General features: G+C 50.1%; 7 protein-coding genes; 3 read left to right on the top strand and 4 right to left on the bottom strand.

Moving 5' to 3' along the window:
• The first annotated feature begins 27,881 nt into the window (after nt 1-27,881).
• Nucleotides 27,882-30,201, top strand: CHC_T00005069001 (hypothetical protein). XM_005716449.1 is given in 5 exon segments: nt 27,882-27,970; nt 27,971-28,081; nt 28,187-28,675; nt 28,793-29,956; nt 29,957-30,201. 3 exon segments carry the CDS (start codon nt 27,971-27,973, stop codon nt 29,954-29,956), a joined length of 1,764 nt encoding a protein of 587 aa, XP_005716506.1. The 5' UTR covers nt 27,882-27,970; the 3' UTR covers nt 29,957-30,201.
• Nucleotides 30,202-30,240: 39 nt separating this feature from the next.
• On the bottom strand, nt 30,241-30,381 carry CHC_T00005068001 (hypothetical protein). The gene has a single exon (XM_005716448.1). It carries the CDS (start codon nt 30,379-30,381, stop codon nt 30,241-30,243), a length of 141 nt encoding a protein of 46 aa, XP_005716505.1.
• Nucleotides 30,382-30,909: 528 nt separating this feature from the next.
• On the bottom strand, nt 30,910-31,056 carry CHC_T00005067001 (hypothetical protein). The gene has a single exon (XM_005716447.1). The coding sequence runs from the start codon at nt 31,054-31,056 to the stop codon at nt 30,910-30,912; it is 147 nt and encodes a 48-aa protein (XP_005716504.1).
• Nucleotides 31,057-31,078: 22 nt separating this feature from the next.
• On the top strand, nt 31,079-35,305 carry CHC_T00005066001 (hypothetical protein). Its single transcript, XM_005716446.1, has one exon. It carries the CDS (start codon nt 31,079-31,081, stop codon nt 35,303-35,305), a length of 4,227 nt encoding a protein of 1,408 aa, XP_005716503.1.
• A 7-nt stretch (nt 35,306-35,312) lies between these two features.
• On the top strand, nt 35,313-35,414 carry CHC_T00005065001 (hypothetical protein). The gene has a single exon (XM_005716445.1). It carries the CDS (start codon nt 35,313-35,315, stop codon nt 35,412-35,414), a length of 102 nt encoding a protein of 33 aa, XP_005716502.1.
• Nucleotides 35,415-35,448: 34 nt separating this feature from the next.
• Nucleotides 35,449-36,276, bottom strand: CHC_T00005064001 (hypothetical protein). Its single transcript, XM_005716444.1, has one exon. The coding sequence runs from the start codon at nt 36,274-36,276 to the stop codon at nt 35,449-35,451; it is 828 nt and encodes a 275-aa protein (XP_005716501.1).
• Nucleotides 36,277-40,173: 3,897 nt separating this feature from the next.
• CHC_T00005063001 (hypothetical protein) lies at nt 40,174-41,459 on the bottom strand. Its single transcript, XM_005716443.1, has 3 exons — nt 41,369-41,459; nt 41,047-41,192; nt 40,174-40,872 (listed from the first exon to the last, which is right to left on the bottom strand). Exons 1-3 carry the CDS (start codon nt 41,457-41,459, stop codon nt 40,174-40,176), a joined length of 936 nt encoding a protein of 311 aa, XP_005716500.1.
• Between the last annotated feature and the right edge of the window lie 23,765 nt (nt 41,460-65,224).

Raw genomic sequence — 65,224 nt, 5'->3', positions numbered from 1 at the left:
TGTCGCAGCAGGCGGTGCAGCAGGGCGCGCGCGGGCGGGTGGGTGCCGGGAGCCGCCACCAGGTAGCATTGCTAGGCGGAAGCGAGCGGCGGCGTGGAGGGCAGCGGCGCTGACCATGTTTGCGGGCTGCAGGGACCGGACCGCGGCCGGGGGGGAAGGCGACACAGGCGGGCGGCGGCGCGGAGGGCGGCGGCGCGGACCGGGCGTGACGGGCAGGGGCGAGTAACGTGTGCCAGGACGAGGGGGCAAGGGGCGACAAAGACCGGAGAGAAGACGGGAGAGTTAGCGCGGAGGGAGGGGGAGCAGCGGGGCGGGGAACGACAGCGTATGCAGAACGAGGAGCGGAGGAGGAAGGGACCAGGCTTGGCGCGCGAAGCGCGCACGGAGCCCACTTGTCGAGTCCTATTTCTTTGGTACTCGAAACTCAAAATGAGAACACTGTACGTATGCACAGTACTGTTGTAATCTGATCAGTATGAAATGAGACCATAGAGATTTTGACACTTGTTAAAATTGGATCCATTGTGTGACAGCTCCTGTTCACAACGAGCCCTGCCAAAAGGATATCTTTAAGTGAGCAAGCATGAGAACGGCTCATGGTTTGATGAGCAATTGTTTGTTGGTAAGACGCACTTACCAACACAAGCAAGCAGAAACGCAGACCCATGGAGCAGTGAGCACCACCGCGCCAAGGGTCACAGGGAAAGAGGCAACATCAACACCTTGCACAGAAGGGGAAAGCTAAGGCAATGCAAGTGGATATAGAGTACCTCAGACGAGCGCGACAGTCTAAGAAGCAAGCGCAATTGTTCTCATTGCAAGAGAACGGCAAAGGGCACGCGGCTCAATTCGAGATGGACGAGGGTGGGGCAGACAAACACGTACATCAGAATGCGAAAGAGACAGCTAATTCCGATACGTGCAATCCGACATGTGCAACATGTATCTACAACCACCGAATTAGAGCAACAAAGCAGTGGAACAGTACCGGCGTTCGAGCGAAAAAGCGGATACTTAAGAAAGAGGAATGAGCAGTAAAAAGAGGATAGAGGGAGAACGGAGCCCCAGCAATTAGTTCGGACCCATCTTTGCCATCCTTACCCTTCGGCCGCTACGCTCTCTTCATCAGGAGAGTGTCCACTACCAACTACGCCCGTCGCGTCGGATACCGTGTTGACACCTCTACACATTTCCTTGCTCAATACGTTGCACTTACTTCCACTGTAACCTGCTCGCCATGACCCATAACTTGACAACTGTACAGTACCTGCTCCGCCCCGAAAGCGCCCCGCCTGGGCATGCCTCGACGCCATTCTCATTTTGAGTTTCGAGTCCCTTTTTTTGGGGGTTCGAAACTCATAATGAGTTTCGAGTCCCTTTTTTTGGTACTCCAAACTAAAAATGAGAATACTGTACGTATGCACAGTGCAGTACCTGCTCCACCCCTGAAGCGCCCCCTGGTCATGCTTCGCGGCAGTTCTCATTTTGAGTTTCGAGTCCCTTTCTTTGGGGTTCAAATCTCATAATGAGTTTCGAGTCCCATTTTTTTGGTACTCGAAACTCAAAATGAGAATACAGTACGTAAGCACCGTACAGTACCTTCTCCGACCCTAAGGCCCCCTAAGAGGCGGCTCAGGGGAATGATGATGATCTCGAAGCATGCGCAGTGTGCATTTGCTTTGAGAGAATTCTCATTGTGAGTCTGAACTCTTGACCGTAGAATAGACAGTTCATGTACTCACCTGTGACGTTACGTTTTGTGGTTCTTGGTTAAGTGTAGCCGTTTCATTGAGAGCATTTTAATATGTTTTTTGCTTACGAGAACTACTTAGATGCGGAGAAGATTTACATTTGAATCCCTATCTTCAGAAAATTGTAGTCTCACTGATTTGTAAAGTCAGCTTTTTGCGGATCGAACAAGATAATCATTAACAATTCCGCAACAGCGAATGAGCTAGAGGAAGTCATTAATCTTACTGATGCACATACTTTCCAAAGAGAAGACCAGAGTCTCATATTTCCCTTTTGTTGTTAGAACTCATTCACTGTCATCATCATTTCATGACAGGTCACAAACGTATTCCGTCATGGACGTGAAGGAGACCAAGTGGCTTCCAAAGAATTTTGTCAGTGGGATTGTGAGAGGGTCTGCGTTCGTGTGTCATGTACGATTTTGTTTAAGAATGATGACAGAGAGCCTGCAATATCATAGTTCTCTCGATATTTTCATGCTTGAAACAAGTGAGAATGGCGTTCTGCATGTAATATGCGGTCAGAAAAGCCGTCAGGAATTAAATCAAATGGTTTATCGCTTCAAAGCTAACGAAACTAGGATGGGGGCGTCCCCTTTCTGGAGAACAGGAAAATCATGTAAAGCGGTGATACAAAGGCCTCCGATTCAAATTGCGCGCTGGTACCATCTTCATTTAGTAGGACAAGCCACGGAAATAGTGAAACGTTTGAGCAGCATCTTTCCTAAAGGAGCGAATAAAGGGAGGGTAGTGCCTTTACAAAGCAGTCTGCGAAGCGTTTCGCACGGCATTTGTTCTTCTCAGTGCAAACAAATCAGCAGTGAGTATTGTCAATACCTCAGGACTTCGACTGCATCACAAGGAGCCCCAGGGATAGTGCAAAAATGGCGACCAGTCCGTAAGACATGGGAAACATATCCAGAAGAGCGTATTTCCTTATTTGTACAGATGGGAAAGCTTACAGATCTGACAATGAAAGTTGAAATGCAATGCCAGCATTTCATGCCCTAATTGGGATTCTGAGTTGCCTAATGAAGAAAGTCAGAATGTCACCACAAGAATTTGTGTTAATTTCCGGCAAGGAAGTGACACAGGATCTTGTCCTGCGCAAAACTATCTCGACGTTGTTTTTGAAAATTCAAACGAGTGGCGAAGATATAAGGAACATTCAAGGCTTAAAAAATAATGAACCGGTGGTTGACATTATTGATGTTGACGCTTCTGATAGAGATCGGTAAGCAGGCACGAAAATAAAATGGTAAACAAAGTTATGTGTTGAATCTATCTGTGTTATCCCATTGAGTCCCGTATCTCCTGTGATGAGTACGGAGGGATATGCGAGCTTTGAAAGCTTTGTTACTGGAACTTATACCTATCAACCGTTTAACTAAACTACAATTTTGAGTATAGAACGTCTTGTATGGTTTGTACTACAACCATAACTTTAAAGCCACATGTTTTCATGGTACCTTTGTTGAAGTGTTTAATGTTTAATGAGCGGCAAGTAAAAGCTTATTTCCACGGGGTATGTGGTGTCAACCTTATTATGAGTTTCGAATCCCTTCTGTTTGGTGGTCCCTGTTTCGGGGATTAGAGACTCATAATGAGTTTCAGATCCCCTTTTTGGTATTCGAAACTCATAATGAGAGTACAGTATAGGATGACATCCGAGGTAATGTGTTTGACGGAGGTGACTTAGGGATCACCTTTTCCGTTGCCCTAAGAATTGCCGTCCCATCCAGAGGACACCATGGATGAATTTCTCCCTACCGGCTGCTGACGTGCTAGTAATGTCGCCTTACTAAAACACTCAGTATCTTGAAGTCTCACTACGTATATTAAACTTATTCAGAATGTCACCCCCCATTTGGGCGCTACCCCTTCTCACTTTTGAGTGACTTCATTCCATTCGCCCAGAATGCTCTGTAACAGCTTCACGCATGGAATAGAATTGGTCTTTGCAGATCACACCCATAAATAATGTGAAAACAAAAGATATTTGTATGATGTACTGTAGAACATCTCGCTTTTTCTCTGCCGAACCAGGCCAATTTATCTCGTCTTGGAAACCAAGTGCAGTGCGTATATTCAAAGAACGCCTCTGCGCATGCAAAAAGGGCATTCGCATATTGATATGCTCAAGTGCACATAAATGTTAACTAATAAATGTTTACTTGTTGATGGGTGGTCAATGTTTACTCAGTGGCAAATAAATGTTTACTTGTTGACGGGTGGTCAATGTTTACCTAACGGCAAGTAAATGTTTACTTGTTGATGGATATTTGGACTGGACAGGCGGAGTGCTGTGATAGGTTGCAATACTTTGAGTTTTTCAAGAAATTGAATGGCTTCTTTTGCCCCTACTGTAATTGAGTTCATTGAGAATTGTATTAAAATCACGGTGCATATCGCGTATGATAAAAAACTTTATTTACAACCAGGGAGAACCCGCTTATGGACTACAAGTACTTCGTTTACAACGCTACCACTGATATGCCAAGATGACGGGAGATGTGGGTTGTCACCAGGATAGTATGATCGCAAAGACGTTGCTTACTGTAGTAAGTTGGTCACGGAGGCCCTTGCCATTTACAGTAGGATGTAAGGTTGGTAAAAGGGGGGTGCATGAATTGTTGGACAAAAAGAAATGCCACCACATAAAAACCACCTTCCTCTTATCCGTCGACGCTCATTTTTGATTCGCTGAGGGCAGCTCACGAAGCGTGAAAGCTGTACGAAGTAATATCCCTATTGGTAGAAAACTACACCCGATCACATTATTTAACCTTGGTCGTATATTTGACCTGGATTCCTCTATAAACTGGACTAGGTTAATTCTGGTAATCGCTCTAAGAGACAGCAATCCAGTTTTAGATCACAGAGCCGCGTTGGGACGGTCCAGTGCGCATCGCATTCCCCATCGCTTATGTACCTCAACTTGAACGGATTGTCGGAAGAAAAGCAGCTCTTTTCGGAGCTGCAGAGTATCGTAGCTAAGCATCGTAATCATTTTGATTGTGAACGGTTAGAAAAATAGGGAGAAGGTGCGTACGAAATAAACGACGGCAATGATCTTGCACTCACCGTAAATTGGGGGCTTTTGAATAACCTGGTCCATGTTATTTTCAATCCCAACATATATTAGCCTGGATTACAAACTAATCTGGGCCAGATTTCTTCTTTGTGTAGAGCAAGTAGAGTTCAGATTTAACATGGACTATGTTAATTACCATGCTCGGTGTAACTGAAATACAGATCATACGATGATGGTGCTTCAGCCACCTGTGTATCGCAGTAAACGACACAAAAGATCGGACGACTAATCATTTGGCCCAGTAAAACGGTGTTTTATTGAAACAAAATTTCACAAAAAGCTATGCTACGTCAGTCCGGAGCTCCCTTGTTCAGCACCCGCATCTTTTCCGCAGCCCTCCTCTCCTTCAATGACCGCACACCAACAGAAAATTGCTGTACGATGTTCCCAGCCAGCTCTGCCCGACGGAAGAGCTCAGCCTCACGCATCCCCTCCACCTCCAATAAAGCCTTTCTGCGCCTCCTCGCAGCCGTCAATTCCTTTCCCAACGCAAACCTCTTCCACTACTCCCTCTTTCTGCTCTGTTCCCGCTCCTTCTTTCGCACGCAATCTAACATCTTCGCATCCGTTCGTAGTGTAGCATTACGTAATTCCAAGCTCTTCTCGTGTTAGGCTTTGTCCAGTGACTCAACAGATATAATTGGTGTACCACAAGCACCAATCGCTGGTCGAGGTGTATCTAAAAGACGTGTACCATCTAATGGACACAGCCCTGCACGACGAAATCCAGCCATAACAATTACTTCTAGTGAAAGAAACTTCATATGCTTTTCGCACTCCCGAACAAAGATCAAAAGGATAAAAACAGCATCTAAGAGCTATTTTGGTATGACTACCTTCGTCCCGACCACTCGGAACGAGGGGGTTAGTGGTAAGGGAGCGCGTGACGCTGGGTTACCCACGCGCGGACGCAAACCGTACGGATGGACTCGAAAAGAGGGAAGGCTCACGTGGCCAGTGACGCGCAGCCGGTCGGTGGTGTTATAACCGGACGGCCGGTCACGAGTTAGAAGCCCGACCTAAAGGAAAACCGGAACGGTGTTAGCACTTAGCCGTAAAGGGAAGGGAGGCGAGTCTGCCTCCTCTTTACTGGGACAGGCAGGTGTCCCCGGTCTTAACCCCTAAATGGGACGCCAGGACACCTGTCCCTCTACAGTAGCTGCCACTTACTGTGTACCAGCTACTGTACACAATTACTTAATTTGTGCCATTAACTACTACTTAGTAGTTAGCCACCGTACGGATTATACACGTGCGCCCGTGGCCACGATCCCGGCCCACGGTTGTGCCACGTGTTACCCGTGGCCACGCCCGCTGCTACCGGCTGTCCCACGTCAGACCCTTGGGGTACTACTGTACATTTAACCGTGGCGGTTCCTCCGGTTCTGTGGCGGATCTCCTCACGCTACCCTCGTCCCCCACAACGCACCTCCCAACTCACCCCACAGCACACCGCACGACTCACTCCACAACCACCGTTATCCACGCCCCTCCTCACGCTTCTTCCCCCCTTTTCCCTCCTGCCAACCCGATGGCGGATCACCGCACGGAACAGGGACAGACACCACGCGAGCGGCCTCCATCGGCGGCACCCGCGCCGGCGCTTTCTTTCCGTCGGGCACGGTCTTCGCGCGCCGGGGACCAACCCGCTACGGGTCCCTCTGACCGTCCGGCGCAGCCCGCGAGTACCGGCGGCCTCCCGACTCGGGGTTCTTCTCCCGACGAGCAGCCCCCTTTTCCACCCAGCGCGCTGCCAGGCTGGACCGCAGAGCCATCCAACTGATTCACCCTGAATCTGCGACCAACCCGCCGCCAAGACACGCGTCACTCCTTCGTCTCTGCATCCAGGCCAATCGCAAAGGAAGTCCACGCGGACCCTTCATTCGCCACACCAATAATCTACAAGACCGGTCTTGACAACAAGTTTCCTCATGACTGCAGAACTCCTGATCTCCTTCTCCTCAATCCCCGACATTAGGAGATTCCATTCGACGCGATTCTCTTCAAGATTCTCAACACCACCTCTCCCACCATCCTCGTAAGATTAAAATGCCCCGCACCTACCCTCTCTACACGGGCCCCTTCCCAGTCTCCACACGCCTCTGCACTCTTTCTCTCGACCACCCCATCCCCCTCCCCATCCCCCACTCTATCCCTCACCACGCACGTAACCGTAACCCCAGGCCTTTCTGCCGTCACGCCCGCGCTCACCTCCCTCAGCGCCGTGAACCTCTCCGCTAACTTGAATCTCTCCTGCCGGAGTACTGTGCCAACCTCCTTCCTATCCCACACGCCCAGAACCACCGGCAAATGGTCTCTCCTCCTGCTCCGCCTTAACCCGAGCTCAGACTCCATCGCGCGAAAGTCCAGCCTCCCCTTTTCTCTGACGTTTGCCGCTGCATATACATACCGGTGCGCCATGCCGGTCATCAGCATCCCGTCGCCCTTGGCGATCGCCTGTCTAACAGCAGTGGAAGCGAGCAACGGGGCCCCGACGCACAAAAAATGCAGCACTTGCCTCTTCTTCCACGTCGGACTTGGTTGGAAGGAGGCGTAGTTTGAGGAGCTGGCCGCGGGAGAGGTAGCGAGTTGCGGACATCGCGGCGAGATGGAGAGGGACGGATCTTCTCCTGTGAAATGAGTTGCCTTCTATGAGCTCTGCGCTTATTGGCGATTTTCGGTGCATGCTAAAAAAGTGGGGATATTTTGCGTCTGGTTGGGTGACTCTTTTGTTGATCAATTATCGCCACGCCGGTGTGGCGCCCTTATCGACTGTCACCTCCATAACAGACATCGTTCGCTATCTCCATGCCCATGTCACCCCTTTGCCCCTCCTCTGCTGTCATCCCTTCCTATTCATTTTCAAAATGCGCCTATTGCCCTAGAATATATCTCAGGGCATTCGACACCTTGGTACTGTGGAAGCAGGTGTGACACCCCCTCATGGACGTGTTTTGCGCATCTCCGCAAAACGCAGCAATGCGTGAAATGAAAAAGAACTACAAGCGTCTTGCAGTTCTCGTGCACCCTCACAAAGTGCGGGCACTTTGCAACCGCGCTGTGCGGACAGGTGTATGAAGGTCCTCACGCGAGATATGCAGCAAGCGGAGGGCGAAGTCCGGTACATAGAAATCGATGAGTATATGCATTATGGTACGGCCGTGTTACTTCCAGCATTCATCGCGTTTAGCAAGACCTCTTCCAAAAAGAGAGCTCAACCTCGACAGAATAGAACGCGCTGCACAAGAGAATCAAGAAAACGTCAGGGAGACTCAACGCCAAAGAGAACACTCGAACAATGAAGAGTACGACAAGGCTTCGAAGGGCGCGTGAGACTTTTGCAGTGACAGCGAGGAAGACGCTGGACGGGAGAGGCAGAAAAGAGCCTGGACGCAATTGAAAAAGGAAAAGGAAGAAACAGCTAGGGCTGCCCAACTGCAAAAAGAACGGGGAGAAAGATAAAGGGCTGCGCAACTGCAGAAGGAAAGGGACAGAGAGGAAAGAGAGAAAACAGAGAGAGAAGTGGGTTCTCACTTGCGAGCGCAGAGGGAAAAGGATGGTGCTGACAAGGATGAAGATAGTACGTCTACAGACGAACTTAAGGATGATGACGAGGTCGAGAAATGTATGACTCCGCCAGCATCCCGTAGTCCTTTCTGGCCATTTCGCGGCACGGAAGATGATCTTACTCGCGAGTGCAGTGAGGGCAAAATGGACGAGGAAAATGTAAGCAATGATGGCGAAAATTCTGGAGTGTTTGCGGATGCGGAGAGAATTGAAGAATACGTCGACGGAGTACAATTTGAAGATGGAGGAGATGATGTTGGTAGTGAGGAAGGAAGGATTGATTTATAACAAGAAGACAGAGAGGTGGCCGGGTGCTTGGAAATTGATTCCGAAGAACAGGTTACGTCCGACGAGGACTTTGACCCCAAGAATTACATTTCAATCGAATATGAAGAAGAGAATGTCGAGGAGCGCGCTGACGATCCTATTCCGGATGATATTGACAAGAAAAGCCGTCGAACGTTGCAAAAGCGCCAATCGAAGCGCCGAACTATGATTCGTGCGAAAGAAGCACTGCGACCAGATCGATTGCCTGCCATGACATGGAAGCCTCGTCCAATTGTAGACGTTAGACCGGAAGTGGGGATCGCCTTGAATGCCCGGTGGAGATGTGAGCAGCTGATTCGAGCACACACTGCGAATCTCGGGGTGCAACGGGGAGTGAATATTGTGCAGAATACTGTTAAAGTGCGCATGAAGTGCTGCACAAATGGGTGTGACGCGACTTTTGTTTTCGATTGGCAACCGAGGACGGGTCTTTGGAAACTGAACAAGTACCAAGACCACCTCAATGAGTGTTTCGGGCAACACTTCGCTGAAAGTCCAATGAAAATTGCACCAAGATTGTCTTCTTGTGCACCTGCATATACCCCTCACCAGATTGCTTGCGCAATTTTAAAACACGTGCAAGACGATCCGAATGTGCCGTGCAAAATGATCGCTTCAGTTGTTCGAGCGAAGCGCCTATATTTGCGCCAGCCTCCGTATAGTCACTATCGCAGTATTCGAAGAGAGCTGCTCCGTCATTTTCCCGTTTCTCGGGCCGTAGACATGGCCGCATTGGAAGGGTACGCCGATTTGCTAAGGGGGGTGGGGCATAAGGTAGAAATTTTCACTTGCGGTGCAGCGGAGATGAGGGAACAACGGATTAAGGCGGCTCGTCACATATTCGAGCAGTGCAGGAAGTGGAATGATTTACCAAAGGATGCTTCATTTAATGCCGCAGATGTGGAAGTATCTAATATTGAAGACCGTCGCTATTACAGTGGATTGTTGTTTGTTCGTTCTATTGCGCAGAGTTACTGCGAACATGTTCAACGTACAGCCAGCGCTGATGCCGCTCACTGTGAAGGAGTAGGAATGCAGTCGTATGGGTCCACTTTTCAGGTTTTCGGGTACGATGCTAATCATCAGCTCTGCCCTATGGTCTTTGCGCACGTCGCTGGTCCTGAGAGCAAAGAGTCCTGGGGAAAGGTCTTTCAGGCACGTGCAGAAATTCCTGGGTTTGATAGTAGTGGGAGGGTGACAATTGTCGATCAAGAAAAATCCATCGACGCAGCCTACCGGGACGTGATGAAAAATGCTTCGTTGTTCCTTGATCCTCTGCATGTTATGAAGAACATGTCCGCGCGATTAGGATCCAACAAGGGCGTCGGAATTCGTTTTTATGAACGAGCAGTAAATGCTCCTTCACGAGAACAGGTCTGCGCTCTGAAAGCAGATTTTTCTGCGAAACAAAAGGCATATCTCGATAGGTTCAAAGATTCTGAAGTCTATAGGGCATTTTCATACTTACAGGACCTTATTACCACTTCGCCAGGAGCAAAAAGCCAGATGTCGGCTGATCTTAGGAATAATATTCGTTCTGTGGAGCCTCAGAAGATGCTTTCAAAGGTCGTGCTTCTGCAGACAACAAATTTGTTGCGTCGTCAGGAGAGGGCCCTGTCTTGTACATCTCCGATCTCGCCTCGCACACAGAACCATCTCGCATACCTAATTCAGAGAGCTCGTGCATTTCGGTCTTCGGCTCGTTTTCTGGATGGGACATCGCAAATGGAAGCTACAGTAGCTAGTCAGCAAAACGTAACTGTTATGCGTCTTGTAACGCTTAGCAAGAATACTCGAACCCCTTTATGCTGCGCTTACTCTACAAATAGATCTAGATTCCCCTGTTGGCATGGAGTCTCTGTTGTCCTCGACAAGTATGGACCAAGCAATCTTCATCGATTAATTGAAGCGCGTCATCTAACATCAGCCTGGGTCAAGCAGTACGAAAATGTGGAGTACAGTCTTCCTTCACAAGCGGAGGTCGACGACATTTTATTCAATGCAAAGATTCTAGTCGCAAAGAGGCAGAATCTGCAAAATCCCAAAGCTTTTCCGCCGCCACGGGGTCGTCCGGTTAGGAGGGCGGGTAGGCGAAGAAAGACCTGGTACGAAAAAGGCCCTGCTGCCAAGAAAAAGCGTGTCTACTCCTGTTATTTGTGTCGGATGGCAGATCACACAGTGAAGGACTGCTCTTTGAAACAGCTGTATGGGATACCGCAGAGTAGGGGATACCGCAGAGTAGCCGCTCTTTTAGTACCGCCTTAGTATCCGAATTCGCCTGTGATGTAGTACAGTATATTGCACTGTCCACTTTTTTCAGATTCTGTCGCCGTTCCCGAACAACCAACTTCTTTGCGATCACCCCCCTGTTGAGTACATCGCTCATACGATCCCTACAAATAATTCTCTATCAGATGTAAACCTCTGCAAATTTTACAGCGTCACTCCTTCATCACTACAACAAAAGCCATTTCACTCCCTTTTGCCACCAAACAGACACGATGGCCCCACTAAACGCAACATTATCTCATAAAAATTTGATACCTGTTCACAATCTGCCGACAGAATTTAATCCTAAATTCTGTCTGGATTTGCTGGAAGTTGGCGATTGTGGCCCACTTCAAGCCCACGATTTCATTAAATCATGTTTTCGGGCATTTGCTCGCAAAAACTGCAACAAAATGCTGCAAAATGAAGAAATTACCACTTTAGCCTTCTTCAGGCGACTGAAGAATCATGAAGTGTCTCAGTTTCTGCATCAAATAACGGGCAAAAAGCAAAAATGAAACAATAACCCCCATTGGCGGCTTCAAGCATCCCCGACCCACTACGATGACCCGTATCGTCACGTCCACACCCCCTCACCGCCAACTCCTAGCTAAACACCAGCATTCCCTTCCTTTCCATCACCACCAACAACCGTCAAACCCCGGCCCAGCATCTATTCCACTCCATCCATTCCCTCACTACCCCCACTATGTCATGCAGTACCCGCCACCAGCCATCCTCTGACACCAACAACTCCGCCCTATTCATCCCGACCATCCCCATTATGTACCGCATCACCAGCCCCTCTATCTCCCGTTGACCGACGCACGCACCACCCACATTCCGTGCTTACAGATCCACAGGCCGTGCATCTCGCCCAGCTTGCTGCACACGAGCAGGAAGCTCGAGAACGCGAACTCATCTGCGAGCGCCGCATGTAGAGACTCCGCCAGCTCCGTCTCCAATTTAATGAGGCCTTGTTGGTCGAGAAAAAGTACTCTGTCTCGCAGAGTATTGGAGAGGGTGCCAGTGGAGTCGTCTGTTCTGCTGTCGACACGAACACGGGTAATCGTGTCGCTATCAAGAGAGATAGTCGTGGCTTCCACAAGGTCCCGTTTCTATTCGCTTACTGCGTGAAATCAATTTTTTGAGGCTGCTTCTCGGACATGAGAACATTGTCGAGATACAGGCCATCCTGTTGCTGAGTACAACCAGGGATTTTAATGATGTATTTCTAATCTTTGACTTCATGACTACCGACTTGAACCATTTTTGAGGGGTGCTGATCAACCTAGTGGCTTTCATGTGCGGTATTTTGCCGCAGTGCTTCGCTTACCTATCCGTCTATCATAGACTGTGGCGCTTTCCTCCGGATTGTTTAGAATCTCGCCGCGCATGATGCTGTGTTGGACGCTGTCGGATGCCGCCCAGAGCGTCCAGTATGTACCCCATGAACAACCATGTTTACTATATTCTACCCGTTACTTGAGGCGGAGGAACTTCGTGATGTGGTTGGTGATGGCTTCTTCCCATAGCTTGGCTGTCTGCTGGTTCATGTTATCATCTCTGCGTGCCTTATGGTACCATTCGGTCAACTCCTCGAACACCAACCAGAAGCTGCGGACTCGAACAAAGTTGTCAGACGTTTCGGACGTGCTGTCCGGAAAAATGTCGGTCGGATACGGCTCATTGCAGGCGGTGACAGAAGACGGCATCTTGATGTTGGTTGGTGGTCAGCAGTGATGGTTGAGAAGGCGGGCGTTGCGGGATGTGTGTGTCTATTATATAGACTTCGACAAAGTGGATATGACGTTTGGCAGAGCCCGACGTGAAGAAGAGTTCAGCCTTTTGTGCTACTGCCTGCCGCTCATAAACGGCAGAATGTCTGCAATGCCACGATGCACGAATAGTGCGTGATACGACAGCGTGCCACTCTGTGGTGAGCGTAAAACAGATAAGAGTTGATACGGTGAATATGGTTTGCGAAGCCCGACGTGAGGAACGGTACAGCCTTTTACATGAGTACTATGTGTTCTGTACCGACGAGTGAGTAACAATCGCATCATTGAAAAGCGCCATACTGTGCAGGTCCCAGGCGCACAAGGCGCTACTTATATCACGCAGATTGTTCGGGACTGTCTCCTGTCCTTTGAAATTGTAAGGGTACTTCACACTCCTCGACTCAGGTAGAATTGACACACGGAACAAAGCAACTAAGCGCTCGCCATCTCTCTCAACATCTTTGAGCTCGTGTCCGTGCAGCCTTCTGTAGAACTTCGAAGAATCGCCCGGAGGAAGTTGAAGAGTACCGGTCCCTACCACCTTCCCGGACACCATCAATAGCACCTGTAGTGCAATAATCGACTACACCGTGAGGGGGTGAAAATAAAAGGAATCGAAGGGTATGAAAAAGTGGGGGGTGACAAGTGAAAATTATTTCACTTTACTATTTTAATTATTAATTTCAATTAGTTGCATATTAGTTATTTAACATTAGATTAGATCTAGGACTTAGCCCCGAGAGCTACTTTAGTGGCTCCGGCGGGGCTATATATACCTTTGCCCTCTGACGACCAAGTCAGTAAAGGTAACCCGAGTTGCCAGAGTGGAATATCGCCTTGGTCGAAGTTCGTCTTTCCCAAGACACTCCCTTTTACCACAGATTACGTTATCCTTTGCGCTCGGGGGTTCCCTTTCCTTTTCCTTTATTTCACCTATCCATTTCTATTTCTATCTCTATTTCTATTCCTTTATCTTGTGTTGTTTCCACAGTGCCTGATTGCGATCTGCATTGTGACGACTGGAGTCATTGGGCTCTTGTGTTGGTTCTTTTGTTTGTTGTTGGTGCCATCGGCTTTGGTTGCGACCGGACCGGTGTAGGTGTCTTAGCCATCGGGCGACACGTGGGTGTAGCGCTGCTACTCGTTTACGTCCCCCGAGGAATGCTGTTGCGACGACGTCTCCCTCGAAGGTCCTGTTGTGTATACAGGACAGTGTTGGTTCCATCGGATACAGGGTGCGACCGTTCCGGTGTCGGTATTTTGCCATCGGGCAGTACGGAGGTGTAGCGCTGCTACGTGTTTGCTAATTCCCGTCGGGCTGCGTTGCGACGCCCCCGTCGAAGACCTTATCAAGGGTATAAGGTGTACCAGGCGCTCAGCGAGCATTGGCTTTACGACCCATCGGGCCCGGCTTCTTAATCACCGCCCCGAACTCGCCGAGCGATTGCCTGTACAAGACTCTACCACCATTCGTCCCGGGCCGGGCATCTTCCTTTTGCCCCCCCTATCAGGGACTTGAGCTACTGTGGGCTGCAAACCCACTTAAAGGGAAAGGGAGAATCGGACACTCCGTAGGTCTGTGCCGTCGGCAACTCTTGTTGGTTGTTGTTTGTTGGTTGTGTTGTTGCTGGACCGTTGGACCCTGGTTCCGGCCACACAGGCACATTGCACTACAGCACGGTACTTCCCGGTTTCACATCTTCCAGGAACGACGCATTCGATCCCCCGGTTGTAGCTGCGTGTAAAGCCATTGAGGGCTCTTCCCCACTATCAGCAATACCGCCTTCAGGTTTTCTCATATTACGTAATAACAGGACATTGTCGGACAAGTTATTAATATCGCTCGTGATGGAGTTTCGTGTCACGAAGGATGGTACGGAAGAAGGATCTTTACATGAGCTCTACTTTGGCGCATTAGTAGCTTCTGATAGACCGCAGTGGTTTTGGGCTATTAAACGAAGCCGTTCATGGGCGAAACGATATCGCTCAGCTTCTGCCTCCACTACAGTGCACTTTCTGTTTGTCCGAATGGAAGAAATTGCCATAGAAAGAGTACCACCGTAAATGTCCAGAACACGACCGTTGTCTGGACAGAACGTTGACATAAGCTCAGCTAAGAGATTGGGATTTTTCTCCTCCGTCAGAATGGGTGATCTCGTTCCAGGCTTGAGTAACTTGTTAGAAGTAACTGGTACCCTAGATATTGCCGCAAACTTCCGTTTCTCTGGGGCCTGCAAAACATGGTAGGGGCTCCGTAAATCTACCTTGAACCCATCCGGTCGATGCCCTGGTGCCTTAGCGAACATGCCAAATTCACAGGCGTTCTGAGGGAAGACGTCCCCTCGATATTCTTGCAACGTCTTGGTGTCCTTCATGATGACGTAAGGGTACTGAGGTCCGCTGAAACCCGTTTCTTTAAACGCATTGTACCATCTACTAAAGTACTATATTGATGTGAATATAAATACCCATCCACCGGGTTTCAGTATACTTCGTGATAGTTCTGCGACGGCCTTCATTTCCGTGGTGTCGACGACATTATCATAACCGATTCCTGCACCTGACCGGCATGATGGCGTACCGTACAGAGGGTCTGTACACAGTAAATCGAACAATGGGCATTTGTCCGTTCTCACGGATCCATAGTATTCCTGCCATTTCATTTGATATGCTTCTATGCCAAGTTCCTTCAGGAAGTCTCTCCTTTTCATCATGACAACCTCCCTATCGTTCGTGTAATTGACCCATGTCTTAAGTCGTTCTGAGGCCTCGCTTTGAGGAGCAGCCGACTTTGCATATGCAGCTGGCGGAGGATCGGCAGTATTCTGTTCAGCTGGATCTTTCCCGTCGGCGGATATATGTGGATCATCGGGTATAGCCGGCATTATCTCATTTCCTTCATCAGCAGTACCTCCCAGCGTACCGTTGCCCTCTGTATGAGCAGCGGCCGTGGACGTATTGGCGCCGGAAGCTTGGGTAGCCGGTGTACTGTTTATAGCAAGTGATGGGGCAGGGGTTGTAACATACTTGGCCTTGTACTTCTCTTCCTTGAATGAGGCGATCTGGGGACAAGTTCGGCGATACAGTTCTAGAATAACATCCAATATTGCTCTGTCGTTTCCTTTGTTAGTGAGCACTGCTATATCGAATTTGGTTGTGCATAGTAAATTCGCTTTCGTTGTCTCCATTTTACTTGGCCACTTATCTGTCTGCAACAGTTCTTCGAATTTTCTTGCTTCCTGCAAAGCAGCTTTGGCCTTCTGAAACTGCTCCCCAACTAGTTTGTATGATACAGGTTTGAAGTTGTGCAATCTGCACATGTCACGTACACGATACAATGTATTTACCTGAGAAAGCTCGCCATCTGCACCAGAAGCATTCATGAATGGGATGCAAGACTTCAGTGAACTGATGTGAATGAAGTTGCGAAATACTCGACAGTCCGTCTTGCTCGTGCTTGGGGATTGGGATGGTCTCACGACACCACTTAGCGTGCATGGTGATGCGATGAGATCGGGATGTTCAGATGTAACAATCTCTCCGATTGTGTTGACTACTCTCTGCGACAGTCGCAGCAGAGTAGTAGCAGTTAGTTTCAAGGTGCTCTCCTTCTGATGAGCACAACCATCGTAAACACAGGCGATTTGCTTTGCTGTTGGTGTTCGGCCGTTTTTTCCGCTTTCAAACGAGCCACCTCCTCTCGCAGACCACAAAGAGTATCGTAAAAGATCGTTTCAATGTAATAACTAGGGGCATGCTTCCTGTTTTGATGGCGCGCAAGTTGCCGCAACACTTGCACGTTATGGCCACCACTCAATATGGTCACACTCCAAGAGAATCGACTCCATTGCGCAGGTAGCTCGTCGATGAGCTCTAGGATAGCAACAAGTCTGTGCATCCCGTCGACTACGCCGTACCATTGCGTCCTTGAGCGACTTTTCTCCCTTGCCTCCGTCTCCGTCAAACCCTTCCCCTTGAAATGGTCGATCACATATCGCCGGTAGGTACCCGTCAACGGCATGAGCACTGGCATATCCGATCCCGCAGTGATACCTGGTTCGTGAGGTGCCTCACCCGCTTCGTGATTACTTTGGGCAAATGCATGGCCTCGGAACAGTACTTTCATTCGTTCTGCACCTGAAAGAACTATGGCTCTAACATTTGTGAGCGATATGCAGTCCCTACGATCAACTGTCGTGTTAGTTGAGCCCTCCATCACGTCCGCAAACAATGCTTTTGCCACCTCCATCCTGTCGCGCACCTGTGAGGATGGATCATTCCGAGACGCTTGAGCTGACCTCCCTTTCCGCGTCATACCTGATAGATGGGGCCCCGCCCTGGGCGGGGCCCCATACAGCGTTACCGTCGGTCTACAAAGTCGCCAGGACTAGGGTTCGCGGGGACGCTCTATTTTTAAGAGGGGGGCTATGTACTGCACTGACACCCCTCATCCGTTGCTCAGGACACCTGTCCCCGGCCAGGACGACTCTTTCTCGGGTGCCCACGTGTACCCGTCGCCACGCGTAACCGGGCATCCACGCCCCGGCGTACAAGTGTCAATCCCCACGTGTAATGGGTGTCATACCTCGTAACGAGGAGGGTTTTCTCCGGCCACCGCCGCCGTGTTAATTTAGTGTTTTTGTAGTTTAATTAATTATAGCTCCGACGTCGGCTAGTCTATAGCCGACGTCCGACCCTAAGTAAATCCTCACGAAGCTTTGGGTCTACAACTCGGGTTTCTGGAACGGAATAGTAGCCTCGCGTCGGTCCCCGTCTTACGACAGTACCCTGCGAGCCATCTACGTCCCGATTCCCACCTATCTCTACCGCGCGCGTCGTCCCGCTACACACTGCCCTCCGTGCGACAGCTGTCCCTACCGCTCCGCCCCTCCTGGGCGTGTCCTTCAATTCCTTTTTACCCCTCTACTTCCCTACTGCCTTTCGCGCCCGGCCCCGTACCGGTTCCTTTACGGGTGGTCTCCCGAATCCCCTACACGCGCCCCGAACGCGCTCGCTCCCCCAGAGGGGGGTCCCACCCTTCCCCCTCAGTGCACGACACTTTATGGAGGGAAATCATGAAGCTACTATGAGTCAAGTTAAACATATCAACTGCCTTCCATCCTCAAACAGATAGACAATCAGAAAGGGCATTCAGAACATTACAAGAAATGTTACGTTGCTTTGTAAGTTATACGCAAAGAGATTGGAGTAAAAACCTACCAGGACTCGAGTTTGCGTACAACAATCACATAAGTGACCCAACCAGACAAAGTCCTTTTTTCCTAGAGTATGGTCAACATCCACTCTCTGTTTCTGACGTCCTCCACTCTGATGGGTCAGAAACACCTACTGTGACCACACAAAGGATTTTGGAGAACATAAGAAGAGCCAATAATATGGCTAAGCTGTCCAGAACAGCTTCGAACGAACGAACCGCCGAAGAAGTGAACAAAAAAAAGAAACCACTCATTTTACCTAGGAGACCAACTAATGCTCTCGACGAAGACGTTACCACTCAAGACACAAACAAGCAAAAAGCGTTCAACGAAGTACATTGGACCATTCGAAATGATCGACGTTCTAGCGTCTATAAACTCATACGAGTTGTAACTACTAGAGAAATATCAAAATCTTCATCCTACATTCATATCTCTTCACAAATCATACTACGAGGATCAACATAGAAGAACTATCGGTCGCGAGTCTACATTTCAGACCAAAGAAAAGTCGCCGCCTACAACTGACATCATATCTCACCGCCGCACTTAAGAATCTATCGATTTGTTACTATCAGAAAACTCAGGAAACATACTTCAAGAAAAATGGATCGACGAACAAGACCTTCCAAGCCACAAGCCCGTTTCTCAACGATACTTCGACTCCATCACTTACTATTCGCCACCAAGCTTATTCGAGGACGAATATCCAGCTTAAATGTGGAGGAGTTGTATGGCATTAAGAGGGACACGCACAGAATGGATATCATTTGTTTTCTTATTTGTATAAATATACTTGTGCATGTCCTTCTAAAAGTGATTGACTCCTACATTGTTTAAAAGGATGGCATAGAACCGCGCTATAAGTTCTATTCCATACCTGAATGACTTGTAAAAGGAGGAGTACTGTATGAAGTAGTATTAAAAAGGATGGTCGGGGAGATTGAAAGCAAGAACCTAAGCGATTGCATGGAGACAAGGTATAGAATGAAAGGATATTTTTATTATAGTCTAGCATGTACTGTATTGTTCTAAGTTTCAGCTACGATTTCTATAAAAGGCACGGAGTTTGGACGGGGAAAGCAAAAGGGGCCAGAGACAACCACTCACTAACGCTGAGAGCCACCCAACTTGCAACCGCAAGTGTGTCCAACTTAAGAACCGCTCTGCAAAAACCATTCAACAAGTCACTCTGTTCATTTTATTGACCGGGCGCACCGCTAAAATGGGGCACATGTATGTGTTACTTTGACCTTAAAGCCGTGGTCGATAAGTATGATATTGCTCGCGATTCAGACGAATTCGAGGTCGTATAGTCTTACAAACAGCATCGCATATCGCATTGCGAGCAGCTTTGAAGTGAAATAAAGAATTGCTGTGCTAATGAACATAGTTCTTCCTGAACATTTTGAAGCACAGAGATATCATATTTACCGCAACCCCCAATGTCAACTGTATACAGTCCATACCGCTCAATAGTGCAGTACCGTGCCACGCGGTAGAATACTGCGCTATTGGCGTATTGCAATACTCAAGGGGAGGATCTCGCAAATCACTTTCAGAATGTGATTCCACACAAACAGGCAAATAAGGCACAGCCTTATTTATAGACGTACGATAGGACATAGAGTCAGTAAATATACCGGCGCCGGCGGCCCCCGCGGTCAGGGGGACCCCGGCATCCGGATCTCTTGGTTCACAGGTTATGGGCACCTACGACCAGCCACCACGGCAAAACTGAGAGACCGCGATCAAAGGGCGACCCGACGTAACCGCGCCCGAGAGCAAGAGCAACTCACGCACGAACTCTACGCATCAGCACGGATAGCAGAGGCAGAAAATCACGACACACAACCACAAAAACACAACACTATGACCTCATCAACACAACAACCCACGCTACCCGCACTGACAAAATCGAACTACACATTCTGGCACGACGCCCTACACATATACGCGCGTACCATAGAGGCAGAACCGCTCCTAGAAGCAGCACCGACACCCACCCAAGACCCTGCGATCAGCAAACAGAATCAGGACAAAGCCGATGCGCTCAGGACGATCATCATGCAAAGCATACACAACGATCTCATACCGCAGCTACCCCCCACCATCCTCAGGGAAGAACCACACGCCATATGCGAAATGATCAATACGCACGTCCACGAAACTAACATCGACAATCATGAAGTACTGGACGCCGAGGCCCGCAGCCTCAAATTCCTCCCCAGACAGGAATTCAGTGAGTATCTAGCCAAACACCAGAGCATCCGGCACAAAATGATAATCGCAAACTACCCCAACATCAATCACGAGAGAACCACAATCAACTACATGATTCAGGGACTTACACAGCACCCAGACCTCAGCACTCTCGCCCTCCTACTCACCGGCCACCCCCCAACCACCATAAGGGCATTCCACAACCACATCCAGCAGGTTCTGATCATTCAACAAAGAATGGCTCCCGCAACACAAACGCCACGAACAACCAAAGCAGAACAACAACGCAATGCCACTCCACGCAACACATACACCCCACGCAAAAACAACCGATCAGCCCGCCCTGACAACAAAACGTACCCCAAACCTCCAGGATGGAGCGAAGCATGGTGCACCCACCACGGTAGTGTAACGCACAACACCACGGAATGCTATGCACACAAATGGCAAAGAAAAGCCCCGTATCACGCCAACACAAGCCAAAACAACACCCCACCGCGATCCACAAGTCCCCAACAAACAGAAGCACACGACCAGGCCATCGATGAACTGCAAATGAGGATAGCGCAACTCGAAGAAGCAATTACCCAGCACTCCGACGACGATACCACCGGTAAGCTTCCATACATTCTCGACTCCGGTGCCAATCCTACGCACGTATCCAAACCCCATGGTACGATGCGCAAAACAACCGGTACACTAACAAAAACTGCCAACGGCAAACATCACCCCATAACACACACGGGGCCCATCAAAATCAAACAGAGCAATAAGACCATCACTCTCCCGGTGGTACACTCCCCCAACATCCAACAAAACCTCCTCAGTGTACACGACCTCACGAGCTACGGGCATGTCACATTCACAGCCCACCGCGCAATCGTGCACGCACCCCAGCGCATAAGGAAACCAGTACTCACGGCCACATACCGCAACGGACAGTACGTGATGGACAAAACTGAGCGAGCTCAAGCACAAGCAGCACGCACTGTAGGCAAATCACATAAAACACGTAAAGCACCGAAACACACCAGCACCCATGCACAGCACAAACAAAACAAGAAAAGCACCACCGCACCGGTCACACCCCACCTAGCCCCCCACACGCGCGCCACACCGCAACTGCGCAACACCGCGCAATCCCCCCATCACCAACCAAAAAGAAGCACCGTCAAAGACATAATGCAGGACTGGCATCTGCGACTTGGCCACATTCACCCAAAAACCAACAGTATAATGGCGAAACACAAACTGTTGCCACCCCTCCCCGCATCCCTGCACACGACGCCACACAAGCTAACCTGCACAGGATGTATCGATGGCAAAACAACGCAAACCACGCACCCCCGCACCACCCACACACAGGAAGTAGGCACACAACTATCGTCGGATGTCTGCGGCCCCATCAAGCCTACATCCAGACAAAATAACCACTACTTCATGACACTTGTAGACACAGCTACGAGATACGCCTGGGTAGTCTTCCTCAACAACAGGTCACAAGTACCGCACAGCATCACCAACGCCATCCAATACGTATCCAACCAGCTAGGATACTATCCCAAACTACTCACCACGGACAACGCAAAGGAATACACAGCCACATACGTACAGCAGTACCTCACCAACAGAGGGATCACCTTTCGACCGACCACAGCCTATACACCGCAAGAAAATTCCTTGGCAGAACGCATCAATAGGACCATCATGAACAGTGCACGAGCTGCGTTGGCGCACAGCCACATGCAGCAAGGCTACTGGCAAGAAGCAGTCACCGACGCAGTATACAAATACAACATAACATACCAACACACCGTCAAGAACCTACCGCACACCCTATGGCATGGCACCCCGCCGCGAGTGAAGCACATATTCATATTCGGCCAACTAGGATATATACCTATACTGAAACCGCACAAAACCAAACTTCAGCTCCGAGCACACCCAGCACGATACCTCCACGGTGTCGACGACACACACATCCAAGTCTACAACATGCACACCAGCCGACAACAAAAAGTGCGCAGCAACGACTTCAAACCGTACTTCCGCAACACAGACCCATGCACCACCACACTTGCCGCATTCACGGCGAAACGCCGCAAGACCACCACACCAACGGCAGTCACAACCACAACCCCAGCGCCCAGATCACTTGCACAAGCACGCAAATATCCTGACGCAAAAGAATGGGAAACGGCGCACAACCACGAATTACAGCAGCTGGACAACATGAAAGCAATCGCATGGCACAAAACAGCGACCAACATACCGAAACGTGACATCATACCGATGACCATGACGTACAGGTACAAGATCGAGCCTGACACGAAAACGATAACGAGAAAAGCTCGATTCTCAGTGCGCGGAGACCTCATGACACCCCACACGCACTATGACCCGGACAAGACAGCGACGTTCATGGCAGACAAAACGACAGTCAGAGCAATACTCGCCATGGCGGCAGCGAACGATATGCACCTTGAACATCTCGATATAAAAGGAGCATACTTGCATGAACAATACGAACACGAAAAGCCGGTGTACGTATGGCAACCCCAAAAATTTGACGGAACGTTCACACACAAAACCACAAACTGTCAACTCAAAGGAAACATATACGGCACCCCACCAGCGGCGTATACCTACAGCACACGACTCCACGAACACCTCCGAAACAACGGATACCGTCAACTCAAATCAGATCCATCACTGTTCACCAAACAGGCACACAACAACCTGATCATTATAGCAGTCAGCATGGATGACTTCCTAGCAGCCGCCACGACCCCCAAACTCAATGACGAGCTGTACAACACATTGCGCCAGAAATACCAAATCAAGAGGCTGGGCAAACCCAAAGCATACCTCAACTGGTACATAACATACACACAGCACGGGATACATGTCTCTCAACCACAGCACATACAGCATGTCACCGCATACTTGCGCATGAACGAAAGCAACCACGTTGACACACCATACCTCCACGGCATCAGTGTAGATCCACCGAAAAACACAGATGAACAGTACCCAGCCATACAAGACACATACCGCACAGCGCTAGGAGAGATACGGTACATAGCTGACAGTACCAGACCAGACATTGCATTCGCAACAGCGGCACTGGCGCGTGCACTGCAAAGCCCCACCAAGAGACACTGGAGACTGCTAAAAAGGCTAGCGCAATATTTACACAGCACACGCAGCCACGGCATACTCTTCCCCAAATCAAAGAAACAACAGCCCACCATCACGAGCTACACAGACGCCGACTTTGCCAACGACACGACCACGCGAAAATCGTTCTCCGGCATGGCCGTTACCCTCCACAACGCGACCATACACTGGCAGGCCAAACAACAGCCCATTGTAGCTAAAAGTACATGTGAAGCCGAGTATATGGCGGCCGCCGAGGCGGCAACCCACACCATATGGATCCGCAACATGATGTCGGAAATAGGCATCCCCACGCCAACGGCGGCCATGCACATTGACAACGCCGCCGCCGCTCGCATGGCAAACCAACAAGCGCCCACAGAGAGAAGAAAGTGCATTGACATCAAATACCACTACCTACAAGACACAACAAAAAATGGTGCCATATCAATTCACCGAGTACCAACACACGACATGCCAGCGGACCTGATGACCAAACCGCTCAAGAGAGACACATTCACAAAACACCGCACGCGACTCAACGTCACCCCCCCACCCACCGAGGCTGTCACTTTCCACCCCGAAACTAGGCAATACGCGCGCCAGGGGGACTGTGATTCCACACAAAAAGAGGGAAAGACGCGCGCATTGCTCTCCCGCCCCACTACGAAAAACACAGCGATTCCACACAAACAGGCAAATAAGGCACAGCCTTATTTATAGACGTACGATAGGACATAGAGTCAGTAAATATACCGGCGCCGGCGGCCCCCCGCGGTCAGGGGGACCCCGGCATCCGGATCTCTTGGTTCACACAGAACATGCTTATATTTAGAAAACCCCGTCGCAATTGATTGTCGAACTTTTGTTCTCTATTGAGCGTGATACCCTTGCAGCAGTGCACGCCTTGCTTTTCTAAGATGCATACACGTGTCAAAATTCGTGACAAGCGGTTTTGACCTGCACTATTGGCGGTTTGCACTACTCACAACTGCACTATTGAGGAGATACTCTCTGTAGGACATTTTCCTTTAATTTTTAATCTTGTCAATGGTATTTGAGGTCAATAAAATTGCCTTGTTTTTCGGATTCACAGAAGGGTCTTCAATAGCGCATAATATGCCGCACAGCACACTGCGACTAGCCTCATGGTGCCGAACTACTTTTTCTCGTCCTCTGTTCCGGTGCAGTTATAGCTTCCTTTGAAAAGCTGCCCTCTCACTCGGACAGGGGCGGGAGAATACAGCACCTTCGGCAAAATCCATCACCTTTCTGCAAACTGAAACGGCAAGCGTAGGTGCTGCACATATCCGCACGTGAGAAAAGGAGTCTTTTCGCGAAAATCTCCAACCAATTCTTGTTCCACGGCTTACTTTCTCACATGTCAGGAAACAACAACCGCAACCGCCAGTCCAATGGAATATCGGGAGGTTCACTCCTCGGGGCTGCTGTGGGCGTCATGGTGGGGTTCGCAGTGGTTGAGCACACGCAAGCGCAACAGGAAAACCGAGAAAGTGTCGTACAGGGCATGTTGCGCTGGGTCCGAGAAGATTTGCTCGACCTTCCATCTGGGCAGCGACGCGGGACAGCCACTAGGGCCGCCGCCCGTCGCATACTTACCCGCTCCGACATTGCTGCGCTTCCCATTCGAACTTTACAAGATGATGACCTCACGAAGGGTCCGGCCAGTCAACATGTCGATGGCAAGGCCCATTGCGTTATTTGCCGTGACCCGTATAGTTCCGGCGACAACGTAATGACTTTGCCTTGTTTCCATGATTATCACACAGATTGTATTCGCGAATATCTAGAATCAACTCAAGGTCCTCTCTGCCCTGTTTGTCGACACCCAGTTTCCTTGTCATGATTAGTTTTTTTCACATTGCTTCTCCTTCTGGCGCAGAAGTCGTGTCGCCTCTTCAAGTGGTTTGGTGTGAAAACAAATTATACGTTGGCGAATGACGAAGCTAATCTCATAGCTGCTAATCTCACAGTGTTTGAAAAGCGTTAATGTTACTATGCCGCTGTGAAAAACTCGCTATCGTGTCGATAGCTTGTTCTTGACGAAGCCACTGAAAGTCCAATTACGCTGTGCTTCACTTAAAGACAGGTGCACCATCAATAGTTGAAGTTTCGAAGTTAATTCATCTAGTCAGCCACGTGAAGAGATCGTTTCCATTGCAAACCTCGCATAATGGATGCATATATCAGGTAGAAATCGAGCCCCAGAAATCAGATGGCTTTCAGGACGAAACGGAAAAGTGAATCAGACCCCCAGGCGTGTTGAACGCTTACAGAATGGGCCTGTGATTTTTCGTGAGGATCAGGTGATAGGGAATTGGAAAACGTCACACTGTTATGCTGATGCGAATAACTCAGTCTCACCACTGAGTAATTTCCATTTGAGGAAAGGGGCTGTGATTTAGAATCAATTTTAGGTGGCGACTCTCGAGAAAGCCGTGTGTTTGTGCGATGGCTGCAAGTTTCGGACGAAAAGGAATAACGAGAAGTGGTTTGCAGAGACCATTCTTCTAGTATGCCAGGGAACAGCCCGATTCGAACCGTGTATCAGTTTTGTGAACGTGACATTGCGTTCCAACACAATTGTACGTAGCTTTAGATAGAGCAACACAATTTGGAAATGCTCGTATTCCCATTTAACTTTGTGCCTCGTCATCGTTTGTGTTGGCATGGAAATTCGGCGGAGTGAACAGAGCTGCAATTTCTTCGCGTACTGAGATACTGAAGATGTAAAGCAATCCTTCAACGTTTAAGCCCCGAGTGCCCTCAAGATATTCGTCGCGGGATTACTGTTGGGCACATACTGTACTGAGGTTAACTGCGAAAAGAACAGATGTTCATGCACTCGATTCCTAGACGCCTCCTACTACATTTGATATTTGACTTCATGATGAGTCCCGTAGTGCAGCCGCCGATGAACATGTGCACATACAGTATGTTGTGCGGTTAAAGCCGTCATACTGTCAAGTGCCTTCTGTACTACTGTAGATAGACGACAGGCGATTTGCCTCGTAAGCGGCCAGCTTTTTTACCCAATATATACGGTAGATCGCGTATTTACAACGTCAATTTAGACACCATTTCGTTGTCGTGCTTGCCCTCCGCAATGATATCTTGCAGATCACGGGGATAATGTAGCAGGTTTGAATACAATGGAAGACTAAGACTCTAATAGAGTTTAAACCACGAGGTGATTTTTTTGAAGGTGCGTTTTGAATTTGAAGGTATCAACGCAAAAGGTTTCAAGTTTGCTCACTAAGGCTCCTTTGCCAGGCATTACTAAAAACAACTGGGAAGGACATGTAGCCTTACTAAATCCATCCTTCCGCAACGCAGAAGTCAAGTGCGGTGGCGAGGGGATGTTTCCTCGTCTTATTGAGAAAGCAAAAGTCCAGATTAATAAGTTGAAAAGTAACCTCATACAATACGGTATGAGATCACTTCAAGCTCACTTCAGCCTTGTCGCACGGAACATACACAGATACGCACCGCACGTCTTTAACTTCGCTTCTACAAGGCTGGTCCGCCTTCTCGAGTTCACTCGACAAGCACATTTGACACTGTACTCAAGGGAACTGTGCAAATTGAGACCTAGGAGGGTGCCCTTCGGTGGGTACTGCATGATTGGCACAATACTGTACTTTTTATGTGCAAAAACATTAGTTTTTTGGAAATTGCCCCCTTTCCACTGCTACTGTAAGTTGGAGTGTGTTCACTGAATATACATACTATCGCACAGATACTTGGCCAAGTCGACTGAATTTTCTTTCGTAAACCCTCTACAGGGGGTCTCCTCAATAGTTCGCTTTACAATAGTGCACATGGCCAAAAGTGCATCCCTTTCAGGGATGTCACAACTCTTGCCACGTGTACACCTGTGGACGTGGAGCCATGCCGATGTAGATGCACACCGCTGTGCTGCGGTTGACGACCACGACCGGACACCCCGACCACCGATGGCGATCACCGCGACCACCGACCTATCATCAACAAGCGCGCAAGAAGCGACGTCAAATGCTCATATCGGAGCATTTTGTGGCCGGTGGGCTGTGACCTGTGGATGGACCTTTATTAGTTCGCGCTGTCAGTAGTGCGTATCTATAACTGATGGCACAAGGGGGCACTATTGAGGGGTACCCACTGTATTAATAAGAAACCAACGCCAACCTAAACGTCGCACCCACACATCAATTGGGTGCCCCTAACCGTAAACATTTGCCCTTCGCAGCTCCGCCTCGATTCGGCATCATACACGGTCTTATCCATTCGTCGCGTGGTAGACTTGAGGCGAAAAGCAGCGTTGCATGGAAAAACTTGGTGGTCCAAGTGCGGTATCGGGAACATTACACGGACGGGTTCGGGCCCTCTTGAACTTTTTTCCTCTCACCCTTCACAACGTATTTTCCCCACGCGCTGCTGGACTGTCAAATTTGCATTGCGGTTTATATCAAGTCGCACATTCGTGAGTCTTCAACGGCGCTGGAGGAAAAGGTTGCATCACAAAGAAGCCGTTTCATCTTCGATCTCCGGCAAGATAAGGACGTTCATTAAATATTGGTAGACATGGCGGTGAAAGTCGCACATCGCAAGAAGATGATCCATATTACTCTCATTGCAGCACTTTTTTCCATCGTCGACTCCGCGCCTGGTGGGGAGCTGTACGCGACGGGCCAGGTAAGTCGTTTGCATTGTTTTAAAGTGTAGACGAAGTCCACTGTCGGGTCTGCTAACTGCTCTCAATGGTCTGCCTGCTTGCTCTGCGAAACGAATCGGGGGCAGTCCATGGAATTATGGGTTAACAAAATAGGCCCGTACAGTTCCCCGACTGAGAGCTACGGATTCTTTGATAAATTGTCGTGGTGTCGACCAGCGATACTAGAGCATCGCAGCCTTAAACTTGGTGAGACACTGGCAGGGGATCATTTTGTCAAGTCTACGTACAACATTTCGTTCCGAGATCCGCTGGAATCGACGGAATTGTGTGAGAAGTCGTTCACAGCTGCAGAGATCTCCGCGTTTATTCGTGCAGTGCGCAAGCGATTCGTGTATGACCTCCTCCTTGACAACCTTCCCATGAAACTATTTGTTGGAGAACTGAGCGACGACGAACAAGCCCCAAAGGCATACTTATACACGAATATTCAATTCACAATCAGCGTTAACGGAGGTCATGTGGTAGAGGCGTCGGCAACTCCTGGACAGCCAATTGAGCTTAAAGAAGGCACCCCTGCCAAAGTCTTGTTTTCCTATGCTGTGGACTGGAAAGAGGTAAGTTTAGACCCAATCATTGTCGATGAGCCCTTCATATGGTGCGACTAGTGCCTAACTGGAAATCTGTGCTATTGAATGACTTTTGCTTTTTATTGCTTTGCTTCCGCCTGGCAGACGGAGTTTCCTTTTGAGCGTAGAGGCGAGAAGTACAAAGATCCTTTTCACGTGAGGGACAAGGAAATACATTGGTTTAGTGTTGGAAATGCACTCCTTAGCGTATTGCTCCTCATGGGGTTACTAGGATCTATTCTCATGCGCGTCATTCGCAAGGATTTCAGAGAGTACGAGGCCCTAGAAGCAGACGACGAGTCTGATGATTTCGGCTGGAAGCTATTGTATGGGGACGTATTTCGTTTTCCACAGGGGCTTTGCTTGCTGTGTCCGTTTCTTGGTACTGGAGTGCAGCTGCTTATTCTATCTGCCATTTTGTTAATGTTTGGTGCACTGGAGTTTTTCCACCCACTATCGAGGGGGACCATTTATACTACAGCCGTACTATGTTACGCAGCGACAGCATGGATTGCCGGATTCACCTCTGGGTATATGTACAAGCAAATGGGGGGAGGCGCGTGGGTGCGAAATGCATTTGTCACTGTGTTTGTATTCTGCGGGCCAGCCGCATTGATCCATATGTATTTGAACTCTGTGGCTTTTCTATATAGCTCAACAAGGGCGCTACCCTTGTGGAGTGTTGCATCAATATCACTACTTTGGGCAGTCGTGACAATTCCTCTCACCGTGTTTGGGGCTATCTTAGGGAAGAATCAGAGTCGTCCATATGATGCTCCTGGGAGGACGACTAAGATACCTCGTGAAATTCCCTCTAGCCCATGGTACCGGAGGCCTTGGTTTCTCGCGATTGCCTGTGGACTGATGCCTTTCAGCTCAATATATGTGGAGATTTACTTCATCTTCGGAGCGGCCTGGGGGCACAAGATATTCCAGGTCTACGAGATGCTGGCCATTGTGTTTGTCATACTAATGTTGGTTACAACAATCACGACGGTATCTGCTGTGTACTTTCAACTCGTTGCTGAAAACTACAAGTGGGCTTGGGCGAGCCTCGGATATGGAGGTAGTGTTGGCGCGTATGTTTTCGCGTATAGCGCGTTCTACTACTACTTAAGATCACCACTGGAAGGGTTCATGCAGGGAAGCTTCTTCTTTGGTTGCATGTTGCTGGTGAGCTATGCATTTTTCTTGATGTGCGGTACAGTTGGCTTTTTCTCGGCCCGGCGATTTGTGCGGTTTTTGTATTCGTCGGTGAAGAGCGACTAGACAGGCCATGTTGAAATGCAACCAAAGAAGGGCCATACGAAATTGCAGGTCTTCCCTTCTCCAAATGTCAAGCAATGTCGAAGCTGAACATGCTTCGTATGTGCAGGAACGCAGAAGTGCTGGCTTCTGCGAGACGGCTCAAGGGAAGATGCGAATCGGGAACTGCATCACTGCAAGCAATATAAGAATTCAGCTCAGTGCCATAGAGATGGAGCATACGCAGGCATATGTGCACCAGGTGGTCCACATACCACATTCTCGAGGTGCTTCAAGACTATATGAAATCAGGAGCAAAGAGAAACGAATGGGCCAGCAACATTTGTGAACAACTGGTGGGATTCGCCTTGAAACGTGTAATGCACGTGTATGGAGCCTACACCAGATATTGAGACATATTTCGAAGAATTAAAGATATTGACAATCATGCTTTTTGGTGCCGTTGCCAATTTGACAAGAAGTGGCAGGGGTCAAACTGGTCGATTTTCTACACGGCGTGATGGTGATGCCACGGACACTCCATCCACATGTGAAAGTACAGTTCAGGGTCGTTCCTAACGACGAGCACGGTGTGCTAGCACGCAAGCACCCTGACATTTGGCATGAATGGATTGGTTGAACGGGAGTAAAAGCATTTCCAATAATTTTTTCAACCAATACATTCATGCCAAGTTTCAGGGTGCTTGCGTGCTAGCACACCGTGCTCGTCGTTAGGAACGGCCCTCAGTCACATTGTACCCGAAAGCCAGCGGAAACGCCTGGCACACACGTAGTCGGGCCTCTGTCAACAAATCATTCAAGGTACAGGCAACGTCGACCCACTTGTCTAGGCGCTCGCCTCTTTCCCTGTAAGAGAGGCGCTTAGACCATTATACAAGGATCGAAGTGATACGTATCTCAGGCGGTTCGTGAACTGACTGCACAGAGCTGTTGTTCTCAATCCTCTTGCCCCGACGTCAGTGTCCCTTCCTGCGTGGAATTGCTAAGTCATTTGCGCAGTAGTCCGTGTCATCGCTACACCAAATTGCAGCTTTGCTTGACGGCGAGGTGGACTTGCCAAAAGCCAAAACGTGCTGACTCTGTCGAGCTTCTGCAGGTGTCATCGGCGGCGTCGCTCGGGATGAGATGCAAACAGAGTCCAGTTACCCAGCTCAAGTAATCGCTGAACAAACCGCCTCAAGCGGCTTTGTGCCACCGTCATGGTCTGACTTAGCCCCGTTACTCAAAGCATCTTCGTTGTTATGGATATGCATTTTGCTTTTTGGGCTAGCCCGCTCAGCTATTTACCAATCATTTCATTCGGAAAAGTTTCGCTCTATTCTCAAACAGGCGAAGCGGGAACGGCGAACTCGCGCACCTCTTCTATTGTGTGCGAAGGCCATCCGTAATCTACGCGTCTTTCTTTTCAGAAACAAGTTTCCAGAAACTGCTACGGCGCAATTCTTTGGTCTGCCTCGATTCATCTCAGGTGTGGTAGTGTGCATTTTGTACATTATCGACACTTATATGCAGGGGATTCCTTTACACTACTACGTATTTCAATGCATTTACGGAGTCGCAATATCTATCAATCTGTTTCTGGCGTTTATTTATGCCGAGCGGCCAGTACTGTTTGCGTTTAGTCTGAAGACCATCGTGGAGTGTTTGTCTATCCCGAGTTTGATGCTTTCTTCGGGAGGACGATGGTTAAACTTTAACTTTCTGCAAGCCTACTGCATTCTAGTTGAATGGGGACTTCTCGAGAAGTATGATATTGTCATGAGAAACAATTCTACTCTCACACGCCTACTGATCAACCTCTTCCTTCAGCTGCTCACTTTTCTATTCATCACCTCGTGTGGAGTACAGTTTTTTGAGTTGCTTGGCGATCCTGGACAAACCTTAAGGTCTGAAACGTTTCAGATTACTTGGGCAAATTCTGTTTACTTTGCAGTGGTAACACTGATGACTGTGGGGTACGGGGATTTTGTGCCTTACACACTTCTTGGACGAATGTGGATTGTGTTTCATATTATATTCGCCGCATATCTGGTTTCGAGAGAAATATCGCTGCTCATAGATGCCTTGAAAAGCATGCGTCGTGGCGGAGGCTCTTATGTAAACTCGTCAGGGACAGAACATGTCGTAGTTACAGGTCGTGTCAAGTGGGAGTTCTTGCAACAGTTTGTCAAAGAATTTCTTGCAGAGGCGAGCAATCTAGACACTAGAGTCATTATCTTGACCTCGAACCCGAACTGGACTGATGATGAGTGGCTTAAGTTTGTCGCTCACAATCCATTTTTCGACCATCATCTCATGTACTTGGATGGTTCGGCTCTGAAGACAGATGACTTGAACAGAGCGCACGTGGGGGCCGCAAGGGGGGTCTTCGTACTCGCAGACCCTCACCGTCGAGATCCTTACAAAGAAGACTCTGACATTCTCAAAGCTGTTCTGACAATTCGCAACTACTCTGGAACCGTCCCTATTTATACTCTTAATACTTTGCATGAATCATCATTTCAATTCGGTATAGCAATGGAGCACCTAGATCCACTTGCTAATGATCTCTTTCATCGCATTGGATCTGTCTTGCCCTACTCTAGGACTTTTCTTGACATCCCACAAGGGCCGTTAACGGGACAAGCGTTCGAACGTGGCATTCAAGACATGCGGTCCCCAGATTTATCCGCAAGAAATGGCATTGATCGCGAAGACTCGACCGTTCTTGACACAGGGCCCCATGATTTATATTCTAGGGAAGAAGACTTTGGTGGTATGGCGAACTCCTCTGATGGAATAAGCATCCAAGGCGGAACGCAAAGGGTGAACAGCAGACATTCTCTTTCAAAACATAATGGTCAGCAGCGGAAGAGTGAAAGTTTATGCGTACAAGAGCTGGAGACTGTACTGCTTGCTGAGAATGTGTTCTGCAACGGCCTAAGCACTCTTATTGCCAACGCAACACTTCGCGTTGCGCCGCAATCGAACCGCAATGATCGTCCATGGCTCGTTGAATATAAACTGGGGGCCGAGTGTTGTATTCAGCAGTTTCTAGTTCCCGAAGATCTAGATGGTCTCGCGTTTGGAAGAATTGGAACCATTCTGCAAGATTATGGACTTGTTTTACTCGCTGTTCGGCGACCAACAGACAAAGAGTGGATTCTACTAACAGTGGAGATAATCTTAGAAGCCAAGATGGTATGTATGGCGCTATCGTACCATGACCATAGTGTGATTGGCAAGATAGCAGACCACGCAGCTCAGTTTATTGTACAAGAAAGTGGTATTGTGCAAGAGACAACTCAGGGGGCAGACCGGAATGAGTTGAAACGCAGACCTACCACTAGATCGGTCCAAAAACTCGAGGGAGTCGGTGATACTGTGAAAGGAGATTTTAGACATTTTGATTCTGATTCAGCTGCTTCCGACATTGTGGAAGAGTCGCATGTGACAACACGAGTTCCTGTTGCCGGTGGTGAGAAAGACATGGCTCGTCCATTTCCTGCACCTAACTCGCAGAAAACAATCGATATGTCTGATTCAGGCGCACCAGTAGCTCAACAACTGTCTCTCGCAAATACAGTGCCAAAGAAAGTCATATCGCGATCAATGTCCACATCGACAGCTCGCGATTTCAAACGAATGAGACGAAACTTCGAAGATGACATAGGTGAAAGAGCTGAAAGCAAACCTGCCGCACCCAGGCGGCTGTCACACACAGGAAATCGTAATCGCAGTAGTAGCCAAGATTCCTCAAGACGTGACACGAGGCCCAAGAAATCTATTTATACGAACCAAGACAAGCTTCCCGCTGCTCTGCGGGGTCATATAATTATCTGCTTGGACGGCGAGAGCCCATTGATTAATCTTGAAGTTTTGCTGCGACGAATATGGCTAGCGAGAGCTGGGGTGAAGAAGAATGCCCCTGTTGTTGTCATTCACCCACGCTTTCCGAAAAACTTTCCCCGGCAGATTGGAGGTCACAAGGACGGGCTGTTTTTGTTGCAAGGCAATTCGTTGTCGTTGGACACGCTGAAGCAGGCGCAGTATCAGAGTGCACGAGCATTTCTCATCATGGCTTCCGAGAGCAACCAGGCCACCGGAGCTGGATCAACAGATTCGAAGGCAATTTTCACCGTAATGACCCTTGACTCTCTTCTAGCGGATCAAGACAGTTTCGTCTGTTGCGTTTTGGACGCGGAGGAGTCATTACAGTTGCTCCGTGCACCAAAGCAAGCAAGGCGTGTGGGAGTAAATCTCGGTGAACTTCGCGAATCTGACGTCTTCACGTACGAATCTTCCCCCATGGACACGCTACCCGAGCGCACTTTTTCTTCTACCAGTTTAGTTCGGAGACTTCCACCATCACCGTTTGTTGGAAACTACGGCGGTTCGGCTCATTACGGTACGTTTTCCGGCATGTGGCCGCCCGACATAGCCGCAAATCTGCAGTCTCGAAAGCCTTTTAATAGGAATAGTCGCCTACGACTAAAGGGAATGACTCGTTCAAGCAGCATGCGCTTGGACCATGATGATTCTAGTGATGACGATGACCGCCGCGGTTCCGATATTCATACTCTACGAGATCAGCACCATAATCAAGAAAGGTCTGGAGAGGAATATTACGAGCGGCAGCGTTACGCATCGGGAGAGATGGTAATTTCTTCGTTGTTTACGGCGCTTCTGGCGCGTGAGTACACAGACCCAGGATATATCCGGCTAATCCGTCAGTTAGTTGGTGCAGCATCTGGGTCGAAAGGTAGTTGGATTCGACAGATTGATATTCCGGAGGCTTGGACTCGTGCTGAAAATGCTATAGATGGTCGAACTTATCGACAAACTTCCCAGAAGCTGCTTAGCATGGGCTCGATTGCCCTCGGTCTCTATCGTTCAGGTGATGCAGCGGTCCGCGTGGAAACAGAAAGTGAGCAATGGGAACGTCGGGTTTCCGAGGTTGTTTATCTAGAAGAAGAAGAAATATCTGTTCTCAGATCAGAGGCGGAGTCCAGGAGCATTGCCAGCAGGTTAATCAACACCGAAGCTTACTCAGACCGCCGCTTGGGGCGGGCAGTCAGTGGACATGGAAGACAAGAGTCGGCTATTTTAACAGGCCCGGGTCTGCGTTCGAATAGGGTATCATTCTCCGAACAGTTAAGAACGAGAGAAGACTTGGACGAATTCGACAAGAGGCATTACACGTGCCCATCGACAAAGCGCCGGATCTTTTATCAAGAGGCTGTCAACGGAGAAAACGTCCTACCATACGTCTACTGTTGTCCAGAACCGTATTCTCTGGTAGCGCCAAGCGACGCAGTATTTGTCCTATGCCATCCTGCGACTATCATTCCTCCCAACTGGGGTGAGGGGTGATTTCAACATGAGAGCTGGCATTGGAACTCTTAATTGCCTGGACAACCATTCCGAGGGTCCCAGCCCTGTGTCGGTCAGAGAACTGCTTGGGCGAAGGCTTCACAATTGATGCGATCTCTCACATCCATCCCAGTGTAGATTCCTCACCATTCGGCTGTTTTGGCGATCCTGGCGACCATCGCTGCTGAAACGCGTCGCGAACCTTGTTTGCTTAAACTGGTTTGTAGAAACGAGGCTGGGCCAGCTTTTCTATTTGCCGTTATAGAGACTATTTTTTGCCGCCCTGCAAGTGCAAGTGCAACCCCTCCATCTTTCAAAAGTGTTGTGCTCCTTGGAGATGCCCGTTTTCGTTTCTGATTCTTCAATCTCGCTTCCGTGCGCCGCGCGTTTTTACTGCTTTGATGTGCACCGATAGTCCCTTGTACGGCTTGTAGCACTTCTGCGGAAAGTACCCGTGGCGGGGTGTCGTGGTAAAGTGAACGCTCGTGATATGATAGCGTCTTATTCTGTTCACTCTCCGGTGACAGAAGCAATCGAGCACGACGACGACTTTTTCGCTTCCGCTTAAGTGCGGAGGTAACAAGCCCTTCCTGTTCCCTCTGTAGACGAGCCGAGGACATTGCTGCTGCAAAGGACTCGACGTCAGGGGCATCCGGATCTGCACTGTGAGACGCTGTTAGACCAGGGGCGGTGTCATCCTGAATTCCTGGAGACAGCGCTTTCGGAGGTAGTGCCTCGGTCTTCTGCTGGGGTTGATGTTGATCTTCTAGAGCCTCAATCGCCGTTGATTTTTTCTGACAAGTCCGGTTGGGATTGATAGTCTTCAATTGGGCAACTTGGGATTCTTCATTGTGATTTGCAGGTTTGTTTGGTGGTGGTGGTGGTGGCGGCGGCGGATCGTCCGGAAGAGCGTTGGCCAATGCTGCATTTGGTGGAGGTGACGGGAAGTTGGACCGTCGAGTAGAGACCATCTTGAAGGGTCAAGACAGGAAGGTCTTATGAAGCTGACATCCCCGGGGGCTTGCCGTAGTACTAAATGATTGCTGGGTTGAAAATGTACGCCGACGAAATGCTGAAATCGCTACAGGAGAGGGGGCGGGGGGGGGGGGGGGGGGGCGATATAGTGCCATCTTTGTTAGTGCCACATCCGATATAGTGCTATCCTCCGCGGGTGGCACGAATTTTGAGCCAAAAACGAAAGGGTCTCCAGAGAGGCAGTTGGATGGACATGCTACCCGAGAGCCGCTGCCGCCGCGGAAAGATGTTATGCAATTGCTAACTCAACTAGAGACTGTGGAGGAAAATGATGCAATTGGACATCTGCGAAAGTTTGGCATTCGAGGCCGGGAAAAAGGTGGAAGTTATTGCAACGGCTCGGCAGCTACTAATAGCTCGATTAGACTTGAGTCTTAAGTGTAGAGATAAAAGTATGGGTGATGGCGTCCTGCGGGCGGTCTTTCTGAACAGTGATGCAAGGAAGTGGCTGCAAAACGGCCGTAAATCTCATTCTCTCATAGTGCCTGGTTTGAAATACTGCCCTTTTCGGCCCACTGCCGCAGGGTAGCACTATACCGCGATCCCTCCTGTACGTGTAGCGAGGACGATTTGGGATGAACCACCTGTCATTACGCGTACGTGTGTACAGTGTACACGTGTACAAATGCACCCGTAGAGACGGCGGAGGGGGCTACCCTTAAGGATGTGCCCGACGATCTTTCAAAGCTTCTGATTGGTCCGATCCAGACGCTCATCAGACGATTGTGGCCATTTATTTCGATGATCCGTTACAGTTTTGACCAATCCCGTGGTCGAGCGAAGCACAGTCTTTATGGATGTTCCCGATGCGCCACATCCCCTTGAGACAGTGGGCACAGTGTTTTACACGGCCAAGTCCAGAGTCACGTTGAGGAGCGCAAGCAAGTCCCCATACCCAACCGACGCATTCCACCCGTGACTCCAGGCGCCGTCGAAAGAGAGGTCAGGCGCATCTCCGGATCGCCCATTCTCAGACTCAAGCGAAACGTCGAGGGCATGCATGCATTCCGCTTTGGCAGCGCATACAATCTTGTCCCGAAGCCCAGCATCCTCAAGGTACCGGTACGAAACTGTGTCGTCGATGCCCGGCCCCATTCCCGTCAGCGCTGCGAAAGTGTTTATCTTTTGTAGAGAGCCTCCACGCACCACAATCGCGATTGAGGCCAACACGTTCAACAAAGCGGGCGAGCGAGCAGAGTGCGCATCAAGGCGGTCTTTAGAGCCTCGGTTCAAGCGGAACTCCACCAGACACGGGCTGCACTTCACTGACACGACAATGGCCCGCCCCTCAACAATCGTCCCTCGCTGTATAATGTGCAGAGCGTCAACAGCAGCGCCGCCATGGGCGAAGCATCGGCCCCGACACGCCAGACTGAGCACTAGTTCTGTCCGCAATGTCATAAAAGACGGCAAGTCGCACTCATTCATTATCTCCAAAGGCTCCTGGGCACGGCCTATCTTCTCTTTGCTTGGATTTGCTACTTGGTACAGACGTAGAGCAACAGTCGTGCCTCGTGTGCAGCGATGCCCGCCAACGGGGTCAACCAGATCGTCGTCACTCTCCATGCTGGCCGCAGGCATGCGCAGCGCAGCAGCGTTGACCGTCGGGGCATTCGGAAAGCAAAACCTACGCCGCTTTGAGCGCACGACAACCACAGCTCGGTCACTGTCCAGCCCTAGCGACCGCCTGCGATCTTTCCGCTTCCCAGGGGCGCTCTTGGAACCTAGAATAGCTTTGTTGACAGTGTGCCTAACGCTACTAGGAATGATCTCCCTAACCACCAATCTGGCTGCCCTGCGTCGGTCTCTCGCGGATATGACACCGTCTGCGCGTCCATGCTGCGCGCTTACATGTCGCATGACTCCGTAGACAGAGCCAGGAAACGCGCTCTGTATAGGAACGTTAGATATCTAAGGCGTAGAAGGAGCAAAAGTGCTGCAAACACGACAAAAAGAGTTAACAATTGATTGAGCCGGATGCATGAGCAAAAAGTAGTGTGGTTCCTTCAATCCCATTTGGCAAAAAAGTTCTCCCGTCCACATGTGAGGCGCAGTCTTGGCAATCGTTTGCCGAAGTTTAAAAGATTTTCATCTCTTCGTTTTCCGTACAGACCTTCAAGTAGGCGTCGCCCTCGAGGACTGCAACCAGTCTGCTCTCTCGCATGCACTGCCAGCATATTCTGTCGGATTCTTCCAAATGGGGCACCCCTCTGGAGAGGAGCACCTGGCGCAGCGACTCATAAACTTTGTGCGTCGCCTTGCGCTTCGTAGAGATGCACAGAGCACATTTCATGTTGGTCGTAAGTGCCCGTCGCGACCAAAAAGGGCTACAAAGGTCGCAATATCGTCGTCAACTCTACCCGCCTTTTTTCCCTGCAGTTTGAAGGAAAAAAGGCGGGTAGAGTTGCAGTTCAAACGTCGTGGCCCGCTAAAAACAACCTACAAATAGCCCTTATGATATACCTGCGTTTTTGACCCATTCTAGAAAATATCGTCGTGCACATCCTTAAGCGGAGAAGGGTGATAGAAAGATAACGGTTGGGCGTGGGGGTTCTCGGTAACTTCACAGGTTGTTTGTATGGAAAAAGGTTCGCTTCGCTGTTCATTTTTCCTTCTCCCTCTCTGTAGAAATCTTTCTGTGTGTGTCCTCCGTCTAGTGCCTTCTCCACTCTTCTTTTCCCATTTTCATAGCCGCCGAGGTTCCACTTGAAAGCTCGTGCGGACTCATCTAGAAACCACCCAAAATTGTTCTAAAATCTGGCGTAAAATTCAATACATCATTTAGGGTTCACACGACCCTCCTTTCAGCGCACTGCACGGCGGTGCACAGTATATAATCTGCCCCGGTGTCTTGCTTTCCCAAGTCGTTCCCCCTCCTGCTTCTACATCGCCGACTAGCCTCCTAGAGATACCTTGTCCTCTACTCCGCGGCTCCTCACCGACACGCCTCGTTCTCACCCCGCGTCTGCTTCCGTCTTTGTAATTGTAACGCGCATATACCTCGACCGGGTGAGTCGCGCGTACGTGCTGTTTCAGCACTTGCGCGCGCTCCTTGGCCACTTTCCTTTATGCCGCTCGTTGAAGTGTTCCAATTATGCGTTCTGCGCGTCCATTCGACATAGGGGCATAAGCAAGCGCGGTTTTCCCATCAATTCCGTGCTTCTTCATGGGTTATCGAGTGCTGCTGCCGTAAGACAAGTCGCAATATCCGAAAAACTTATGACGGGTGAACTAGAACTGTAGATAAGCTCTTCCTCAATAAACTTCTTAACCTCTTCCGCCGTTAAAGTTGCAGTTGGCTTTGCAATTGGCCAGCTCGTGAGATGCTTGACGGCCACCAGCACGAATCTCTTGCCGGATCCCGACCTTGGCTGTGGTCCAGCGAAGTCCACAGAGAACGATCCAAAAAGGAGAGTTATTGGGAAATATAACGTCGTCTTGTACTTGGGGAGAGTGGTTGCCTTTTGGCATCCCTCACACCCGCGGACGCAACCTGACAGGTCTTTGTGGACCTCCGGCGACCAGCAGCGATCCAGCACAAACGTTTTTGTATTCTCCGAGTCCCAATTGCCTAACTCGTCGTGGAAAGCACGGACGATGTTCTTACGAGCGTTTTGCAAAGGAATAGCGCGCAAGACTGCAGTCATTCGGCAGAAGATGTTTCCATCGTGCGTCAGGAACCGTTTGACATTAAGATGGTTCAGTCGACGGTGTCGAGAGTCCAACTCTGTCATGTCAACACCGCGTAGGTATTTCGCAATGTCTTTCAAATATGACTCTAGGTCTAAAACGTCAATTGCTTGAATCTGAGAATCGCAGACAAGTTCACCCTCTTATTCCGGGTCTCCTCGCGGATTTCTTCCAACGCAAAGACGATTCAGTGCATCGACGGCTTTGTTCTTGTTGCCCGGACGGTACTGCACTTTGAACTCGTACTCGGCGAGAAATTCCATCCATGTAGCGAGGCGACCATGAATATCCTTCTTCTGGAAAGCGTACCGAAGAGCTTGGTGGTCGGTCCCCAACATACACTTCTGCGTAGATAAAATGTACACCCGAAACTTCTTCAGCGCAAATATAACGGCTAGAGCTCCACGCTCAATAGCCGAGTATTTCTTTTTGGCATCGTTCATCGCACGAATCGCGCACTGAACAGCAGTAATTTTGCCATATTCCTTGCACTGTGTGATCACAGCGCCAACAGAAACCGATGAAGCATCAGTTTCCGCGACAAAAGACTTCCCGAAGTGTGGAAACGCTAGAACCGGCGGTGAGGTCAGCTTCCGTTTCACATCTTCAAAAGCCTTCTGCATTTCTGGAGTCCATGCAAGGGTCCTCTTTACGGACATCGCTGCATGTGGCGTTGCTGATATCTCCAATCGGGGTATAAACCGGCGGTAATGGCCGGCAAGACCAAGAAAGCTGCGCAGCCTCGTAGTATTCGTTGGAGCCAGCTGCTGTTGGATAGCCCTGAACTTCTCTGGGTGTACCTCGATCCCTTGGGCGCTCACAATGTGACCCAACAGACGGATCTGCGATTGCGCGAAACTGCATTTAGAAATCTTGAGCTTCAGCCCGTTCTCACTGATTATATAATCAGTGAGAACGGGCTGAAGCCCGAATATTCGGATTACTTCGGTCAGATGAGCGACGTGCTCGTCTATAGACTTCGAAAACACTACCACTTCATCGAGTTAAACTCGCACAAATCGAAGCTCACGAAATAGTTGATCCGTCATCCTTTGAAAGGTGGAGTGAGCGTTCATAAATCCGAAAGGCATCACTTCAAACTGAAAAGTTCCATGACGACAGACGAAAGTTGTTTTCTCGTTACAGTTTTCCGCCATCCGGGCTTAAAGTCCGGATCTGGATTGGTTCTCTGGCTACTGCCAACTTTTCAGTAGCCAGAGAACCAATCCAGAGTAGTGAGCACTGTGCTTCCCTCCAGGTCATCGAAAATCTCTTCTATCTTTGGCAGTGGCCAGCGATCGGCCTTCATCTTTCGATTATGGGCGCGGTAGTTGACACAGAACCGACTGTTGCCGTCTTTCTGTGCCAAAATGACAATCGGAAACGACCAGGCCGAAACTAACGGCGTGATTATTCCGGCTTTGAGCATCTTGTCGCTTTCTTCACGAACGGCTTCGTTGTGGCGTGGAAGTAGCTTTCGTGTCGTATGCGTGATAGGGCACGAATCCTCTAACTCAAATACGTGTGTAATGGGAACATCGGCAGGCCTTAAGTCATTAAGTGACGAAGCGGCGACACCTGACTTCTTGATCGTTCCGCGAAGACGATTCCTTGCCTCCGCAGTCAAGTGGCTCAATTTTTGCGACAGCAGGGCAGAATGGGCCTCCTCGGGGCCGTCTTCGAACTCTACTTCGCCCTCCATGCCAGACTCAGGGTCTTGTTTCTAACGCTCTGGTATTTTTCCTCCACACAGCAATCTCCTCAACAGCCGCGGCGTCTATCGGCAGTTGCGGGCGTGAAGCCATCTCGGTCCCATCAGGTTCGAAAGGCATTTCATCACGAACTGCTAGGACCAGTCCACTTCCACTTGCAAAGGAAGAGTCGAGGGCGGCGTCAGTGTCCGACGTGAAATCCTCGCTATCCGTCGACGACCCCGGTAGCTCTCTTTTCTCTACTTCGATCTCCAATCCTTGCTTCATAGTCTGTTCTCCGATAGTAATCTGCACATGCTGTTTCCCCACATCCATACACGCTTGAAGTTTCTCTAGCGAAGGAAGTCCAATGATCAGATCAAAGGGCCTGCCTTCTACAACCAAGTAGTCAAGGTTGACGGTGAGTTCGCCAAACGACGTAGGGACATGTGGTAATGCCCCAATACATGGAGCATTACCACTGTCTGCTACAGCAATCCTCTTCTTACTCGGTTGGGGTGTAAGGCACAGCTTGGAGACGAGCTGCGGGGAAATGAGATGCAGTACTTCACCCGAGTCAAGCAGAGCCTACGCCTCGGTGCCGTGCACTCGGACGGCCACCAACCTCAGCTTCTGAGACCTCGTGTCAACATGACCAGCATAGCTATGCATGCCTTGGCACGGGTACGATTTCTTTGCCTAGAGAATAAGCAACCCATTTCTTTCTTTGCAGCCTTCACATCTCCACGATTAGCTGGCCAAACATCAATCAGGACGAATCGTTCGTCAGTTCTGCGAGGACATTATACTTCCCCACATGCTCCTGCAAGGCGGCCTTTTTACTCTTCGTCTTGCCAGCCTTCTTGTGACGAGTCCTTTTTTGGCCTGCAAGGAAGGGCGGGATGGCATCTGCCCCCTGACCTATCCCTGCCGCTGCAGGCGGGTTCAGAAGGTGGGGGATCGAGCCTTTTCCTGCATGCAGCGCTGCTTCTGGAGCGCTTCGTCCTCCGCGTTACGCTTAGCGGCAGTCACCATATCTTCTTTCGTTGTCTCGGCAATGTAGGTGACCCGTCCCGAGCTTGAGTTATCCCTAGCTACAGTAGCAGGCTTGTTCTGGGTCCCACTGCTGTGCAGAGGAGCCGTGGCCCTTCCAGCAGCTTTCTTCTCCGTGACCAAGTTTCCCGCAACTAGGACAGTGGTGGTACGATAAGGATTTGACGGACACCTGGTGGCACCATACCCGACATCATTGCAGAACGAACCGGTAGGCGTGTCGAAGGACGAGTGCTCTGCGTTTTTCTTCTTCATCAAAAGACAGAGCCCGGCCAACTTGTCCGCCAGCATATGTACTTTTCGTCGACCACATTTGAACGTTGCAACCGGTCAGGGCGTTGTAGAATGCTTCTCAGTGCAATTTGTTGTGGTTGGGACGGCGAATGTACGGAAAAGAATGCCTTCCGTCCCCCTTCCAAGTCTTTGAGTGCCTTGCGAAGCTCTTCGCAAGTACCTGCTGCACGATACAATACAAATAAAATATGAACTGAACGACATCTGTGTGCTCCATGATTGCGTTTCGGAGCAGTCCAAACTTAGCTTCGGCGTTAAACGGCGCCTTGTCGAAATAACGGTCCATATATATGGACCGCTATTTCGACAAGGCGCCAAGCCCAACAAGTCGCTTTGATTAAGACGACTGGAGACTGCTCGACGAACGCGCTCTTCTGGACCAGCAACCGATTCGAAGCGGTCCATCATAGCCTTCTTAACCGCCTGATAGTCACAAGCCTCTTCAGTCAGCTTACCATTACGACTGTAGGTGTCGAAGTAGAACTCAAAGGCGTACCCTTGCAGGTAGCCTAACAGTTTTCCAGCCTTGTTTTCATCGGATTTATCTCGCATCACGACATTCTCATAGACAAAGAAGAACTTAGCAGCATCTGCTGCCTGCGTAACGTCAAACACCAGCCGATGGCCCCCCGTGACTGTCGGCTTCGTCATTCCACAGGAGTACCACGTTTGTATGGAAAAGGTTCGCTTCGCTGTTTATTTTCCTTCTCCCTCTCTGTCGAAATCTCTTTGTGTGTGTCCTCCGTCTCGTGCCTCCACCCTTCTTCCCCCACTTTCATAGCCGCCGAGGTTCCACTTGGGACTCATCTAGAAATCCCCCGAAATTAGTCAAAAATCTGGTGTAAAATTCAATACATCATTTCGGGTTCACACAGGGTATAGTTCCGATTGAAACCTGTAGTATAACGACCGACGCGCGCGGAGGTTATGAATTCGGCGACCGGCACGGTGTATATGTGGGCGGGCGTGCCCACGTGTAGGCATCGCGCGCGTGTACTGATCGGTCGTGGCGTGGCGTACGTGTACAGTAGCACACGTGTCGTCTGTGCGATAGTCTACGGATATTACGCGTTTAAAGCAGCACTCGTGTGGTGCGTGTGGTAGTTGGTAGCCATTACGGGTGTACAGCAGCGCACACGAGTAGTGGCAGCATCCGCGCAGTGGTTAGTAATTCTTGTGCTAGCATTTTAACACGTAATTTTTTTAAAAAGGGGCACAAAAAACGGCCGATCTGAGACAATCTGAACCTGTGGGAAAACTGCGGAACCAAGCTTTCAGCACGTTTGTGGTATCCCAATAAAGCTCTGAATCATGTGATAATGGCAATCGCATTTTCTCGTGGATTTAGCATGCACGTGAAGGGCTGGTGAGGTCCCGTTTTCTGCTCGTTTGGCGCGAATGGACTAGATAAAAATATACATTTTATTGCATTTATGCTCACCCTCATACTCAACACCACCACAAAGCATGTGTCTCCCCGGCAGACAGTTCCTGAGCAGAAAAGCTATCTTATACCTTTCAAATCCACACCATTTACCACAGACTATGCATTATGCTCTCCTTGGTGCCGCAGCGACGTCACTTTGTTCCTAATTGCCTTGTCGGTCAGAAAATCCTCCGGAAGGGCATCATTGCTTATTTTCATGGTCTCACGGCGATTTATTCCCAGAGTACTAAGAATATATGCGACTGTTCTAACGTCCAACTTAGAAATATTTTCTCGAGCTTGGCGAAATGAAGCTTGTGCTTGTTGTCGAATTTCGGTTCGTGCGGCGGCAGAGGCACGACGTTGACTTTGAATTTGCTGCTTCGGCGGCCTGCCGCGACCTCTTAGAGGTCCTCGGCAGGTACAGGAAGGACAGCGGGGGCAATTCCCGCATAGTTGGCATGCCCGCTGGCGATGGCCACAAGTGCCCATTACCATCAAAGAAATCTGGACAGCGATGTTCAATGTCAGGGACGTCTGTCGGTGTGTGCTGGCAGTGAGGAGCGGGAGGCACGAGACCGTGAAAAGGACGTAGGGGGTGCAGGTGTCAGGGTTTGAAGAATTTTGGCAGCTGAGGTTCAATATCAGGGAGGTCTGTCGGTGTGGGCTGGCAGTGAGGAGCGCGAGGAACGAGACCGTGAACAGGACGTAGGGGCTGCAGGCGTCAAGGTTTGAAGAATTGTGGCAGCTGAGGTTGGCTTGGCAAGTCGGGGGAGGGGATGGGGGAGATGAAATCGCCATGTGTCAATTGCCCACTTTCATGAACCAGAACTGCCTCTGAAAAGACAGGATGGTTCAGTGAAACATCTCTTGCTTGGCAAAATGTCGCGAGAACTAAATTCTGATTATATTTTTCGAGTCCATTTTGGGTGAGATTTGGTTGTTACACCCCCTACAGGTAGGTTAACCAAGCGCCAGAGGGTCACCTTCCCAACCTTTAATCTCTAAAAAACTCGGCCCGTCCATTGGTGGAATCTCAAAGGAGCTTCTACCGTTGACAGATTCAACGAGCACCGAACCCGCAATTTTTTTGGATCCAGAGATGTCTCCTGAGATGTGCCCATTTTTAAAAAAATTACGTGTTAATTTTATACAGTACCCACTACGCGCTAGGGGCCGGTACTGTACTGTAACAGGTGTGCCAGGCGTCCCCAAGAGGGGTTAAGACCCGACACCCGTCCCCACCAGGAAACTGGGGCAAGCTCGCCCCCGTCCCTTTCGCGTCTTATCAACCTCTCTTCGGTAGTTTATTCGCGCGCTGGCTTCTAACCTGTTACCAGTCGCCGTCGTATACTCACTTCGGAGCGACTGCGCGTAACCGCCCAGTGTGAGCCCCTCCCTTTTCGCCAGTTCGTCCGTGCCGGTTCAATTAGCGCACCGCGCGTCCACGTCGCGTACTCCCTCGGTGAAAGCTCCACCTCTCTCCCAACCAAGGGTAGAGGGGAGTTGTCCCACAGTTCCCACAGCAGCTTAACCAGCTCGCCGAACTCGGACGTTTATTTGCTGGAATACATAACATGTCCAACAGCAGTCACAATACTCCCCAGCGCCGCCCAGCGCAGCACCGCAGAATGGCTCGAGCTCGAAGTGCGACTAGTCACGCGTAGGTCAAGCTGAGCATGATCACGACGGTGGCATCGACATGCATGCGCTTCAGACCCTTGAGAATACCGTAAACTCAGGCCCTCGAGGTCAACAACGGCGATCGTAAGTACATACTGGACTCCTGGGCTTATCCAACACGCATTAATCACCGCGCCAATCACATAAAACCACTCCAACGCCCTGTAACAACCCAAACCGCCACATCACCGTCATCCAATACAACGCACCAGGGGATCCTGAAACTTCAGATCCGTAAGGGCTTCACTTCGCGACGAAATACCATCATAAATCCGGACGTAGGATGAAATCTCATGTCTGTTCATTCCCTAGCAACGCAATGCGGTCACATCCTATTCTCTCCTACGAAAGCCCACATTCTCTGCACTAAGACACCAACCTCTTCCACCATCGGAACCGCATCCTGGCATGCAAACCAGTAGGTCCTCGACGCAGCAAAAGAACCGACTGCGCACAGCGCAAGAACTATCGCAATGAAACAGAGATACAGGTCAAAAAACGCCAAAATTCACCACCTCACACAACACAATCATCCCAACACTCTTCCTACATACCTTTACATACTCCCGCCCTGACCGCACGTAAACCTGCCACCAGGCCCATACCTTCACACCTCCCTAACTCGCCTGTCCCGGGACAGGCGCAACTATCGCTAAAAGACGCAACGTTTTACGCCTACCATATGATACTCAATCCTCTCCACCTTCGCACCATACATATGATGGCAACTACCAAACTGCTCCCACTGATTTCTATCCTCAAGAATACACCCCGAAGCTATCGTGTTCTGGATGTGCACACGGCAAGCAGCGCTCCCAAGCCCACAAACGCACGACACATTGGTACCCTCACGCCGTCGCATTATTTTTGGACGTGTGCGGTCCAATATCCCCAAACTCAACGGGCGGCGATCAATACTTTTTTACATGCATCCACACCCACTCGCCGTACGCCATGGTATACTTCACAGCGACGGGAAAGAACGTGCTCAAATTTATTTGCTTATCCATCAATCTGGTGGAGACGCAACATGGATTCCCACCTCATATCTTCACAATAGACAACGCCCCGAGTACTTTTCGAAAGCTGCCGTGACTATCTACATACAGCAAAGAACCACATCAAAACCTACAGTACCGTACTCGCCATAACAAAACAGCACCGCAAAACGCCTCAACGCTACACTGGTCTCCGCCGCCCGATCCGCACTATTCCACAGCAGCCTTTCTCCCGCCTTTTGGGAAGACGCACTGCAGGACGCCACATTCAAGTACAAAAATTAGTCGCCATACATCCACTGGCAAATAACCATTCACAACCTGGTATGGTCACTCTCTTTCCCTACAACAACTGTTCTGTTTTTGGACAACTAGGCACCTCCGTCGTGCGCGCCGACAGAAAAAGCTCCGCCCTCGATCATTCCCGTTGCGCTACCTGCACTCAGTCGACTTCACCAGCATCGTTTTTCTAAACCTGCAAAATCGACACTATATGCAAGTACGCGCTGCAGATTACAAACCATGAAATCCACTCGCCGACCCTGTTGGATTTTACTCAAATGCTTTTAAATGTCATTTGCCGCACTGCGACCCGGAGATAATCACGATAACGACCCCAGCGCCGGCGTCACTCAAGCAAGCCCGTCGATATCAAGACGCCAATCAATGGATAGAAGCGCAAAACTCCGAACTCGACAAGATCGGTATCTTGAAAGCCATAAAGTGTCGACCTGACGACAATACCGCACACAGCCCGCCGCATCGCCCTTATCATGAATTGTAGATACAAGAGGAGCCCTGCACTGCAAATCACAGAACACAAAGCCCGATGTGCTGTGCGAGGAGACTTCATGAATCCAACCATACACTACAACCCTGAGCATACAGTAGCCCATATGGCGGACAAAGCCACTATATGACTTCTTTTCGCTGTTCAGGCCTCAGGAAGTCTAGCCAGCGACCACTTCGACATCCAGTCGGCGTACACCTACGAGCCGTATAAATTTGAAAAGCCTGTATACGTCCGCCAGCACCCCCGTTTCGATGGTATATTTAAGCATAACTGCCGCGGTGGAGTACTAACGAAAACCCTATATGGAAACCCTTCCGGAGGATACTACTACATAGAAAGCGCAAGAAATTACATACGCAGCATGACATAGAAGCAAAAAGAGCACGACCCATGTCTCTACTATAAAATACAATCCCCGTCGTCGTTCATACTTACCGGCCTATGAACGGACGACTCCCTTGTCATTGCCGCGGCAACTGACGTCATCGATGAGTTGTTCCACTACTTACAGTAAAAATACAACATCAAACGACTTTGGAGACAATCTTAATATCTAGGCCCGAAGATAAAACAAACTCGTAACGGCTCCACCCGACTCAGCCAGCCTCGTCAAATCTAACAAGCTCTCTCTGACTTGCGCATGTCGGACGCGAATGGAAAAACATCGCCGCACTTAGCGGGAACGAACTGTCACGGCCCAACACTTGACGACAAGACCGTGTCTCAAGTACGAGACAATTATCAGAGGATATCGGGACAACTGCGCTACATTTCCGACAGCACCAGGCCAGATATGGTATTTTTTGTCAATAAACTGGCCCATGCAACGCACAAGCCGTCTAAACGCTGCTGCCTAATAATGAATAACTTACAACGTTACTTGAAAGAAACAAAGCACGACTGTATTGTTTATACAAAAACAAGAAATAAACCTCAATTCTGCCCTATACTACAGAAAACAGCCATGCGCAAACCGAGCCTACTGAGCGCATACTCTGATGCCAATTTTGCTAGGGACTCTGTCGATCGAAAATCAACCACTGCCGTCATCCATCTGTAAAACAAAGCTCCGGCCGCATGGACATCTACCAATCAAAGCATTCAGGTATTATATACATTAGAGGTAGAATATATTACCGCGACAACGGCGGTACAAACCACTCAAGGGCTCCCCTGAATACCTCTGGAAATTAACTTGCTACCCTCGCGCCAACCCACCTTTACATCGACAATCAAGCCGCGATGGCCATCGCAAAAAACACAGCACCGACACGAGGTAGTACCTTCACATAACTTCGGCACCATTTTCTACGAACTCATATCAGAAGCGACTCCATCAACGTCCTGCACGTACCATCCAAGTGGTATGCTCGTCGACATGTTAACGAAGCCGCTGACAAAGCCACAATCATCCCTCTCAAGCAGCGTATCTGCTTTGAACTCCCACACAAATGTCCCCTCTCAACGATGTCACCGATGCTAACTCTTTTTGCAAGCCGGAGGTCTGTCATAACACGTGCATCGCTCCCGCACGAATTTAGTATACATGTAGATCGCAACGAAACATCGGCCTTGTCATGACGCGTACTTGTACATGTGTATACGTGTACACCAGCACCCGTAGGGACGGCGGAGAGGGCTACCTCATAAGAGCAGAAAGATAATAGAAAGATAAAGGTTGGGGGGGTACCCTCCCTCAAAGGGGCAATTGGATAACTACTTTGAAGGAGCCTCACAAATGTTGTATGGCACTACACCGGCCCGCCAAACTATACTTTCAATTCAAGCCGTGAGGTGTCCCAAAACCTTGGGCTTCGAAAACCCCCGGACAAAACCGACCGTTCGGAATCTACTGGTACATTTTGAACACATGAAAACAGCGCTAAAATCAGGAAAAGAGGCAATTTGGCAATTTTCTGATAGACGAGAAAGTGATGACAGGGAACCTGCGACATCTTCGTCGTCTCTTTCTTCCATCTTGAAAGCTTCTTTTGAGGGTACATAACTTATTGCCGACTCGTACTTTGCCACAGAAGAGGTACCGACGGCCAGACGGGTGGTCAAATTCGGAGCAAATCCCTGTTTATTTTTCTTCCAACTTTCGAAGAGCATCATCTTGTGTGACACATCTCAGTGCGAGTTTTCGTTCTCTTTCTGCCTTATCCTCCTCTTCACGACCCTTTTCGGGATTTTTGACAGCATCCTTTTCTTTTCTACTTTCAACCATGGTGCTGGCGTCCCGTTTTGAAGATCAAAATTATTTGCACGGCATTTTTGCAGACGCCCCGTCTTTGCTGAACGCGAACTTTTCTTTAGAATTTTTTTGACACCCTTCGTCTTGTTCAGAAGTATGTCAGCATGTCGAGTGCCTGTTATGGAGACTTTCGGCGCCGCTAAAAGATTTTTGAAGGCCTCCAAAAGTGTGACTGTCGCGGTTCCGAGTGCGGTTTGCCCCATTTTCTAAAGCTTCTTTGCCAGCCATTGTGCCGTTTTCAAGAGAACCATGTGGCATCACAGTCAAGATTTGTAATTTTTTCAATACCGGACGCGACGAGTTCATTACGGACGCAAGCTTACACGTCTGCTTTGCAGGTGGACGGACTACACTTGTGCCTTACAGACGGACGAACTACAAGTGGGCAAAGCAGGCCGACGACGTACTGTATACATTACAGCCCAGAGGTTGTATATGACAAGGTACAGTACTAATGGCAAAGTATAATGCATTGCATAGTAGAGTACAGTAGTACAGTAGAATGGACAATGTCTAAGACCCCGCGGTCTTGCTTATTTAAGCAACGGCGCCGGGCAATGACAGTAGACAGTCATGGATCTTTTGGGGACAGATTGCCTTCGAAGGTGCGACACCGCGGGTCAAGACAAGCCTCTGACTTAGGCAACATTGTTCGCATCTGCCTTGCAACGTTTCCCAAGCTTCTATTGCCTTTACTTTTTCCTTCTCCTCTCCCCAGTATTGCACCTACGCGGGTTAGGACCAGCCACTAGCCTAGGCGTTACTTTGTCACTCAACGTTTCAATTGTTTACCCTTTCCCCTCTGTTTTTGCGACTTCACCAGCTAGGACTAGCCCCAAGTCTAGGCGTAATGCGCTAGCGCGACCCATTTCTCTCTCCCTATATTTTGATAATTGTTAGGTCGCGGGCTACGACAAGCCTCTAGCCTTTGTGGCACTACTGACATCTGTCCCTCTCGTTCCATCCAGGATTTCCGGCTACTCGGCGCTCCGCCCGTTTCTGACACTAGTCTCAAGGCTCGGGTTGCCCCTGTTTTGTGTGTTCGTACACAACACCTTCTAGTGCTGGTCCCATTCTGGGTCCGCACCTTGTCCAGTACGTCGTGCTTTTAAAATCTGCGGACGTACTTCCCCTTTGCTCTACCATCGCCCCGATCTACCGCCGGACGCCCCTAATTGGTAATCACCTCTTCTACGAGCTATTTCATAGCTAGCGACCGCCACTATAATAAAAACCTTGCCCCTCGCCAATGAACCTTGTGGTATAACACCTCTTGTCCCTGAGTCGAATGACAGGCGGAGGTTTCGCTGAGGGAGCACGCGACGCCGACGAGCGGATTAAACCGATACGGACGAGCTCGCGAAAAGGGAGTGGCACACGTGGCCGGTTATGCCCAGTCGCTCCGTATTGCGTATACAGAGGCAACTGGTGACCGGTTAGAAGCCAGCCCGACCAAAACCACCGAGCGGTTGTACGTAGGCGCGAAAAGGATCCCTTTCGCGACCCGTCCACGGAGGCGAGCTTACCGCAGTTTACTGTTGAGGACGGGTGTCAGGTCTTAACCCCCGAGAAGGACGCCTCGAACACCTATCCCAGTACAGAACATGACCCCTAGTGCGTGCTGCGTACCATACACAATCGAAACACTACTGCTACAATTACTAGCTACCGTACGGGTCCGGCCACTGCACGTGTGTGCTACTGTACACGCCCAATAGCTACGAACTACCGCGTCGCCAACATGTGTGGTACTGTACACATGTAAAAACTACGACGTACAGGACGGACGACACGTGTGCTACTGCACAAGTACACCACGTAACGACCGATCCGCGTGCGCGCCCCTGACACGTGGGCACTCCGCCCACGTGTACACCGTACACGGCCGCAGATTGGTAACCTCCGCGCGCGTCGGTCTTTATACGGCAAACCTATCCAGAAAAGAATAATTCATGGGCCATAACCCTGTTTTTGAAGCTTGACTTGATGCTGCCAACTGTGATGTTACGGTAAGCCAACTCAATAGCCATCAGATTAGCACGAACACTTGGCATGCCATATGGTTTATGCTCGTCAAAATGGTCTCTATATGTCCGCATACTCTTACTGAAAGCTCTTTTGACGTCTTGGTCGCGTGGCTGGAGAAAATGCGTCTTGATTGACGGGGATTGCACAATTTTGCATTTTTCTTACTGCACTTTTGCGGCCACTCGTATCCTTCCCGAGACGAAAGTACGTTTAAAGTCATGCAATATGGCTGATCAGGAGGAAAATCTTTCCAGACGCCTCTGTCTACGTGCTCAATAACAAAAATAAATCAAACGCTTTTCCCTACTTCCCTTGTGGGAAGTCATGATTACAGTTCCCTCTTCCCACCACTGTGTTGCACACAAGCGGCTTGTTTCTTGTGAATGATGAATTATGTCAACGGGGAATGAGTGGAGCGAGCCATCCACTCATTGCTTTCTTGCCCTCCACCATAAAGAAAGGAGGCACCTTGTGCCCAGATGCAGAAATGACTACTACAAAGGTCATGTCATTGTTTGTTCTTTTGGCTTGAAAATCGATGAATCCGCCAAGATTAGTCATGGAGGACCAGAATACCTTTGTTCTGACACCGTACTGGCAGCTTAAAGACGTCTCATTAAAGTTCCATAGCTGCCGGGGATATTGGAAATACACTACGATTCGCATGTGCCACTGTTTTCAATTCATCTGAAAATGATGAAACATGCTCAAAGTTTTCGGCTGTCAAATTTGCAACATCCTTACTCTCGCTTCTGAGATATGTCACATCCCTGTTCACTGCTCACCAATTCCTTATAGCATCTGGAGATGGACCGCCGGATTCTGCTCAGAATCCGCAGCGTCCATCGGATTCTATCTATGTCATAATGTTTCTCACATCGCCATTTGAGACCGCAAATCCCTTCTGAACAGCAAAAACAATTCTATTATATCACAACAGACTCTTGAAGACTTTTCACAGTGCACCGACCTCTGCGGTTGACCTCGGGTGACAAAAGAGCGTTGCGTTTTTGTTTACCCGGTTCATGCAGCGCATGATGCAGTCGATCTACTGTTTCCGAGATGTTCCTGTCTGTTTCGCAGCATCATACCTTTTCGTGTCAGTTTTGAGAAGAGAAAATACTCTTTCTCTTTTCTGGTTTATGAATGCGTCCCTTTCCCGCCTCCGTTTCTCGATTTTCATATGTATGCGCATCGAGAGACCCATTTTCCGGGGAATCTGTGCTCAATCCCATGGTGTCGCCGCCTTAAAGACCAGATGAATAGGGGCGGCGTAGTACAGCAACGGCTTGAATTTCGGCGGACCTTTTCATTCTGTAGGGAGGAGGTAAAGTGGATGAAGTTGTGCGACAAATGCTGACAGCTCCTAGGTATGTTTGAGAAAATCTGCAATGGCTCCACTAAAACTACCCAAACTGCAACCGATTGCCAAACTGCCCCTTTCAGGAAGGGTACTCGGTAACTTCACTCCGCCGTCAAATTTCTGTGCTGTAGGAGAGACTTTAGGCCTTTGTCGTGTTTACTGAGGGAAGGAGCGACGGCGGTGCTAAGTGCCGTGAGGGAGCTGTGTACACGTGTGACATCCGATAAAGGGAGTGAAGGCTAGTAGGTGGTAGCAGAAAGCGCAGAGAAAATAACGTACGACAGTCGCCGTGCTTGGTGCTGGTAAGGCGGAGACCGGAGTTTAGAACGTTGGCGTGAGAAGATGTTTAGTTTGAGGCGTTTGGCGAATGTTTGGCAGGGTTTTTTGGTACCATAAATGTTGCCTGTGAGTACACCAACGTGTGCGGGGTGTTTGTGTGTCCCGTGAAGCTAGGGCGGTTGGTGCACGTATGTGTCATTGTCTGGGGGGAGGATTTGGTGGAGCAATGATGACTCGAGGTCCCAGTGTTCGGCTATGAGCGAGGTGGCGGTGTTGAGGGCGAGTGCACAGAAGACAGCATCCAGATCGGCAACAGGGCTGGAGATGTTGTGAGGGTCGTGATGGACGTGTGGGATTTGTTTTCCGCCGCAAGCGGTGCACCGAGTTTTTCGGGAGATGAAATTGCCGGCTTCGTTGCGTCTCAGACGTAGGGTAATTTTGAGGTGGAGGATTATTGCGTTAAGTGGTATTGAAGAGTTTTGTATGTATTAGAGTGTGCCGTGTTTGTCTAGGTTTGCGAATTCGGCGTTCCATGCTTTTTCCATAAGCGGCAGTCTGGTTCATGGAGTGCCGCGCGTGCGGAGCGTGAGGTGGTCGCTATGTCGCCCGGTTCCGGGCTGGGGTTCAGTGTTTTGAGGCAGAATGTTGGCATGGAGAACAGCGGTGCGATTTGGTCATCGAATTAAACATTAGCACCACAGTTGTTGGTGTGGTTCAAGAAGACAGGCCTGTCATCGGCCCCCAGGTGCTGTGGGCTGTCCGGAGAGAAGGAAGTTTGGGTCGCGATTTTGTGGCTACGGGGTCGCGGTGGGGGTCATATGAGATGAGAAAAAGTCTGAGGCGCGACGACAGCGGGTGGTTTTCTTTGTGGTGAGATCCCGCGTGACGTAGTCTGCGCAGTCTGCGCAGTAAGGATAGCGGTGCAGGAGTGAGCGGGATGGAGTTTTGATTTTGGTGTAGGGTTGGTTGCATACCCATGTTGGCCGAAGGAGAGCAGTGTGGTGATGTTGCCTGGTGTAGAAGACCGGAGGCTTTTCGGGAGTTGGTTTTGGGAGCGGTGGGGGTTGTGGTTGTACTTGTGGATGGATTCATGAGCCGTGTGTTCCCACAAGTGTGGGAGCATGGCTGAGGAAGCTAGAGCGGCGCGGAAGTAGTCAACGATCGTGCAGTTGGCTCGTTCTCCAAGGGAGATTTCTTGTAGGGTGTGCAGGATTGGGGTGTGGAGGGAGATGTGCTGATCGACGCGGTAAGCACGGAGGTTGTATGATACATACTCTTTGGCGTTGTCACTGGTGATATGATGGAACGTATTTCCGTACAGGGGCTTGACCGAAACTAGAAATGTTTTGACGTCTAGGGCGGCGAGGGTGCGTCTGGGGTTGAAGGAGGCATTGAGTTTTTGGCTGCCTTCGTCGATGAAAGTTGTCATGTAGCGGTTGTTGTGGAGGGAGAGTGGTGCGATGGGGCATCACATGTTGGTGTGAATGTGCTGGCCGGGGGATGCTTGGCTAAGATGGCTGTGGAATGGAGAGCGGGATGTTTTGCCTACGAGACACCGAGTGCCTGTGAGGCGTGGTGGCGGGACTTTATTATTGAGGAAAGTCCGGCGGCAAGGTTGTGTATGGCCATGTAGTGTAGCTTTTGGGGGTGTATGTGGCCCAGTTTGAGATGGAAGCTGTGGTGTGCAGAGTCAGAGGCTGAGAGGGGGGTTGGTGAGGAAAGGTGGTTAGGGTTTGCGAGGTGCGAGGGATGTTGCTGAGGACTGTGGGGTGTGTGATCGACAGGAGTGCCAATTGGGGAGCTGGGGCATGTTGCGGGGTTTTGTGTTTGGGAAGAAGGGCAGAGGGTCGAGTTTTTGAGGAGCGGAAGTGTGATGTTATGGGTGAGGTTGGCTTTGTGAGGTTGGTGTGTGCAATTGTTGAAGATGTAGAAGAGGTAGGTATCTGGATATGGTGGAGTCCTTTGCGTAGCACGGCCGTGGTAATTATGGAGGAAGAGGGAAGGGGTAAGAGGAGACGGCAAATAAATGCTTTCACTCATTAGAAAATGGTGTGGACGTGTGGGTAGAGCTGTCGTATGGAGAGGAGGTTTTGTTAGATGTGAGATTTCACAATGTTCGGCGGAGTGGGATTGAGGCTGGTGACCCGGGTGAGCATTGGTGCAAGGATGTATGGTTACAGGTTCTTGGTGAAATACAGGTGAGGGGGAGCTGGTTGCAGTTAGGGTGGATCCGTAGGAGGGGGACATGCGAGGGCGCGTGACTCGGAGGTATTTGTTGAATGCAGCGGAATCGAGTACGTATGATGTGGAGTCGGATCCGGTTGGGCATTCCACGTCCTGTGGTGGAATGGGTGGGGATGGGGCGTGTGTGGTAGAGGGGCTGGTTTCCAGTTTGCGTGAGCCGCGGTATGTGGACGGATGCTGAAGCATTGTTGGGTTGCGCTGTGGTGGACGTTTTCACGCATTTTGTAGATGCATTCTTCCGTGTCGTGCAACAGGGTGTCATGGTAGGAGCACCATTTTCCGCACCTGTAGTTGAGGCGGTGGGATTTTGGGCTGCTGCGATGGGTTTGTGTCGGTGAAGTGGGCGTGGTGGGCGTGTATGGGGTTGGCGTGTGTGGTTGGCCAGGAGAAGTGTTTGTCTGGACAGGTAGTTATCGGCGTGAAGAAGGTTTGACTTGATTTGCTCGATGGGTGGGAGGCTTGATTGATCATGTAGGGTTAGGGCGATAGGGTTGTACTGCGGTTGATCACGTAGGCCGTCGAGTAAAAATTATGCGGCAGTTCCTTTGTCTTGTGAGCCTGGATAGTTGACGGCACGCATCCGAGTGTGGATGTCTTTGTGCAGTGTAAGGTATTCAAGCATGGGCATTCCGGGTTAGAGGGTGGTCTCGCGAGCAAGGGCACGCAAGAGATAAGGATTGTTGCTGGGATTAGCTGTGGTGATCTCGTGGAGTCAGTTGCACAAGTCATGCGGGGTAGGGAGATGGTTCTTCGGAGAGAAGGGATTGAACTTCTTCGGAGAGGGTGTGGAGGATCAACGCGAGGGCAAGGCGTTTCTTGCGTGTGAAGGGGCGGATGTCTGCTGGATCGATGGGGAGAGGGGGGTTGGTGTCCAGATGTTCGTCACATTCATAGATAGAAGCCACTAGTATGGGGATTCGTGGCAATAGCTGAAGTTTGTGAGTGTGAGTTGAGGGACAGAGATGCGAGGGCTGTCGGGTGTGGGTGAGGATTCCATGTTGGGAGGGTGGTTGATGCAGTTGTTGAAGTTGTGGGAGGATAGTACGTGAGGGATAGGGGAGGAGTGTAGTGCAATGTGCCTGGCAGGCCGCGAACACAGTCCGACGGTCAAACAAAAAGAAGAAAAACAGCAACAGCAACAACCACTGCCGATGGCACGCGCTACGCAGCGTTCGAGATTCCCTTTCCCCTTGTGTGGGCTTGCAGCCCACAGTAGCTCAACTCCGACGGGGGGGTAAGGAAAGATGCCCGGCCCGGGAGAATAATGGTGGTAGAGACTTGTGAAGACTTGAGTGCTCGGCGAGTGCGGGTTGGGCTTGTCTACGATAATGTAACCACGGTTCGCTGGGTTGTAAGGCCAATGCTCTACGAGCGTCTTCAGCACCTTGCGTATAATTCAAGGTCTTCGACGGGGGCTTGTTGAGCACTACCCGACGGGATCGTAACCGTGTAGCAATGCTACTACCGACGTGTTGCCCGATGGCCAAAAAACACCCTCACCAGCGCGATCGCGATCGCGGTTGGTGGTACCAACTCTGTCTTATGCAGAGAGACCTTCGACGGAGGCGTTGTTGCAACAGCCTTCCTACGGAACTCGAAACAGTAGCAGCGCTACACCACGTGTTGCCCGATGGCTGAAACACCTACACCGGATCGGTCGCAACCAATGCCGATGGCACCAACAGATAGAATAGGATAGAGAATAGAGATGGAAATAGGAATGGTAAAGGATAAGGAAAAGGAATGTGACCCCGAGCAATAGAGGATGTCGTTAGCAGCGTAGAAGTGAAGCGCGACGCGTGAACGGAAGCGGTCTTCGACGAAGGCGAGATCTAACTCCGGCAACTCGGGTTACCTTTACTGACTTGGTGGTCAAGGGGCGTGGGTATATATCGCCCCGCCGGAGCCACTACAGAAACTCGCGGCGCTAGATCCTAGATTTAATCTACTGTCAGCTAAATTAATGGTAACTAAATTAACTAATTAAAATCAAATAATTAAAATAAGAACTGTGCAAATATTCACACGTTAGCGCCCCGATCCCGGACTAAAATTGCTTCCACCACAGTGCTATTGCACTACATATCCCCCTTCTGAGCGTCCTTGCACATCGGCCGCACTCCTTGATCTCCAACTCCTTTTTCTCTTCTCGACCCCTTCCATATCCATTCCTGACCCACGGTCTCCGCATGAGCAAGGACAAGACGAATCCCACGTGTCCTCCACGTCCTGAGCTCGCGGGCGAAATTACTGCCCGTCGACGCACCGGTGTCGGCTTCGCGAACAACTCTCGCGCTTCCGTCGACCTCCCTCCTATACCCCGACGTCCCCCTGATTCGGACGTCTCCGACCCGGCCTTTCATCCAGGTTATCATCCCTCCTGGGTAGCCCGCCACTACCGCTCGCTCGAAGAGCTACAGGACAAAATCATGCACGAACATCCTTCCTTATTTGCCTCTGCCCAGTGGTTCTCCTCCGTGGGTATCCGCGACGTTTCCAAAATTGAACACCAATTCGCCGACGACGCGGGCATGCTTCCGGGTAATCTCCCCGTGCTGGCTATCCGCTCCTTTGACTGGCGGACCCGTATAGCAATTCCGACTTCCATCCTACTTCATCCTCCCCCATGGGGCCGTCCCACTCTCTCTCTGCAATTTATGGAGGCCGTATTCGCTCGGCTTGCCATCCCCATTTCCGACACCCTCATACCCTCATCATACTGTTGCGACACTTGGCGTTATCGTGCCGAGGGCGAACGCCACTACTTCGACAATCTCATTGATGTCACCTTTGGTGACCCTGCCGCCGAGGCGGATCGCCTGTGGCGAAACCGACATACTGTCACATCTGACGCCATCTTCGGGACCGAACCCATTATCCCTTCGAATTTCCGTCATTTAAAACGCGGGAGTACTTTCTTCTTTCAGAACACAATGCGCTTTGAACGGCGTATTCGGTCTGATACGGGGAATTTCATTGGCTACCCAATGGTAGAGGCGCGCGAGATTTCCCGTCAGCATTATGGAAGTCGTTACCAGCGCATCCCCTCATGGTGGAGCCAGTACGAGGTGAGTCAAGGCTTTTGGGCTGCAATAGGACCCATACTCACGTACTATGGCAGCTACCTGCGGGATCGGCAACACGGGTTATGGGTGGTCTTCCTCACAGAGTGATGCATCAAAGTTGCTGCGACCCTCTTGTGGGAGACCTACGATTGCTGGCGCCTGTGGCACCTCCCCGCGAAGCTGAAAGCACCAATGCGCCTATTGGACTTCTCTGTCTCTCTGGGTGGTTCTGATTTCAATCGCGAAATACGCTCCCTCCTTGATACGATCGAGGGCGTGGATTGGGACTGTGTCCCTCCGCAAAACTCCTCTCGATCTTTCAATCGCCAACGTCCCTCTTTCTCCCCTGGTCGAAACCACCCAGCCGCGGGCGACTTCGTGTGGATCAACCCCTGGTTCTCGACCCTGTGCTCAGCGTGGGAAGCTCAAACAAGCCGCCGATTCGGAAACCAAGCACTGGTTCCCGACATTACCCCCCATCATCACATCTGGCCCCCGGGAGCTTCACGTATGCTCCCGTCCTTCCTCTCCAATTCCTCCTCGATCGGCTGTACCTGCTTCCCCGCGCGCAGCCCTAACCTTTACGTCCTCGTCAAAGGCATCTCCAGCTGTCGAAATTCCCTCGGCAGGCCACACCGAAACATTGTCGGTAAGGGAAGTGATATCTTCCCCACCGTCTCCAACAATTCCCAAAAATAACCACGACGTCAGGAGCGTATACTGTACCTTGCTCCGTGCTCACGGTGTTGAGGAAGAGGCTCTGCAAGAAGCCTCGATTGACGACTTGCAAGTTTTGGCTCGCCTTGTGTCATCGCTTCCAAAGGGCAAATCCGTTGGCAACTCTCCCGTCTGAGCTGGCGGGCGCGACAGTTCCCTCTCGATTGCTTGTCGCATCTCTATCCTGCCTGCGTGAAGCTGAATTTGCGACATCGTCATGTCGCCTTTGACCCGTAAATTGAAACTTCCAGCGTGCTCCTTCGTTCCTTGGTTCCTCCTCTTTTTCTCGTTGGTGCCCCACCCCGTCGTAATCACGGTGGCACCCGTATACCTCCTCCCTCCTTCTCTTCACCTCGCTATTTCCTCCTCTTTCCTGTCCCGGATTTCTCTTCTTCCCCGTCCTTTGTTTACGTCCCCAGCGTTTCTGCAGCTTCAATCCTCTTCTAAACTCCGGACGCTGTAACGCGGCTTAATCCGTTTTCGAAGCGATTTCTCCGGCGCACCAGTCCACGACAGTTCTTTTGTGAAATATCTCTTCATACCTTCTGCATCCGGTCCTGGCTTGAACCCTCCATCCGGTCCACGCAAGTCTTTCGTGAACAAATCTCGTCCTCCCTTACATCAACGTTCGGAACGAATTTGTGGTCGTAGTTGTAGTGTCGCTCTTCTTAGCTCCACGTTGCGAACAGCTCAGGGTCAACCAAAAACATAAGTGAAGGTGAGCGTTCCGATCCGTATATCGAGGGTCTGTCCCCTCGCGGTGTATGCCGCTCCCCTTCCCGTGAGGTGCCCATTCGTCCTGGTATGACAACCTTTTTTAAAGCTTTTCGCAACACGTCCTAATCATCCAAATAAAAAAGCACGTTCGTGTGCTTTTTAACCTCGACATCAGATCAGAGAGGCCTATAGAGCGTGATTAGCGGGTATGCCCACGCATCTCCGACTATCTCGCTTCGTTCGTACGACATTCGACGTTCCGAATGCGGCTTCTTCATACATGAATTTGACGGGCGGCTTACACTTCCTGTGAGGTCGGCGTAGGTGGTCCCAATAAACGACCCACAAGGTCAGAGAGGTACGGCTTCCTAAGAAGAAAGGAAGGGGCGAAACTTTTCCCCTCTCAACCGCAGAAGAGCTGCTATAGGCCTTTTGCTGTTACCTCCGTCTCTCTCTTGGTGATGTGCCATCCTTCGTATCGTCCTTTCCTCTTGATCCCCCTTTCCATGTCTCACCATTCGTAACTGTAGGCAGATCAACTGACGGAAAAGGCGGCCCGGGGAGGGCATGATTACATCTTGACACGAATACGGATTTTTTTCCTGAGGCGAATTAAAATTATATGTGAGGGTCTCCTCTGCTAGTTCGGGGAGGCTGGCATGTGTCTCGTGACGATCCACGCGTGTAGTCTCCTCTCTCTGCTCTGGGTTGGCCTTTTCATGTTCTGAACGACCTTCTCAGCTTCTCGTGTAGTGTCCTCGGCGAATTTCGTCATGTTGCCCTTACCCTGGTGACGTTGTAATCGTCAATCGTGAGCAAAATTTTCCTCCCCTCGCATGATAGTCCTGGAACATGAGTACGTTGAAATTTTTCCAAAGGAGAGCCGGAGGTTTCCCTTACGTCAAGGATCCTACTGAAGTTAGAGAAATTACGACAACGTCCCATGCGACAAATGTCGCCCATTATCCTTTGTCGGTGTGATCATGCACCAATCGCCAACCTCGACGCGAGAATCGAGCAAGGGTCTGGTCCTTCAATCCCTTCGAATGCGTCGACTTCTCAGCGGTACAGTGTACGAGTTGGAGATACAAACGGCACTGGGTCACAACGGACGTAGATGCCGAGGCTCGCGGCACTACTGTCCGGATCGTATAAACTGGCTAAGTAGCGGAGCCCTCTCTCTTCCCACTTTCTCTTCGTACAGAACAGCGTCAGTACCACTGACGTGGTCTCCGTCTCGTCCGAGGATTGATCTCCTTGTCTCTCGTTGACACGGTAGTTAGCATATTCCTCGTCGTGGCCTTTTCGCTCTACTCGCCGACAATTCGATGCGAGAACATGTCCTCCTTAACTACAAAAGAAAACAAAAAGAAACAGAACAAAAAATGAAAGGTAGGTACGGTAGAAAGAAACCAAGAGTCAAGCGAAGGAATGAAAAATAGGTAGGTCATCACAATGGGTCACTCGGGATAAAAACAAGAATTTGAACTTGGCGTTGTCAGTAGTTACAAGCAACAGATGGATCGTCAATAGCAAACTCATCGAGCGACGCTCTCTCTCCTTCGGAGTCGCTATCCCCGCAATATTCCTCCTGGTCATCCGTAAAGGGGGGTGTGCGGTGCGAGACTCTCGATCGCCTCTTGAATGAATAATTAGGCTCCGGTTCCCCTTCTCTCTCTTATTTTTGGCGGCTGCCTCAAACAAAGAGGCTATTTATCAGAACATTTAGTCGTCGTCTTGGGCAGAAAGGGACGGCCTTCCTATACGGGGGTGAGTAACATGTTACGCACCCCCGTATAGGAAGGCCGTAGACTTAGAGACTATCGCGTGCAGTCCGCATGGCGTCGGTTTATGTGGAAGAATCCTTTCGCTCGTCGAGCGTCGTCTTCTCAGTTTGTCGGACGTAGTCAGGGCCTCCGAAACGGGTCCAGCGACGTCATGGCGTTGCGCTTCGGGCAGCGCCTTGCCCAGTGGTGGGGGACGGTGTCTCCGGACGGCCTCGGGAACTTGGGCCTTTAGCCAACAGCCACTTCGCGTACGTCCAGCAAGTACTGTACCAACCCATATTTTTGAATAAAATCTCGTGCACTGATCGATGTTCACTTTTCGACTCTTGCCACTCGTCCAGCGGATTTCCGCAGATTTTCATCTTTTTGAGCCATCCATGCCTTACGAGGGCGGTTGACTGATCCAAGCATCGCTTCACGTGCACGCGATACCGCGCGCGATCGTACCCAAGGGGGTATATATTGATTCAGCCTGAGACTACAGTGATTTTTCCATGTCTAAGCACCAAGTCAATGAGGCTCTCGGTTTCCCCGCCATTTCCCATCTCTCTCCGAAACCACAACACTGTACAGCTCTCTTCTCTCTCTTGTCAGATCTTCGTACGCACAACAACAACACATTGATTCTCCAGGACGAGTCGCTGGGCGGTGCACTCGAGCGGACAACCCTCCTCATATATGTTGTCGTCGATAACGCTTCGCCTTCGGAGATTCCGATTGCCTCTGTCCCCTGGCGTGAGTCCTCCATCTCCTCCTTCCTGGTTGCCTCTCGCTGTTACACCGACTTCCTCCTTCCCATCTGGAGGTTTCACCGCACACCAAAAAAACTGAATGACGCATAGCCTCCTCATCATTTCTCTCTCCAACGACCGGCGGTAAACATTTCCACCGACATACAGTTTCCCTGATCCTCGAGTAGCCCGCGAAACGAACCGTCTTCCTTTCGCTGCTAGTATCTATCACCTTGCTGCCGACGCATTCTCCGCAACATGAGCGTCCCTCTTGATCTTCCCCGAGGTAAAACCTATCCGAGGGATCATCGTCTCCCAAATTCGTCCCCTGAGTCTCACGATTCCCTCATCAACTCTCTTTTCATCCTCTCTATCGTAGTCCTCCTTCGAGGCCCTTCCAGCGCCTCGATCTCTCACGGTATTCTTCATGCTGTGCCCTTCTGACCGCACTTGGTCGCTAAGTTGTATATTAAACAAACACTACCATATTGTCACCAAAAGCGTTGATTTATCATTTCTTTTTCTATGGGCAGTCAGCTGCGTTCCTCGTCCCCTGTCTATCAACTACCCAGAGTCTCTGACTCAAAGGGTGTCGCGCTCCTTCAGGGGGTCTTTTCCTCTTCGTTCAGAAAAGCGTCGGCGCACCTGAATTTTCTCCACCTTGCCTGGTCTTCTCGTCCTTCGTTGACGTGGTGATTGGCATCTTCGTGGCCGTCGTCCTCTCTTGGGGAGCGCCGCACGCTCACTTGGGGATCTCCAACCTAGATGCGTTGCGTGAAACGAAAACGAACACAAAACAAATAAAACAAAAACAAAACAGAACAGTTAAGAAAGTAAAAACGTAGGGTTTTTTTATAACTCGCGTCTTCTTTTTTGCGTTTTCACCAACGCGTTCCGTAGTGGGCTCATTCTGGTCTCGCGCATGCGGCTTGCGGGGCGAGGAGTTGTTTCTTCCTCCGAAAATACGTCACCACTGCGCTACGCGGTAATTGTTCAATTGGCTCCCATGTCGCGTCCTGGCTCGCGTAGCCATACCGTTCTACCTGGAGAATTAATTTCCCATCTCGATATCCGTGATCGACTATTTTGTCGATCACGTACTCTTGATCTCCAGCTCCTTCTTTGTGTTCACTGACAATTCCTTCCCCCTTCTGAAGATCTTCCGACTCGTCCTCTTTTGCCGGGTCTCTTGATTCGCGTGAGTCTTGCGGAATATCCGCTAACGGTAACTCGGTAACTAGTTCTTCAGGGTCCTCTCACGGAGGCGTGTGTACATGGGGGCTACCCCCATTCTCGAAAACATTCCGTCCTTCGTCTCTCTCTGTTCCATCAAGGAACCGTAGCGCTTGTTTTAAGCCGGTGGCCGGCGCGAGGTCCATCGGACTTCGGGCTAGTTCCACCCTGTCTCGCGAAACGCGCTCCTCTTGATCGCCAATGGCGATCACGACTATACCTTAATCAGACCTCTTCACTGCGTAGGGTCCCGTAGCGACTTGAGCAAGCTTGTGTTTTGGCTCGCTCGACGTCCCTTGTTCCTTTCGTAAGAACACGTAGGATCCCACAGGGATTTAGTACTTCGGCCTGCGAAGTCTTGAATCGAAATTTCGCTTGTACCGTGCCTGTTCCTTGCGCAGACTCTTATCGGCACTTCTCATCAAGCTCTCCAACCACGACTGCCACTTCTAATAGTAGGCTCGTGACGAGCTGAACTCCTCCAACTTGGGCTGCGCTTGTAGCACGAGACTACTTGGTGCCCACACTAATACCAGCTCAAAGTGGGCGATGTTCGTAGTTCGATGAACTTGCGTGTTATACGCGAACGTTATAGCGTCGCTGAACAGATCTCAGTCCTTCGGATGTTCTCCAACATACTTTTGCAGCGCCGAAGTCAGCGTGCGGTTGAATCTTTCAACTTGGTCGTTGGCGTGGGGATGATACGTTGTCGTGAAGACATTGCGTATCCCCAATATTCGACAAATGTTCTGAAAGAACCGTGCCGTGAACTGGGTACCGTTGTCGGACAGCAGCTTGACCGGCGGTCCATATACGAATACCCAATGGTGTACGAACG

Source organism: Chondrus crispus, genomic scaffold, assembly GCF_000350225.1.
Source record: "Chondrus crispus Stackhouse genomic scaffold, scaffold_268, whole genome shotgun sequence".
Taxonomy (NCBI): domain Eukaryota; phylum Rhodophyta; class Florideophyceae; order Gigartinales; family Gigartinaceae; genus Chondrus; species Chondrus crispus.
This window is presented reverse-complemented; position numbering and strand designations above follow the sequence as displayed.

Excerpts from the sequence above, each read along its gene's own strand:
- CHC_T00005066001 (XM_005716446.1), top strand. The coding sequence starts at position 31,079 with ATGCAAACAGAGTCCAGTTACCCAGCTCAAGTAATCGCTGAACAAACC.
- CHC_T00005067001 (XM_005716447.1), bottom strand. The coding sequence starts at position 31,056 with ATGACACCTGCAGAAGCTCGACAGAGTCAGCACGTTTTGGCTTTTGGC.
- CHC_T00005068001 (XM_005716448.1), bottom strand. The coding sequence starts at position 30,381 with ATGATTGTCAATATCTTTAATTCTTCGAAATATGTCTCAATATCTGGT.
- CHC_T00005064001 (XM_005716444.1), bottom strand. The coding sequence starts at position 36,276 with ATGGTCTCTACTCGACGGTCCAACTTCCCGTCACCTCCACCAAATGCA.
- CHC_T00005069001 (XM_005716449.1), top strand. The coding sequence starts at position 27,971 with ATGGCGGTGAAAGTCGCACATCGCAAGAAGATGATCCATATTACTCTC. Across the intron at positions 28,082-28,186 it reads AGCTGTACGCGACGGGCCAG|TCCATGGAATTATGGGTTAA; the intron begins GTAAGTCGTTTG and ends AATCGGGGGCAG. Across the intron at positions 28,676-28,792 it reads ATGCTGTGGACTGGAAAGAG|ACGGAGTTTCCTTTTGAGCG; the intron begins GTAAGTTTAGAC and ends TCCGCCTGGCAG.
- CHC_T00005065001 (XM_005716445.1), top strand. The coding sequence starts at position 35,313 with ATGAGAGCTGGCATTGGAACTCTTAATTGCCTGGACAACCATTCCGAG.
- CHC_T00005063001 (XM_005716443.1), bottom strand. The coding sequence starts at position 41,459 with ATGCTCAAAGCCGGAATAATCACGCCGTTAGTTTCGGCCTGGTCGTTT. Across the intron at positions 41,193-41,368 it reads AGACGGCAACAGTCGGTTCT|CCCGGATGGCGGAAAACTGT; the intron begins GTGTCAACTACC and ends CCGGACTTTAAG. Across the intron at positions 40,873-41,046 it reads TATTTCGTGAGCTTCGATTT|ATCCGTCTGTTGGGTCACAT; the intron begins GTGCGAGTTTAA and ends GCGCAATCGCAG.